The sequence below is a fragment of the Rhinatrema bivittatum genome, chromosome 2 (assembly GCF_901001135.1).
Source record: "Rhinatrema bivittatum chromosome 2, aRhiBiv1.1, whole genome shotgun sequence".
Taxonomy (NCBI): Eukaryota; Metazoa; Chordata; class Amphibia; order Gymnophiona; family Rhinatrematidae; genus Rhinatrema; species Rhinatrema bivittatum.
The window spans coordinates 787,411,547-787,483,635 of record NC_042616.1 but is presented as its reverse complement, the minus strand read 5'-3'; positions in this window follow the sequence as shown (position 1 = coordinate 787,483,635).

Here is a 72,089-nt window from a genome sequence, read left to right as displayed (position 1 = left end):
AAAAGGTAGAAGCTCTCAGGGAAGCTCCTTTCACAATAGCCATTTCTAGGGGGAGGAGTCCTCTGACTAGGGACTTATCTGGAAGTAGCAGGCATCGTTGACGATGGTACACTGAAACGGACCCAGGCTAGGAATCAAGTTTGGGGCTGGATGTTCTGGGGTAAAGGGGAATGATCTCCCAGGAGCACTTTTTCAACATGAGCTCAAGCAAAGCTGCTCAGGCTCAAGCTGAAAACTAACAGCTGGTCAGATGCGAGTTTGGGGAATTGAGAGGGACAGACATGGTTGTGAGATGCTGTTATGGCTGTATGACAGAAATTTTCTTTTTTTTTTTTTTAAATTGTTTAAAAAAAAAAGTTTGGAGAGAACAAAAAAGAAGCAGTGTGCTTAGAGCTGTCTCTACTGCTATAACTGAAAGTCCTGTTCTTTTATGTCTGCTTGTGAAACAGAGATGTCAATTCATTTAGAACAAATTAATCCAAGCTGAAATCAAAGAATTAGTAAAGAGGTCAATTAGCAAAGATATTTTGTGTGTGTGGAAGAGAGAGGGAGAGAGAGAGAGAGAGAGAGAGAGATACTCTGTATAGACTGCACTATGTCACTCGCTATTTATACCACTGTAAGAGGAGGTACGTTTACCTTGGTGTGGGTTTAGGGGTGGTGTAGGTTTGGGGGGATGGTTTTACATACACAGTCAGAGGTATGAACAGCAAAGTTGACATCGCTGAAGATCTTCTGTCGTTTGAATCGAACAAGCTAAGTAGAGAGTGCATTGTACAAATCAACACCTCTTGTGCCTTTCATGGACTGGAGATTTTTAATAAATGGCTTTGTTTTAATTTTATTTGTCTAAGTGCTCCTGCGAACATTTACATTTGTTAGCCGCCTAGAACAACAGTTGTTGGACAGGAGGGGCAGAACTTAAAAAAAATAATAATTAATGTGAAAAACAGCCTGATGCTTCTGACTTGATCCTCACTTCTAAACTGCTGCTGATGCCTTCACCTACTTTTTAAAAAGTAACGTTCACTGTGCTTCTCCCAGGGGCATTAGTAGCCAATGGCACACAGGGCTCATGCCCTGATTCTATTAGCCACAGCCCTGAATCTCAAACAGCTCCAATTCTAGGGATGCACATCCCTTTAAAAATGAATGGCAATGTAAAGCAAAACACTCAGAGAGAGAGAGAGAACTTCTGAAGAGAATTTAATAAGTTACTCTCTGTTTATACCACTGTAAGAGAAGGTTTGGGGATGGAGTGGATTTGGAGGTGTGTGGTTTTACACACACAGTCAGAGGTATGAATAGCAAAGTTGACATCACTGAAGATCTTCTGTCGTTTCAGTTCATCCTTGCTTTTACACAAGATTTTTCCGATTAAAAATTATAGGACAAGATTAGTTCATTGAAAACTGAGTTCTAGCAAGTACCCAATTAATTTCAACATCCATGCAAGAAAAGCAATGTCTCTTCTAAGGCAGTCACTATAAGACTCACAGATTGTGCACCAGTTTTACCTTAGTTGCAGGCTACAACCTGATATACAAAATCCATTTTCTGCAATATTCTATGAGCAGAGAAGATGGAAACACAGAGAGAGAAATTGCTCTTGTGATAGTATTTCCTTCGGGATCCGTTTGACCATGGGTTGGTAAGTTCACCGCACTGTCAACCTGAAGTTTTAAGTTCTGTAGCCGAGTGGATAAGTTTATTGTTCAGGTCCCAAATCAAGCAGGATCCCCCAGAATGCATTCTCTTTACCAGACATAAGCCACAGAAGCGATGAAGAAAGTGAGCAAAGTAGGTCTGTGTAAATAATTTATCTTCAAAAAGGATGAATAATTTACCGTAACACTCAGCAGAAAATTCACCAAATAGGTTGAACTTGAAATATTCACCCCAGATTACAGGGTGAAACTATAAAATATCAAATGGAGAGTTGGGGGGGAAGAGGGCCTGATTTATTTCCTCCATAGATACAAATGACACTTATAATAGAAAAGCCTTACGATGTACTTGAAAAAATATCAGTAACATGAAAAAAAACCTCTTTTATCTTTTCCCTACCGATACGAGTCCTCACTGGACGTCCTCCCCCATCAGGTTCAAATATATTCCACTCAGACTTCTGGAGAGTGTTTTTCAAAAGCATTTCCATGAGTAAGGCATAGTTTTACCTGCAGAAAAGAGAGAGAGAGAGGCTTTTTCTATGCTCTTTGTCTGTCTGGGCCTGAGCTGCAGAGCCAGTGTACCCACAGGGAAAGCAGGCAGTCACTGTCACAGGTACGGCCAGCCACTTTCTACATCAAGGCCTGGATTCATCATTCTTCGCAGAATGATGAATCCTGCGAAAACGGGGAGGGCGGGCCTGCGAAAGCCCGCAGCCTTCGCACCACGGCGGTGCGATTTCGGCGGCCGCAGTGTGCCGGCTGCCGGCTTTCGCGCCGAATAGCGCCCCCGTGAAAGGTGGCGCTATTCGGCGCGTTACTGCCGGCGATAATGTTAGGAACATTATCGCCGGCAGCGAAGCCACTGCCGACTCCGCCCCCCTCCCCACCACGACCCGCCCCTCCCGTCCCGACTCCGCCCCAATCAAATGTGTATGCTTATTGCACATGATACGGCCGTATGGCGTGTGATAAGCCTTTGGAAAATAACCCCGTTACACATGCACATATTATTCATCATTCCCTGCTTTGTGCAGGTGTGTTATTCAGTGTTCTAGTCTGAAGTCGAAAATATAGTATATTAAAATAATACGGTAGTGCATTGTTCAACCTTCCACAGAGTGAACACTCAGTTTAGTAGTCAGTGTCAGACACATTCACAAGACTGAAAATAATGAAGATTAAAACATCTTTTGTCCAATCCATCATTTAAATCCCAGTAAACAGGTACAGCACATGATAAAATCACATCATGTCAGGCAAAAGTAAAGGCCGTGGGAAGCCTGCTTTTGGAAAAGGATTCCTTTATAGGAAAGCAGCGAATCCCCCCACCAAAATAAAGAGGATTTCTTTTTTTTTTTTTTTTTTAAATCCAAAATATCAGTAGGAAAGGCAGGAATGTCAAGCCACAAGAAACTGCAATGTGGTGGGGAGTATATGCCAGCATCAGCTGAATCTCAGCCAGACCCTGTTGTGTCAGAGGAGAGGAAAAGGGCTGGCAGCAGTTGCAGAGTACAACTACAACCAGTGCCTGTGGATGTTGAAATCCAAGTGTTAAAATGGAAAAACCTAAAGTACCAGCAGCGCAATCAACTATTATGCAGCACAGGCAGCAAAAGCAGTTATGTCATCCTCTCCCTCTGAATCAGAGTTTGGAGAATTTCCCTTTAAAGGATTTCCTGAATCAGAGGTGGGAGAGGGGGGGGGGGGGGGGGGGGCAGCAGGCCAGTTGAAGATTTTGCTGCTTCCCCATTCTGCTGAACCTCACTCAGCAGAGAATAGCTTTCTGCTTCCTGCTCCAACCCCTCCCCTTCTAGTGCAAAGAACAGGAAGGAAGTGATGAGGCTGGAAGGGACAAAGCAAAGAAAAATGTCTCTTCTCCTTATTCCAGCCCCTCCCCTCTTGTCCTGTGCAGGAAAAAGGAGGAAAAGAGGCCAGAACATACAGCAGAGGGCAAAGAAAAGTCACTCTCCTCCCTCAAACAGCCCCTCTCCTCCTATCATCACATAAGGAGAGCCTGGAGCAGAAAAGAAGGCTGTGCCTTAGATGTCTCTTTTCCAGAGGGGTGGGGATAGGGGTGTAATGGCACCAAACAATGCTTAGGAGCAGCAAAATCCTAAATCTATCACTGGGGCACAGGAAAGTTTTGCTGCACACTCACCTGGAAGACAGGGCCCATACCTTGGCCAATATTTTAGAAGACCTTAGTTGAATACTGGAGGGCTGGCACCTGGATCAGAGAGTCCGAAGTAAAAATGCAGAACTCTTTGTCACCGACAATGGCACCAACATGGCAAAGGCAGTATCCGATGGGGGTTATCAGGGTGTACGATGCTTTGGTTGCACCCTGCACTTAGCAGTGAAGGAGGCCCTGAGGCAGAGGTCCAGGGAAGCACAGAATGTCTGCCTGCATGTTTAAGAAAATATATGGGCACTTCCACCAAAGTGTGAAGGTGGGGCAGCTTCTCCAGGAAAAGCAGAAGGAATTAGAGATACTTTCAATGTCTCATTCAAGATGTGGACACCCGCTGGAATTCTACCTACATGATGCTGCAGAGGCTGGTGCCAGGCAGCAGACACCCCTGCACGATCGGTCTTGGGAAATGGAGATAGGTATGCAGGCTCCCATATGTCAAGAGACAGCTTTTGACAATCCTGCAGCCCTTTAAAGATGGCACAGAGGAGCTAAGTGCCACAAGCACCACATTGGGAGATGTTATCCCCATAGTAAACATCTTGTTAGAAAGCTGGAGGACTTTCAACAGGAAGAGGGGATGAGAACTGAGGTGCTGCACTGTCTGGCGTCTTTGTTAAAGCAGGTGACAGAGACTAGGACCTCTGACCAGAAACCCAAGCTACATGCTAGCTACATTATGTGATCTGCATGTGAAAGGGAGACTCAAACTAGAGGCCAACAATCTGACATATATGAAGAGCATGCTGAAAGAGGAGGTCTGTCAACTAGAGCGCCAGATGTTGAGGCAGAGAAGGGATTTAGCACAGGAGGAAACACCATTATTGGCCAGGCCATACAGTAGTGCAAGTCAGAGCAGCACCCTGTCATCGCCAACTAGTACACCCTCCACAGGAAAAGGGCAACAATCCTCACTTCTGTCCAGGTGATCGCAAAAGCAGCTGGGAAGAAAGATTCATGTCCAATACCACCAAAGGAGATGGCAGTTCAAATCTGAGTGACACCATCGAGGACATGGAGACAGATGTGCTGGCATATTGGTCCCATAAGTCCAGTATCTGTCCAGAACTAGCGAGAGTGGCTCAGCGCTATCTCTCTTGTCCACCAACAAGTGTCCCTGGCAAAAGAGGGTTTTTGATTACAGGTGACATCACAAGTTCTCATTGTTTCAGGCTGTCAGCCCCCTTGATGGAAGAACAAGTGTTCCTGAAAATGAATCAGCCTTTGCTTGGGTATCTAGATTTCCCATTTGTGTGGCAAGACAAATGAAAGAAATGTGAAGGTCCTGTAGTTGCTCTGCCTATCTGCCTGCTGTACCTCAACTACCAGCAATAACGTTGTGGTTACTCAAGTGACAGAGGCTTAGGAACAACCAGAGGAACAAGAGAGGCAGATTCAGGCTGCTCCTTAAGTGCTGCCTATTTACAGTGAAAAAATAATCAATAGTGCGGTGCAGAGCAAAACCAAACAACTTAAGCAGATCACCTTGGCTTCAGGTAACTCACAAACAAAAAGGATAATGCTTAACAAAAAATGTCTCTTGGAGGTATGGCACCCTTACCAGATCTGGCCACTAGTTGACACTAATCCTGTCCTTAGAACACACTTAGAAAGGGAGCCATCCATATCCTTCAGTCCCTCCCACCTGGAGATTCTGATTGGATGCCAAAGTATTATTTAGCCCAGCCATTTTAAGACTCATTGGGTTCAGTTAGAGAGAGCAGCTGCAGAGAATAAGAACATAAGAAATTAAGAACATGCCATGCTGGGTCAGACCAAGGGTCCATCAAGCCCAGAATCCTGTTTCTGTAGTGGAAAGAGACATGAGTACACAATGAGAAGCATTCAGAGTCCCAGGTAGAATTAGGAGAAGCTCCGAGGCAGGGAGAGCAGGCCCTCGAGGTGCGAGTACCAGATCCCTTAGAGCAGAGAGACTCAGTTGTATTGTACGCACGTAGCAGTAACAGAGATTCCACTAGACGAGAGGTCTGGCACCGCAACAGAGGGCAGGCCCTTGAGGAACGAGTACCTGGTTCCAGTGAAGCAGTACTGTGGAATAGATGGCAGTTGTACTCACAGATGGAAACTGTTAGTGAAGTCTTCCAAGTACCTGGCAAGAACCTGGCAAGTACCCAAACACCAAAAAGATCTCATGCTACTGATGCAATTAATAGCAGTGGCTATTCCCTAAGGGGCGGATTTTCAGAGCCCTGCTTGCGTAAATCCGCCCAAAACCGGGCGGATTTACGCGAGCAGGGCCCTGCGCACCGGGAAGCCTATTTTACATAGGCCTCCCGGCGCGCGCAGAGCCCCGGGACTCGCGTAAGTCCCGGGGTTCTCCGAGGGGGGCGTGTCGGGGGGCGGGCCCGGTCGTCGCGGCGTTTCGGGGGCGTGTCGGCAGCGTTTTGGGGGCGGGTACGGGGGCATGGCTACGGCCCGGGGCGGTCCGGGGGCGTGGCCGCGCCCTCCGTACCCGCCCCCAGGTCGCGGCCCGGTGCGCAGGAGGCCCGCTCGCGCGCGGGGATTTACGCCTCCCTCCGGGAGGCGTAAATCCTCCGACAAAGGTAAGGGGGGGTTTAGACAGGGCCGGGCGGGTGGGTTAGGTAGGGGAAGGGAGGGGAAGGTGAGGGGAGGGCAAAGGAAAGTTCCCTCCGAGGCCGCTCCGATTTCGGAGCGGCCTTGGAGGGAACGGGGGTAGGCAGCGCGGCTCGGCGCGCGCCGGCTATACGAAATCGATAGCCTTGCGCGCGCCGATCCAGGATTTTAGCGGATACACGCGGCTCCGCGCGTATCTACTAAAATCCAGCATACTTTTGTTTGCGCCTGGAGCGCAAACAAAAGTAGGCTATTCGCGCTCGTTTTAAAATCCGCCCCTAAGTCAACTTGATTATTAGCAGTTAATTGACTTCTCCTCCAAGAACTTATCCAAACCTAACTTATCCAAACCTTAACCAAACCTAACTGCACTAACCACATCCTCTGGTAATAAATTCCAGGGTTTAATTGTGCGTTGAGTAAAAAATAATTTTCTCTGATTAGTCTTAAATGTGCTACTTGCTAACTTCATGGAGTGCCCTCAATCCTTCTATTATCCGAAAGTGTAAATAACCGATTCATATCTACTCGTTCAAGACCTCTCATGATTTTAAAGACCTCTATATTATCACCCCTCAGCCATCTCTTCTCCAACCTGAACAGCCCTAACCTCCAGCCTTTCCTCATAGGGGAGTTGTTCCATCCCCTTTATCATTTTGGTTGCCCTTCTCTGTACCTTCTCTATCGCAACTATATCTTTCTTGAGATGCGGTGACCAGAATTGTACACAGTATTCAAGGTCTCACCATGGAGCGATACAGAGGCATTATGACATTTTCCATTTTATTACCATTCCCTTCCTAATAATTCCTAACATTCTGTTTGTTTTTTTGACTGCTGCAGCACACTGAGCCGATGATTTCAAAGTATTATCCACTATGATGATGTTATGGTTATTGATGTTTGGGTGGATCCTTGGACACTGTGACAGCTGACCACGCCCAAGTGGGGCAGTCCTGTGAGGGACCACAGTGTCAGGCTAGACTCTGGACACACAAACACAGATTTGAATCTTTTATTAAACAGTTTTGGAAACCACCAGAGGTGGCAGTAGTGAGTAGTGGATGTTGAGACCGGCTGGGCAGGTCTCCCACAGAACGCTGGAACAGTGAATCCTCTGCTAGGCTGTGCTGTAGTGGAAAGAGACTGAGAGTTATGAGTACACAATGAAAAGCACTCAGAGTCCCAGCTAGAGTTAGGAGAAGCTCCGAGGCAGGCAGAGCAGGCCCTCAAGGAGCGAGTACCTGATCCCTTAGAGCAGAGAGACTGAGTTGTATCGTACTCATGTAGCAGTAACAGAGATTCCACTAGACGAGAGGTCTGGCACCGGAACAGAGGGCAGGCCCTCGAGAAGCGAGTACCTGGTTCCAGTGAAGCAGTACTGTGGAATAGATGGTAGTTGTACTCACAGATGGAAACTGTTAGTGAAGCCTTCCAAATAGAAAGGTTTGAAGGTGCAGGCAGCGACTCAGGGAACATGGGCCCTCGAGGAGCGAGTACCGGTTTCCTGGTAGCACCTGAAAGAAGCAGAAGAGGCCCCCCCGAGGAGAGGGTACCCCGTTAGCAACCCCGAAGGGTGTAAGAGTTCCAGATAGCACTAGAGTGGCAGAGCAGCTTCAGTACGGAGAGCGAATCCCATCCGTAGTTTCTGTTGATAACTCGATGAGCTAGCAAATACTGTAGGCTTAAATATCCGGGCTGCGTGATGCCATATCAGGGGGACGCCCCTGAGGTTTGCGCCAATGTGGAAATAAAGATGAGGGTGGCGTGCACGTGCACGCCCTAAGGTACCTTGGAGGAGCATGGCGGGAGGCAGCACCAAAGTCGGTTTGGGGACGCTGGAGAGGATGGCAAACAGACGCCGTGGCAGCCAGTAGTCCAAGGTGAGCGGGAGGAGCCGCAAGTAGTGAGAGGTAGGCAGGGCAAAGCCGTCGAAGACCGATGGTCGCAATAGATGACTACATCTTTTTCCTGGGTGGTAGCTCCTAATATGGAACCTAACATCGTGTAACTACAGCAAGGGTTATTTTTCCCTATATGCATCATTTTGCACTTGTCCACATTAAATTTCATCTGCCATTTGGATGCCCAATTTTCCAGTCCAATTTCAAGGTCCTCCTGTAATGTATTACAATCCGCTTGTGATTTAACTACTCTGAATAATTTTGTATCATCTGCAAATTTGATAACCTCACTCGTCGTATTCCTTTCCACATCATTTATAAATATATTGAAAAGCACTGGTTCAAGTACAGATCCCTGAGGCACTCCACTGTTTACCCTTTTCCACTGAGAAAATTGACCATTTAATCCTACTCTCTGTTTCTTATCTTTTAACCAGTTTGTAATTCACGAAAGGACATTGCCTCCTATCCCATGACTTTTTACTTTCTTAGAAGCCTCTCATGAGGGACTTTGTCAAATGCCTTCTGAAAATCCAAATACACTACATCTACCGGTTCACCTTTATCCACATGTTTATTAACCCCTTCAAAAAAGTGAAGCAGATTTGTGAGACAAGACTTGCCTTGGGTAAAGCCATGCTGACTTTGTTCCATTAAACCATGTCTTTCTATATACTCCATGATTTTGATCTTGAGAATAGTTTCCACTATTTTTCCTGGCACTGAAGTCAGGATCACTGGTCTATAGTTTCCCAGATCGCCCCTGGAGCCCTTTTTAAATATTGGATTTACATTGACCACCCTCCAGTCTTCGGGTACAATGGATGATTTTAATGATAGGTTACAAATTTTTACTAATAGATCAGAAATTTCATTTTTGCATACCATCCATTCCATGTATTTTTTTCATACTCTGGTAGGGCCTCCAAGCTTTGCCCAAAGGAGTTTTCTTTTAGAAGAGACATCTCACTGTGCACTCCCTGCCAGACAATCCTTATTATAATTTACAGTGAGATAGACTTTAAAGCCTGATACCCCCTTGGGGCAAAGGGCTCTCTTCAAGGGACCAATGACCTGTGAAACTACGCTACTCCCTAGGGAGGCAAGGAGCAGTAATGGATCCTGCTGCGAGACACTGAAGGCAGAGAAGCTCTCCAGATTAAATTATTTTAGTGAGGAGGTTTTAGGATCCCCTTTCCCCACTGGGATTTCAGCACAGGATTAATAGCCTGGTCCCCAGATTTTTCTACAAGGGAAATCACCAGAAGTAACAGCTAAGGAAAGTGAACAACTGAACAAAGGAAAGGAAGTACAAGAGAACATAAGAACATAAGAAATTGCCATGCTGGGTCAGACCAAGGGTCCATCAAGCCCAGCATCCTGTTTCCAAGAGAGGCCAAACCAGGCCACAAGAACCTGGCAATTACCCAAAAACTAAGAAGATCCCATGCTACTGATGCAATTAATAGCAGTGGCTATTCCCTAAGTAAAATTGATTAATAGCCATTAATGGACTTCTCCTCCAAGAACGTATCCAAACCTCCTCCAAACCCAGTCACACCAACTGCACTAATCACATCCCCTGGCAACAAATTCCAGGGGATGTGGTTGGTGCAGTTGGTCCCATCTGTATTTCTACCTAAGGAATCAGGACAGGCTGGGTGCCCACAGGAAAGAAGATCTCTAAAGGTAGTACTTTTGCGGTTAGAAGGGAACCCTCTCACTAGGCTTCCACGGGACAGCCACTGGGAGAGTAAGCCTACTTAAATTCACCACGGGCTGTACCCAGAGATCTGTAATAAGGACATCTAACCTACACCAAAAGAAAACTCTGTAATCACAGTCAGATAAACACTCATCATTTTTTGAAAAATGGACTTTAATTAACTTAAAGTTTCAGTAAACTTTATTTTAACACCCAGACCTGGTCCTTTCTAATTATTGCTACAGACTCTCACCTCATGAGAAGCACTTAAAGTACAGCACAAACACTGGTGACCTTCTTTCATCGTCTGGGCCATAAGCAAAAGCTTCCCTCCATAAAAAGAATCCCTCCCAGGGATAAACAGTAAGTGTGGGAGTAAATGGTTAGCTGGGGCAACCACATGAGATATAAATAAGATTGTTTGCTCTTGGGACTTGAAACACCCCACTAAAGGTTACAGAGGCAGCTCACTTTGACTTCAGGAAAGTCCCAAACTTAAACATAGCAGTTTTTAATAATATCAGTCTCAAACATTAAATGTAGCAGGTCTTCTTATATGATGGGAACTCTGTCTCTTCTCCAGGGCCCGCTTAACCTTTCTAGGCCCTAAGGTCTTCTACTCTGGTGAAGGGCTCCTCTTTTCACCCAGGATTCCCTGTGGGTCTCAATCTTAAGGAGGCCCTGGCGAGACAGACCTGACCAGTCCTTTAAAGTAGTCTGATGGAGTTTTCTGTACACTCCCTCACAGGGGCCTGCAATATCTCCAGCATTCAGCAACACCCACATCCAGCGACTGACTGCAGGGGCGGTTCGATGCAGTCTGCTTCCCAAGGAGAGGGATGAGATGGGGCCCCTTTGCCACGCCCTCTGCTCACCTCGTCCCCTCTCGCTCCACCCCCACTCACCCCGCCCCCTCTCACTCCACCCCGCCCCCGCTCACACCACCCCCACTGGCCTGGCTTCCAGCAGCGGCGGTGGCCCTCCTCCACACCGCCGGCCTGGCCTCCATTGGCCTCCCTCCTCCCTTTAGCCGCTGCCAGCCTGACAGTGTTGGTGTTCCTCCTCCCTTCAGCCATCACTGGCCTGGCCTCAGACATTGGCGTCGGTTTTCCTTCTCCCTTCAGCCACCGCTGGCCTGGCCTCCGGCGGCGTCATTGATTCTCTTCCACACTGCCAGCCTGGCCTCCGTCGGCGTCGACATTGGCATTCCTCCTCCCTTCAGCTGCTGCTGTCCTGGCCTCCAGCAGCGGAGGCATGTCTCTTCCATGTTGCCGGCCTGACCTCTGGCATCGGCAGTGTCAGCGTTCCTTCTCCTTTCAGCTACAGCCTGCCTGGCCTCCAGCGGAGGTGGCATGCAGTTTGACAATCCTCTTTAATGCCGCCACTACCGGCCTGGGTCGCAGCCGTGGCAGGGGGAGGCGGACACCACAGTGGCGTTCTGAGAGGGGCATTTTTTGCCGCCTCAAAATTCTACCACCTGAAGCAGCTGCCTTACCCTGCCCCTCCTGACTGACTGCATCTGCCTGCTGTGTTCCCAATACTGTGAGTTGGATTACACGTCCGCAGTCACACTGCTGCTGCCATCGCCCAGGCCTGAAATGCCAGATCGAGGGCCTCACCACTGCAAAAACTGAGTCCTGCTGTGTCTACAACACCATTGGTTGGGCCACACATCCACAATCACACTGCTGCTTTCGCCCAGGCCAGAGATGCAAATCTAGGGCCGCACCACCCTGAAAGTTGAGTCCTGTTGTGGCCCCAACACCATCAGTTGGGTCACACACATCCTACGTCCTCCTGCCATGTCTCCAGAAACATCACTGGGACCAACATGCATTCACAAGATCTGCCTGCCTAGCCCTTAGCAACTTCATTGGGGCCAACATGCACTGGCACCCTCTGCCTATCTAGCCCTTAGCAAGATCATCTGGAATAGAAGAAGACAGAAGAGCTGCTAGCCACCCTTAAAAGAGGTTACAAAGAGGAACATAGATGTGAACAGGTTAAAAAAAATTATTATGAAATTGAAAGTTACCTGGGCTGCTGCAGGAGAAGGGCTAGACAGAGGCAACGTGCTGCTTTTTTGTTTTGCTACTATCTCTCCCCCGGAATCCCGTGTTTAAAGCAGAGCGAAGGGCTGCTGCTATTGGCCCTTACCAGAGATCAAATGGAGCTGCTGGTTTCAGATTAGCAACTTAGCAAAGATGATGTCATAGCCTGGACTCTTAAAGGGACCAGGTTGTATCAACACCGCAGAGGCAGGCACAAAAGTAAAAATAAAAAGAAATCAAAGTAGAACAAAAATTAAGATGGATTAAAATAAAGCCAAGGGGGAAAGGACAAGCAGCAGAGGGCACTTACGAAGCTCCTGTAGCAGTGACAAGCTATCGCAGCCTCTCAGTGACAAGTTACTACAGCTCCCCTCCTTGGAAGTGATAGATGCACATTGCAGCACATAGCACAGCAGGGACAGCAGCAAGGGATCCTGGGATAGCCTCTAGGTATGAGCAGGGAAAAAGTATTCGTTTTCATTTTTGGGAGTTTTGGGGAGTTTTTTTCCCCACAAATTTCGGCTCATGGATTGCTTGATCTGATTAATTTATGACAAAAATAAAAATAAAGCAATGAACCCCCCGCCCCCCGAAAAAAAGCAAAAATCAAAAACTGGGGGCTCCCTCTTGCCAGGAAAATTGCCAGGGTCAGGATGCCTCCCCCCCCCACCCCAATTACCCGGTCCAGAGAAGATCCACCGGCAAGGCCTAGCTCCAGGCCAAAGCTTCGGCCTTGCATAAGCCAAAGTCGTGTTGGCCTACCGCGCACTCGGCCTTAATAAGGCTGACACCTTGGATGAACCCAGGCCCGATGCGGGGTCTGGCCCAGAGGACATTGGCCTAGACCGGGGTCCAGACCCTGGCCTGATGCTGCAACATGGCCCGGACCCAAGCCCGATGCCACGACCTGCCCCGGAGGCTGGGTCTCGACACCAGGCCTAGGCCTGGACTAAGGCCTGATGCTGAGATCTGGTCCGGAGACTGGGTCCTGATGCCGGGGCATGGCCAGGAGGTTGGATTCTGACGCCTGGGCCTCAGCCTCGGGTAAGACCGAGGCCCAGATGCCAGGCCTCACACTGCTCTCTTGTTGTCCTCTTCCTACATCTGAAGCCGTCCACTGGGGTTGTGTTAGAGTTAACTAACTCCAGTGAATTTACCCCACTGGATGGTGCAATTTTCATGCATGGCATCAAAATTAACCGGTGCACCACCCAGTACCCACACACACATTTTCATTTAGTCTCTGTCTTGAGCCCTCCAAAAACAGCCCAGCTCCTTCAAGCAACCTAAACTTTAAAAAATGTCATCCCCCACCTCCAGGGCTTTACCCCCCTCCCCCCAAATCCATGGCCAGTGCAAGAGTATTAGGTGCCCTAGGCAAACCTTATACCCTTTGCATCCCAACCCCACCCTCTTCACACAGAGTTAAAAATATACATTCATAACAGATTTTACATGAAAAAGAAATTCTACTTGACAACCCCCCCCATCCATTATTACCCATCCCACCTGCCTGATTTAAAATAAAAAAAAGGTTTGCCCCCACCAGCCCCTGATATTCCCTACCAGTCTACTGATCTTGAATATGAAAAGATGCCCCAACAACCACCCACCCTCCCCATTCTCACTTTTCCAGAAACTCTAGAAAGTTTGAAATGCAGAGCTGGCATGGGAAAACAGACATATCTCCTACCAGTCCAGCATCCAGAATTGCTCTGGCAATTTTAGTGCCAGGGTAATGCAGGCCATTTGGCTTGTGGGAGGTAAAGCTGGGCCATTCTGCCAGCTTGGCATTTAGAGCCTTTGGGGGCTTCTGGGGTGGGGAAAAAAAGGATTGGGAGGGGACCGTGAGAGCAGACCTTTCCTTTATTCAAAATCAGGCAGGTGGGAAAAGGATGGATGTTTGTTGGGATGGACATTTTTACTGAGGATAAGAGGAGAGACTGAGGGGTTATCAGAGCGGATAACTGACTTCTGCTGTAGAATTACGTGTGAAAGGATGTTAAAATGTAATATCATTAAAATGCTCATGGGGTTAGAGCAGTGCTTTGGTTCATCACAGATGTGAGAAAGAACTTTACATTGGTTTAGTCAGTAAAATAAATACAAGTTTATCATGATATTTCCCATCCATAGCACTTAGGATGAACTGTGTGCAAAATAAATGTGAGTTCATAGCCTTGCTCTCCCTGTATGGGTCTCCTGGGGAGGTGGTGGGTCAGTTGCTGCTAGCGGCAAGGGGTACCAGAGCCACTTTTTGGAAATTTCAACCTAATATGGAACACTGGAGAGAAGAAACACAAAACATGGCTGACCTGGAAAAACTCCAGTATGACTTTAAATAGGAATCTGTCTGGGGGGTATATTTCCATTTTTATGGGCTCTCCCTGTCACCCTCTGTGTAAGCGAATGTTTTGTTCTTGGAAGAATCGTTTCCTTTCCTTCCCTATTGTTTTCCATGTTTCACTTGCTTGCTACATCTGGTCCTGTAGCTTATATCTTGCCATGTGTGTTTGGCATCTGTGCACCACTGGGACAGCATCCGAAGAGGAGGACAAGAGCCCTGGGCTCTAGTCCTGGGCCTGATCTGAGGCCAAGGCCCAGGCATAGGTACCCAGCCTCCAAGCCAGGCCCCGGAATCATGCCTGGGTCTGGACTCCAGCCTAGTCTGAGGCCTCATCGTCGGGATCCGGCCTCTGGGCCAGGTCACAATGTCAGTCCTGGGTCTGGGCTGCGGCCTACGCCAAGGACTAGATGTCAGGACCTGCCCTCCAGGCAGGGTACAGCATCAGACCTGGGCCCAGGTTCTGGCCTAGGTAAAGACTTCGAGACCCGAGGCCAAGCCTTGCCATCAGATACCCCCAACGGATCAGGTAAGAGACCCCAGTGTCACTCTCGGGCCTAGGCCATGTCCCTCATTTGGGTCTTGGTCTAAGCCTTAATCGAGACCCCGGCTTTGGGGTGCTGATATCACACTAGGGCATAGGCTGCAACCCCTACTTTGGGCCTCAGCCTACACATTAGGTGAGGCCCTGGCTTCAGGCCTAGACTTAGGTCCGATGCAAAAATTTCAAATGAATGCAACAAATAAGGTTTGTTTCATTTATAAAGCCCCTAATTTGTTTCAGTACCCCCCAGATGAAATGAATTGCCCTTATTTGTTGCGTTTTTAAAATTCATTTGAAACAAATGCACATCCCTAATAGCCTCTGCTGCTCAGCTCTATGAGAGAGGGTCCTGGAGAGAAAGATGAATCCCATAAGCAAGTCCGTGTAGCTTCTGGGAAAAATAGTTTAAAATTAAATGTTTTGAGCAGATTGAGTTTGGGGGTGACCAGTGATATCCCCCTTCATTTGTGCAAGGCTGGTTTTGAGTGTTTATGTGGCCATGGAAAGACCCTGTGCTGGGACTCCAGTCTAAGCAGGAATCCAGTCCAGGTTTCCTGCAAGCTCCCTGTAGGTGTATTGTACACCCTCAAAAGCACTGGCCTAGCCTTGTGGCTTTTGTCAGTAATTTGCATGAAGGGGCACTAAAACATAAGGTGACTAGCCCCTAGAACCTTTCTAAGGTTCAGTGCAGCTATTTAAAAAAATTAGGAAAATTAAATAGAAGTGGCTGGCACCTTTGCCCTGTTACCAGGAAGGATGAGAGTGGCGGTTCCAAGGAAAATAAAGATTTTTAAAAGTGGCACTATTTTATAGACATGTGATTTGGCCGAACCTTTTGGTTTGGCCTTCGTTATCAGGCCGCTGCAGGAAATTTAGTTTCCCGCGGTTCGGGCCGATTTTTTTTCTGCTGTCCCGAACCGAAAAAAAAACCAAACCACCAAACCCTTCAGATTTAATTAATTACAATCCCCCACCCTTCTGACCCCCCCCAAAACTTGCCTAATGTCCCTGGTGGTTCAGAGGGAGACCCGGGAGTGAGCTCTCGTTCTCAGGCCGTCAGCTGCCAGTAAACAAAATGGCGCCAGTGGCCCTTTGCCCTTACCATGTGACAGGGGCTATCTGTGCCATTGGCCGGCCTCTGTCACATGGTAGGAGTCTCTGCTGCATTCCTCCAGAAGTTCCTGTCTCGTGCTGCCCGCTTCTCAGGGCCTGCCTAGCGCTTCTCTATCGGAGGTTCCTGCTCTGGTACTTGCATCTCCAGTTTTTCCTGAATACTGTGGGTCCCTTCCGAACTGTGCCTCTTGCCCTGCTCCTCGGGATCCCTCACAGTACTCTCTCTACAAGCTCCTGCGATCATGTGGCTGTGAAGCAGGACGCTCTATCTCTCTACCACTACTACCTTATCTCCTGCTGCAGCTGACCTCGCCTCCCGGTGGTGAGGACCTGTGGGGCTACTCCCCGCATGTAGTACCAACCCTCACCTCAGGCCAGGGGTCCACGAAACCCACGAATCCTAACAACAAGTTTCAGTCACTGGCTCTAGGAACTAGTTTTTAATTTATTTTCAAAATAACCTCCTATAAGTAGAAATAAACGTTTGCTGTAATCTACTTGCTGTATAGTTTACAGAGCTTTTTTTTCCTCTCTTTTAACATATTTGACTTGATAAGTATGCCACATGTGTGAAACTCTTTTCCCCATGTAAAAATGGTCTTTTAGTTTTATCCCAGGCTTTCAGACAGAGACAGCTGAGAAAATGTCACTCCTGTGCTAGAGAAAGGGCAGAGATGGCTATCATCAGTCTCTCTACTCTTTTGGACATTTTTTTTGCAGGGAGCACAGTGACAGCAAACTTTCGCATGCAATGCGGCAGGTAGCAAATTGATTTTCTTGCAACTTTCAGCTGACTTCTGAATAAATGATAAGTCATGGCCACAATAAAAGCCTTTATTCATTTTATGCCTTCTTCCTTAACAAACTACCTCTATATTGCCTGACAAATGCTGTCTGTTTTTCATTCTGTCAGCTCGCCGTGGCTTAAACTATAACTCGGACCTTTTTTTTTTTGGCCTAGACACTAATTGCTGCAACTAACTAAGTCCTCCATTTCCTCTTTTATGTTACACTCCATTAGAAATGAAAAGCACATTTTTCAGCTGATGAAATTAAAGTTCCATATTTCTGTAGTCATCATAATTTTTACAAAGAGCTATCTAATCAGCTTTTGGCAGAGAAACGATAGTATAGCAATATACGGTTCCATTAAGATGGAATAGACATGCTGTTGAATTACATGCTTAAATTAGGTGAAGTAAAATTCTGACTGAGTTTTATTGTCCTTAATCTCCTGATCCATAGAAGCCTGTTTTGCAGGGCTAGCTAACTCTCATCAATATTTCTCTTAGTCTGCAACAAGAAAATTTTATGTAAGGATTGAAAAGGCCATTGAGGATGGAACTCCAGCTCACAGCAAACAGATTTGCTAATAACATGGCATTAGACTATCAACATGGGTAGGCCTGGTGCTACTGGGTGTGCAAACCATGCACTTGCATGGAGCAGCACACCTGGGAGGGTGGCAGACGGGATCCACCAGGAACAGTAAGAAGCCCATGTGATCACCGGTGGACTTCATCCTACCGGCGGTGGAAGAATCAGAGACCTGTTCTGCAGCCAGTGACACCATCCTATTGGGGGCAGAAGAAGAGAGAGATCCACATGCCGGATGAAGAAGAGGGAGCTCATTTTGTGGCTCCTCCTTGTGTGTTGGCCAGCTGGCACCACGGTAAACCCTCGTGGTGGAAGCACCTCCTGTAGGCTTATCTTGTACTGGCTGGCACATGAGGAGAAACCACAAGAAGGACTTCAGCAGCAGTGCAAGCAAACATATCCTCTCCCAAGGAGTAAGGCACGAGTGGTGGTGGCAGCAGCAGAAGAGAAATAAGAGACCTGTGGACCCTGCCTGCATAGAGGATACTTGTATGTGTGAATGGGAGCTTGGGGGATGAGTGTTTGTATGTGTGTGTGTGTGTGTGTGTGTGTGTGTATGTGTGTGTGTGTATGAATGGGAGCTTGCCTGGCAGGGGGAGGGGGGTGAGTGTGTGTGTATGAATGTGAGCCTGTCTATTGGGGGGATAGGTGTGTCTGTGTGAATGGGAGCTTGCCTGTCTGTAATGGGGGTGGGGTATGTGTGTGAGAATAGGAACCTGATGGGTATGGGTGTGTGAATGGGAACCTGCCTAGGGGGATGAGTGTATATGTGTATACTCTTTTCATTAATATGGTTTATTATGATCGATTTATATTTCTTGATTTTATTGTTTGATGATTTTTGAGGACTGATGAAGTTTCATGATGTTTTTCCATTGCTTCATTGCATACAGAGTCTTGCTTGTTGCACTTTTCAGTTCAGTTTCTAGCTACATATTTTTATTTATACTTTATGGTCTCTTTATTCTGTATTTGGTGAGGGTCTGACTGTGCTCATCATGTATAAGTAAGGTGAGGTATTCTGCTAGCATGTAGTTTCTATGTAGGAATTTAGAGCAGACTGGTTTGTTCTACTTTCCTAGCAGTAAGTGTTTAAGGGCCTGGTGTAATATTAACCTTTTCAAAGATAGAGTTGTTCCTGTTTGAATGCTTGCAGTTAGTACTGTTGTGTTAGGGGAATTTTACTATATTGCTATCATTCAGATTACTCATGACTGTAAGGGCCAAACCCACATATAATAATAGGCCTAATACTATATGGGTTCCAACTGTCTTTTTTTTTTGCAGGGGTTTCTGTGTTGCACCACATAAGGGCAAGTTGTTCTGTACGGCACACTGATGCCAGCTACAGGGTCCAGCCAGAACCAATTTTATGTACTGGTAGGTGGGGCAGGAGCACCTGGGGATCATTCCTGCACAATATAGAAATCTTGGACCTGTAAATGAGGTAAAATAGGTTCATGGGAGTGTGTAAACTTTGACAGGTTGGATTATCGGAGGGGGTAGCAGGGTCGGCAGGAGCATTATGCAGACTAGGCAACGCCTAGGCCACTGGAAGTGGGCAGGGCACTGTATTCGGATGTGAGGCCAACATTTTTGAAAGCAGTGAATGAAGGAGCAGAGGCATGGAGCTGGTAAAGGTTGCGGTGTACAGAGCTTTGGACATTCGTGGTAAGCGATCTGTGGTGTTCGGGTTGCTGCGGGAGGAGAGAGAGAGAGATCATGTGATGCCATTACATCATTGCCACCTACGCCGTGGCAGACCCTTGCACCAGCATTGGGGAGGAGGGCTGTTTCTCGGCAGTGACATGGAGTCTGGGGCAGAGTGTGAGACTGACAGTTTCTGTTGGGGAAGACAACAATTTTGTGTTAAAAAGAAAATAGAACGAGGGAGGGCAGCCCAGAAATTTTTCACACAGGGCAGCAAAATTGTTAGCACTGGTCTTGATCATGGGCATCCAAGGTCATACTTCTCAACATATACTGTACTCATTTTATGACACGAATTATAGCTAGAGATGTCCCAATCAAACTTCCAGGCTTTATGATCTAGAATATGCAATATGGGAACTTAGCTGTTTGTGGTTTGTTTTTTCAGCCCTGTCCTCTGAGTGTGATTTAGATGCACAACCAAACATTACATTTTGAACTGGCGCAATAGACTATTTTGGTTGAATGAAGTGTTAGTTCCCCTTTAGTGGGCAAGATAATGAAATCGAGGCTTTTGCATTTATATGTTCGTGAGGATGAAGTAAAACAAAGAACTGACATCCCTATCAACCCCCAACTTGAAGCAGAGAAATCTTAAGTGACAAAAAATAATGGATTTGCCATTGAAGTTTTCCCCACCAGCTGTACAGTGGGTGGGCAAGGAGATTCTTATCTGCTGACAACTACTATGATATTGCATTATAATTAACTTCTTCCTTACAGTGGACCCGATTCAGCAAGGCATAGAAGGGAGATAATCCTTAATAGATCATGTCCAGTATGTCTGATATAAAAAGGATTTTATTTCATTCTATGCTTATTGGAAAAACTGATAAATCCTCCCACCATCAAAATAAAACAAAATAATCAGAAATAACAGAAGGTATTGGTTAATGGTTAATATCAACTAAGATATGTTACATATATATACTAAAAGAAATGAGGTTATATGTGTAGGGCGAGATCAGAAGAATACCATATCCTCTTTATATCATCGTGCGCAGCTTGGTTATAAGGCACAGGCAAAAGCAGTCTCACTCACTAAAAAATACACCCTAAACATCTTATGTGGCAAGAAGGGCATGACACTTCTGTGGTTCAAGGGCTACAAACAAACAGCTCGATCCAGTATCGTCTGCTCGAGGATTGCCCGTCTGTAACGTGCTCGTAGCGCACAATTCGGGCGCGCAAGGCAGTTCGGCGATACAGTGTCCAGTTTCACGCGTCCGTATCGCTTCTGAAAACAGACGCATAACCCTTTCCGCACCCGGCATGTAAATGAACGAAAAAGCTGTATAATGAAGGAATTAGCTATTCCCCTGCGATACTGTAACGGGCGCTGATATTATCTCCTCCGTAACCCGCTGTTCTGCCGCGGCCTTAACCTGCTAGTTTACCGCCTCCCCCTAGTAGGAGTTAGTGTAGTGTAGTGTAGGGTAAAAACATTGCTTACCCGCCCTGGTCCCGTCCGGTCTCCTGCAGCCCCGTCCGGACCGGACGGGGCTGCAGGAGACCGGACGGGACCAGGGCAAAAAAAAACAAACGAAAAAGTAGCAAGGCTCGGGCCTGCTATGGTAAGTGTAAAAAGTGTAAAAAACAAAAAACCTGTGTGTTATATAAAAAAATAAAACAATTTTAAATACCTGTCGGAGGGCCGTGGGTCCAGGCGGCCGGTGGGCGGCGGGCAGCCATCAGCGGCATCCGGTAGTCCCTTCTCCCTTCCTCCCTCCCTCCCCTGCCTGGATGAGCGCCAAAATCGCACGGGCGGGTCGGCAGCGGGGGGGGGGGGGGGGGGGGGGGCGGCAGCAGGATCCGGGAGCGGCGGGTAGGCAGCAGCGGGGTCCGGGGGTGGCAGCGAGATCCGGGGAGCCAGCAGCGGCAGCATGTTCGATCGCGCAGGCAGGTAGGTGGCAAAGTAAAGATGGCCGCCTGCACGGGAAAATCGTGCAATTGGCCGCTGAAGACGTGACGTCACGACGTTTGGCGTCACGGGGTGTGACGTCACGTCTTCAGCGGCCAATTGCACGATTTTCCCGTGCTGGCGGCCATCTTTACTTTGCCACCTACCTGCCTGCGCGATCGAACATGCTGCCGCTGCTGGCTCCCCGGATCTCGCTGCCACCCCCGGACCCCGCTGCTGCCTACCCGCCCCTCCCGGATCCTGCTGCCGCCCCCCCGCTGCCGCCCCCCCCCCCCCCCGCTGCCGCTGCCCCGGACCCCCCGGACCCCGCTGCTGCCTACCCGCCGCTCCCGGATCCTGCTGCCGCCCCCCCCCCCTGCTGCCGACCCGCCCGTGCGATTTTGGCGCTCATCCAGGCAGGGGAGGAAGGGAGAAGGGACTACCGGATGCCGCTGATGGCTGCCCGCCGCCCACCGGCCGCCTGGACCCACGGCCCTCCGACAGGTATTTAAAATTGTTTTATTTTTTATATAACACACAGGTTTTTGTTTTTTACACTTTTTAAACTTTTTTACACTTCCTGGTGCCTGTCATTTCAAATGTCATTTGAAATGACAGGTACCAGCGCACCCAGGTTACTGTATAGGCGCTGTTACAGCGCCTATACAGTAAAATGGGTTGCGCGGGCATAACCCTTCCCTAACGCTTCACAGCCGCGGCATGCATTTGCATGCGATTAGAGGAGAGTATCGGGGAGTTAGTGAAGAGAACTGTGCGTGCGGGGAGGAAGGGTGCGCCTGACACTACCTCACTGTTTTTACCGCGGCCTTACTGGATCGAGCCGAAAATGTATGCTCCATAATTCCCTAGTGACGATGAAAAGCTGCATTTTAGTACTCTTCAGCTGCATTCTGAGTGTGAAGGAACAGTCAAGGCCCGAGACAGGAAGTGTCAAAACACTGCAGCCAAAACTCAAATCCCCCTAGCAAGAAGAGCATGACGCAGGAAGTGTTAAGACGGGATGCAGAGGGTACACTGGCACATCACTCATCCCCCTCCCCCCCTTTTATTACAGATCTGTTACAGCTTTGAAAAGAAAAAAAAAAAAACTGGTGCAGTCCAGCCTAGTATATTTAAACATCATCTTTCGCTCATTTTGTGTTGATCTAATGAGGAGAGAAAACAACTCATAAGATACTTACGGATGTGTTACCTTAGGGCAATAAAAAATATATCGCCTGCAGCTTGTGGGTTGTCTTTTATTTCTACTTTGCAGGTTAAAATAACCTCCCATATCATTGAAGTGGTCTAAACTTTTATTACATCTCAGTTAGGCTACTGTAAAGCTCTGTATATTGGATTACATCAGAAACATGTCAGGAAGCTCCAGTTTATCCAGAACACAGTTGCAAGGATAGGCTTAAATGTTAATATAAAATACCATACGATTCCTCTGTTACCTTCACTGGTTGCCTATTTATTTATTTGGTTGCTTATTTATTTACTTATTCTTATAGTCAGCTATTTCCAATTATTGTTCAATAGGGCTAACAAAACTACCTATTCATAATAATAATAATAATAATAATAATAATAAAACACATTGTTTTTCTGATTAAGTTCAAGTTGCTAACCCTGATTTTCAAGACTTTAAATGGTATAGGACTAACTTATTTAAAAGAGAGACTGTTAGATAAGTGCCAAAAGAAAGTCCCTCTATGTTTTATTAATTACTGTTCTAAGGTGTTAGTAGGTTCACCAAAATTGGTATTTTCACTACTGTGCCCTGAACACAGGGCCCCTTTTTTTTTTTTTTTAACAAGGGGACACATGCCAGAGACTGCTGAGAACTCTTCAACTTGGGGCAGTGTCTCAAAAAAAAAAAAAAATTCTGCTAATGAGAGACAGGCTAACCTGTGAGGCTACGGGACTCACACTCAGTCACCAACACCCCCCCCCCCCCCCCACACACACACACACACACAAATTAAACAGTCCATACGTAGTGTTCTGTGCCAAAACAAATGTAATTTTACTGAAGACAAAATAAGCAGTCAATGTATTACAGAATGCAGAAAAAATAGTTCAGTAAAACAAAAATCAGCTTATTAAACAAGTTGAATAAAATAGCAAAGAGCGGGACCCTCCACAAGGCAGTAATTCCTCTAGAAGCCCGAATAGAAGAGGACGTCCTTTTCTCCGCTCCAAACAAATCTCAAATACCTCAGTACTGGAAGTAGTCAGGATAATTCCCTCTACTCCCGGCTCAAAGGTCAGACCCTTCCTGGACACTCTTCACGAGAGCAAGAGAGAGAACCCCCCCCCCCCCCCCCCACCCAACGCATGAGAAAGACAACTGACCATTCTCTCCTTGGAGCCTTGACAAAGCTGACTTTCCTGTGCTCCCTGATGGCATCTCCAGCAAGGCCTCTAGGTGTTTTTTGGGGGTTTTTTTGTCACCTTCTCTCTCTGACCTACCCTTTAGGGCAGTGGTTCTCAACCAGTGTGTCGGGACACACTGGTGTGTAACCAAGTGTTGGAAGGTGTGTCACCAATAATTTTACATAGCAAGCCTATGCTTTCTATAACGGCCACATGTGCTTGCTGCTTGAGGAGAGTGCAGAGTAAGGAGCTGGTACTTAAAATGCCCCATCACTGCTCCCTGTTGCTGCTTTTCCCTCAACCCTGGCAGTCACCACCACCACCACCAATCCAAGCCACAAATGTTGCGACACATGCTGTATCCTGCCCCCGCCATCCCGCTGCACCTCGCCCCCGGCTTCTTGGAGTTTCAGTTTTTCTCTGTTTATAATTTATGGTCTTTTGTTCTGTATTAGATAAGGGTCAGTCTGCATTCTGCATGTTTGACAGAGGTGAGGGATTCTGCTAATTAGGATGTAGATTCTGGGTAAGGATCTAGAGCAGTCTGGCTTGCTTTGTTTTTCCAATAGTAAGTGCACTGTGTTCTATATCTGCAGTCTTGCTTTTTCGTAGGTAAGGTTGATGTTGTTCAAGTCTCTGGGTGTTAGTGCTCTTGTGGCATGGCTGGTATGCTATATATTTTCTAAATGTCTTTTTAGCGGGTTTTCATGTTATTTCACAAAGTGGCAGGCTTGGAAGGGATTTTGAAGGATTATTACTGAGGAGATATCAGAATTTGATTATATATTTTGTATGGTGAGTTGAAAGGGGAAATTTCCTAACTTTGCTCTGTAAAAACTCTGGAAAAGGTCAGAACTTTCTGAGGCTGATGGTGAAATGCATGAGAGTTTGCCTATATCGAAAAACTGTGTGCTGCATATGCATATCAGTCCCAGATTTCTCACTGATGCAGTAAACAAAGATTACAATTTTTTGTTAAAAAAATAACATTTAATGATATTTTATAAGCAGTATTGAAATTAAAGAATGTTCTTTCTCCTGCATCATTTTCAACAATAAAATATCAAGGATTGTTTTTTGGGGGTTTTTTTGTAGTATAGCTGTTAAATGTAGTGTGCAATGTGTCACGCACCTGAGCATCATGTCTCAGGTGTGTCATGATGGAAAAAAAGTTGAGACGGACCCTCACCATCACCCAAAAAAAAAGGCAACACCTTCCACAAAGCCCCCTACTATTTCTATATAGGAAGGCCTAGCCAGCCCTGCATTTGGGTGGCCCCTAAGTCCTGCCTCCATTTTGTTCATTGTTGTATATTGAGAGGAATGGATCTGAGTAGCAGGAAGCTATTCCCTTGGACTTGTTTGCACTACCAGATCATAAAACCTGGTTTTTATGCATGCAAATGGCTATTTAAAAATTACCCTGGGGTTTTTGTGCCGATGAGATTGGTACAATGTTCTCGCAACCTAGCTTGATGTTAGCTTGATGTTACCCAGGTAGAGAGTCCATCAAGCTAGGTTGCGAGAACATTGTACCAATCTCATTGTTGTCTGAGTTTCCTCACTCCGAAGGACATCAAATCTTCACAAGACTGTACTGTTCTGTTCGTACGTCTCACTCTGCTTGTAAAAGTGGCCCCTAACCCTTACTCTACTACCTAAACCTCACCTCGGGTTACTAGGTGGGCCTCTTATACTAGCATAAATAGCTTAACTACTAGAAGGGCCTTGTGGATTCTGATTCTCTCTCTCTCTCTCACTCACACTCACTCACACTCACTCTCTCTCTCATAAAGGGGATGATTTTCAAAGCCCTACACGCATAAATCCAGAGGATTTAAGCACGTGGGGGGGGGGGTGTCATTTATTTATTTAGATTTATATCCCACCTTTCGCACTTACATTCAGGTACCTATTTTATAAAGGCCCAACAACACATGTAAAGGCCCGGGATGTGTTTAAGTCCCGGGGCTTTACTAAAGGGGCGGGGCGGTCCAGGGGCATGGACAGAGGCCTTCACTGGCCTGGGGATCGCACGCCGGCAGTTGGCCAGTGCAGGCAACTTACTTCAGTCCCAGGGCTGAATAAAGTTTTAAAACAAGAAAGAAAACAAAAAAAGGGTAGGGGGAAAGGGCAGGGGAGGTAGGGGGAAGGGAAGGGAAGGTGGGGTGGGGGGGTAGGAAAGTTCCTTCCGAGGCCGCTCTGATTTCGATTTCGGAGCAGCCTAGGAGGGAACGGGGGAAGGCAGCGCACACAAGGGGGTGCACAATTGTGAGCGCGCAAGTTATTAAAGCGGGCGTACATGTGTGCGCGCTGGGTACTGCGTGCACATGTACGCCTGTGCGCAACCTTTTAAAATCTACCCCAAAATTAGCATTTTGTAGGTAAGAAAATGGAATTATGTAGGTATTAGTGCAAAGGGATAGCACACCTTGCAGTAATACTTGTGCTAAGATAACTCACATTGCAATACATAGGCTATTACTATAAAACACACCCCTATTGCATGAAATATTTTGATGGATCCAGCCCTTACTAGGTCTGTCACCACTGGCCCCATACACACCAGTGGATTTTCAAAGGGGATTTAAATGCATATATTCACTTAGAAGATTAAGGCTAAAGCCTGCAGGTAATAAGTACTAGGGGTGTGCATTCGGATTGACCGCATTAGTAAAACGCAACTCATATTTTTTTTTTACTTAAAAAATTGATTCGACATAAACGATTGGATTTCCCGCATATCGAACATAGATATGTTCGATATGTGGGAAATCGCGATTGTTGAGCCAAAATAAAAATATAAACCCCCTCACCCTCCTTAATCCCCCCCCCCGACTTACCACAACTCCCTGGTGATGGAGCGAGGAGTGAGGACGCCATTTCTGCAATCCTTGGCGAGAAGCATGTGACGTCGGCGGCACGTCGAGTGACGCCGGCGTCACGTGATTCCCGGCTCGTTCGCGCCGGACGGCTCGTCCGGCCCAAAAAGAACTTTTGGCCAGATTGGGGGGGTCAGGAGGCCCCCCCAAGCTGGCCAAAAGTTCTTTTTGGGCCGAACGAGCCGTCCGGCGTGAACGAGCCGGGAATCACGTGGCGCCGCGTCACTCAGACGCGACGTCACGTGATTCCCGGCGAGTTCGCGCCGGACGGCTCGTTCGGCCCAAAAAGAACTTTTGGCCAGCTTGAGGGGGTCAGGAGGCCCCCCCAAGCTGGCCAAAAGTTCTTTTTGGGCCGAACGAGCCGTCCGGCGTGAACGAGCCGGGAATCACGTGGCGCCGCGTCACTCAGACGCGACGTCACGTGATTCCCGGCGAGTTCGCGCCGGACGGCTCGTTCGGCCCAAAAAGAACTTTTGGCCAGCTTGAGGGGGTCAGGAGGCCCCCCCAAGCTGGCCAAAAGTTCTTTTTGGGCCGAACGAGCCGTCCGGCGCGAACTCGCCGGGAATCACGTGACGCCGCGTCACTCGACGTGCCACCGACGTCACATGCTTCTCGCCAAGGATTGCAGAAATGATGTCCTCACTCCTCGCTCGATCACCAGGGAGTTGTGGTAAGTCTGGGGGGGGGAATTAAGGAGGGTGAGGGGGTTTAAATTTTTTTTTTGCACATATGTACATATACCCAACTCATTGGATTTTTTTTATGTCCATATTGGCCGCAAGTGGGACCCCCTTTCGGACATAAAAAATATGAACATAAAATTTTGCTCTGCACATCCCTAATAAGTACCCACAGATTTTAGCCTATGCAGGCTGCTTAAAATACCCCCCAAGTTTAATAACATTATTTCGTTTCCATATTTGGAATTCTTAAGAATTGTTCACCAGTAAGAACTTTACATTTTTTTCATAAGCAATTGAAGGCTCTGTTGTTTACAGAAGCATTGGGTGACTATTGAGGCTGATTTCTATGTTTTAATTTGTTTTTTATTTTATTTTTGTATTTTAATGTTAAATGATAGAATTTTTATACTGTGATGTATTTTGTTAACTAACGGAACTGTTACCCGCTTATCATGAACTTATTATAGGTGGGCTATAAACGCTGACACCAATCAATTAAACATTTTGAACTGCAAAAACACAACAGCTTTTTTTTTTTCTGCAGCTTAATTTTCCACTGTTCCCGGAAAGATAATAATACAGACCTGGCACACTTTATATTCAAAATGAGTTAGAGCCATGGTTGTTCCAAAAAATGGGCATTTTTAGATAATGGAAAGTTCCCCCCATATGATAAAAGCTGGAAAGAGTCTAATTATTAATTGAGCATATGATATTTTCAGACAAGCATTTTTCAAGATATTGGAATGTTTGTTTGGGTTGTTTGTTTTTTTTTTGGGGGGGGGGAGGAGTTCTGTAGAATGGCAGTTTTTAGATACAGGAACTTTGGAAATAAGGAGCTTTTTCCATTAACTTCTTTTCCATAGCCAATCGCACCAATTGCCTATGATACCCAGATTTCAATGTGCAGTATATGTACACTGAAACCTGGGCATCATGTTTGTTTGTTTTTTTCTGAAAACAAAACTCTACAGTCCATATGTCTAAGCCATTCTCCTCCTTCTCCTCAAACTTGTTGACCTGCCTAGGGAAATGTCATAAGCAGGGCACAATCCATGTTATGTTGTACTGTGTGCCCTGGGCATAAATCTCCAATAAATGCTTACACTTAGCTTTTGCAATTTTAAGAGTACAGGTTTTGCCTAAAGCATAAAATTGGGTATAAAGAAAAATGTTTGGACAAAACAGAATTATGCGCACCAAAGAATGAGCTAAAAGCACTGGAGACCTTTCGCCCGGTCGCTAAATCCTGTCACTAGTTATCAGAATGTTATTAAAAATACAAATATGTTTTTTTTCTTTTAAGCAGAAATTATCTCTGGCTCTCTTTGTCAAGGTGTGGCTAAATTCTAAGAAGTGATCTAAACAGATCTTGGACAAAAAGGGTATCTTATATGTGTTTAAAGTTCCCTGTGCTGGCAGATTATTGTTGGTATTGGGCCTTGAAAAGAAAGATCTTTGCTCATTAATGAGTGAATTAACAAAAGCTTAATTGCACAAAAAGCGCATATAGGCACTTATCTTTATTCATTTATTTAATTAAAATTATTTATAACTTGGGTATCACAGCATACAGCCAGTCTAGGTGAGGAACATTAATACAAAACAATAATTATACAATAAAAACATAAAAATTAAACATGCAGTTAGAAACAAATCACAAAAATATTATTTTATTTAAAATTACTTGTAACTTGCATATGTGAAACCCACGCTCAAATCCATACTTTATAAACATGTAATATATGCATGTATGAGACTGCACATACAATTAAAAACAAATCACAAAAATATTTTATTTAAAAGTACTTAAAGCTCGTGAATGTGAAGCACACTCTCAAAATCCATACTTTATAAACATGTAATATATGCATATACATGCAATTAAAACAAATCACAAAAATATTTTATTTAAAAGTACTTATAACTCGAGAATGTGAAGCACACTCTCAAAATCCATACTTTATAAATGTACAACATATGAGTCTGCATGAGTAAATGTATAGCACAAAAAAAGGGGTCATGTCAGGCATGTGTAAGGACATAGGGGTAGATCTTAAAAGCCCTGCGCGCCGGCGCACCTATTTTGCATAGGCCGCCGGCGCGCGCAAAGCTCCGGGACGCGCGTAAGTCCCGGGGCTTCGTAAAAGGGGCGGGAGGGGCGTGTCCAGGGGGCATGTCGGCCGGCCGGGGGGAGTGTTCGGGTGCATGTCTGGGGTCAGGGGGCGGTCCGAGGCAGGTCCGGGGGCATGGCGACGGTTCGGGGGCGGGCCAGGAGGGCGGTCCCGAGTCCCCCGGCACTGCGGCTTGTGCCAGGGGATGCCGAGGTGGCGCGCATAAGTTACGCCTGCCTCAAGCAGGCGTAACTTGTACATCAAAGGTGGGGGGGGATTTAGGTAGGGCTGGGGGGTGGGTTAGATAGGGGAAGGGAGGGGAAGGTGGGGGGACACGGAAGGAAAGTTCCCTCCGAGGCCGCTCTGATTTCGGAGCGGAGGGAACGGAAGCAGGCTGCGCAGTTCGGGGCGCGCAGGCTGCCAATTTTGCGCAGCCTTGCGAGCGCTGACCCTGAATTTTATAAGATATGCGTGGCTACGCGCGTATCTTATAAAATCCGGCGTACTTTTGTTTGTGCCGGTTGCGCGAACAAAAGTACGCGCGCGCATACTTTTTATAGATCTACCTCAGCGTTTGCATGTAAGCACATAATGAACTATTTTAAAAGCGACTTATGCGTGAACATCATCAAAACTATGCAAGTACATTTACCTCCGCTCATTTATGCACACGGGTAGATTTTCAAAGGGGTATGTGCGTAAGCATAGGCTCGGCGGCGCGCGCAAGCCCCGGGACGTGCGTAAGTCCCGGGACTTGCATGGAGGGGCGTGTCGGGGGGCATGCCGGGAGTGACGCGGCATTTCAGGGGCATGTCCGTGGCGTGGTTCCAGCCCGGGGGCGTGACAGCGGCCCCTGGACCAGCCCCCGGACCGGAACATGGAGCGCGGCAGCCGGCCCGGCGAGCACAAAGTTACGCCTGCTGGAAGCAGGCGTAACTTTCGTGATAGACGTAGGGGGAAGGTTTAGATAGGGCCGGGGGGGTGGTTAGGGAGGGGAAGGTGGGGGGAGGGCGAAGGAAAGTTCCTTCCGAGGCCGCTCCGATTTCGGAGCGGCCTCGGAGGGAACGGAGGCAGGCTGCGTGGCTCGGCGCATGCAGGCTGCCGATTTTGGGCAGCCTTGCACGCGCCGACCCCGGATTTTAATGGATACGCGTGGCTACGCGCGTATCTATTGAAATCCCGAGTACTCTTGTTCGCGCCTGGTGCGCGAACAAGAGTACGCGTGTGCGCAGATTTATAAAATCTGCCCCAGCACTTCAAACTTTCATGTTTTTTGCCACTTGGTGTTTGGCGGGCAGGCTTCTTTGGATAAGTGAACATGATAAGAGGCTAGGGCATGACCATATGTGTACCTGGTACAGACTGACTATACTGGGGGTTATGGGACATACTGGGCTATACTAAAGGATGACAGTGTTGCTGGGACAAACTGGGCTATTCTGGAGGTTAACTGAGACATACTGGGTTATACTGTACTGATAGGATATACTGGATGCTGGGATTCCATGCTGGAGAAACCATTTTCAAAGTGATTTTAATGGGATAAGAACATAAGAACATTAGATTTAGCATACTGGGTCAGACCAAAGGTACAACAGTGGCCAGTCCAAGTCACAAGTACCTGGCAGGATCCTAAAAGGTCGATAGATTCCATGCTGCTTATCCCAGGGATAAGCAGTGGATTTCCTAAAGTCCACCTTTCTCTTACTTGTTTACTCAACATATAACCTGGAATTCATTGCCAGAGGATTTGGAGAAAGATGTTAGTGTGGCTGGATTTCAATAAGGTTTAGAGAAGTTCCTGGAAGAAAAGTTAATAAACCATTATTAAGGTGGACTTGGGAAATCCACTGCTTAACCCTGGGATAAGTAGCATTATGGATACTCAAAAATAGTTGAGGAGGGAGAGAGCTCAGAAGAGAAGGGGAAGGAGGAGGAAGTATGCCTTACAGAGAATATACAGGACTAGGGCACTGTTTTTGGATTTGTCATAAAAGCAAAATTCAGATTCAGCAAGGTAACCATACTGTGACTATGTCAGCAGTTAGAGAAAGATCTGCCATCTTCTACCTGCAGGGGCCACACCTTGCCTCTACATATCAAAGTCATTACTGCCCTGGCATCTTTGGCACCTTGCAGATATAAATAGCGGTTACAGCTGGAATTTCCACAGTCTGTCTCCTCTACATGTATAAATCCGTTCCTGGATGTTAATCTCAGGAAAACACATCATTATATATATTTTTTCTTCAGAGCAGACATCAACAACAAATAATTGCCAAATTGCATGCTTTCTCTGTGTCTTGGGAATTATTGATTGCACTTACAATCGAGGATGAAAAGACAACCTACCGCAACCTCAAGGGCTTCCACTCCCTCGATATGAAGGTATCTGTGATGCCAAGTGCATCATCTAGGATGTTGTTTCCAGGTTTCTGGGATCCAGACACAATGGGGTAGATTTACAAACAGCGCGAATTGGCGTACTTTTGCTGGCGCATCAGGCGCAAGCAAAATTACGCGGGATTTTAGGAGATACGCGCGTAGCCGCGCGTATCCGCTAAAATCCTGGATCGGCGCGCGCAAGGCTATCGATTCTGTATAGCCTACCCCCATTCCCTCCGAGGCCGCTCTGAAATCGGAGCGGCCTCGGAGGGAACTTTCTTTTGCCCTCCCCTCACCTTCCCCTCCCTTCCCCTCCCTTCCCCTACCTAACCCACCCGCCCGGCCCTGTCTAAACCCCCCCCTTACCTTTGTCGGGGGATTTACGCCTCCCGGAGGGAGACGTAAATCCCCGCGCGCCAGCGGGCCGATAGCGCGCCGGGATGCGACCTGGGGGCGGGTACGGAGGGCGCGGCCACGCCCCCGGACCGCCCCGGGCCGTAACCATGCCCCCGGGCCCGCCCCCAAAACGCTACCGACACGCCCCCAAAACACCGCGCTGACCGGGCCCGCCCCCGACACGCCCCCCTCGCCCAAACCCGGGACTTACGCGAGTCCCGGGGTCTGCGCGCGCCGGTAGGCCTATTGAACATAGGCGCACCGGCGCGCAGGGCCCTGCTCGCCTAAATCAGCCCGGATTTGGGCGGATTTAGGCGAGCAGGGCTCTTAAAATCCACCCCTATGCCTATATCTTCTCACAGTCAGAAATTTATGACCACTTCCAAGAAGAGCACATCACCAGGGGCTGACTTTTAGGAATGTAGTTATACTACCACCACACACCCCAACTAACCTCTTTTTTTGAACGCCCTCTTATCTAGGTGGAGTGACAGCACTGGCCCAGGAAGGCTGCACCAACCTGGACCAGAGAACTACCCCACTGCCTAAAGGGTATCTAGCTCAGCTCTTTTCTGTGTTCTCCCCTACAAGGGATAGAGATTATCCACTCAAAATCTCGCTCTTGATCTTGCTGCTAACCCACAGATGCTTGCTACAACAGAGCTCACCAGCAGACTAGGGTAGTCATTGAGAAATCCTTTGCCCTATTTGAAATGCATTTCTAATGTCTGGACAGGTCTGTGGGATGCATTCTCTACTAGGGATGTGCAAAGCCCGAACCTTTTGGTTCAGGCTTTGTTTTCAGCACACCGCGGGAACTATCGTATTTCCCGCGGTTCGGGCCTTTGTAATTCGGGGGGGCACGAATTTCAGGTCAGTGCGCGCTAACTCCCCGTTAGTGCATGCAAACTCCCGTCAGTGTGCGCTAAAATTTTAATGTTAGTGCGCACTAACCCCCATTTGTGTCCACTAACCCGAAACCAAATTTTTCCCGAAATTTCAGGAAAAATTTGTTTGGATTTCGGGGTCCCCCAAACCAGGATGAATTAGGCAAATTCTTTGAAATTTCCTAATTCATCCTGAACAATAGCACATCCCTATTTTCTACTAGCCAGCTAGGATATGTGAGATCTTTCTAGCTGTTGCATGATTCATACCTGGTCAAGGTCTGCCTCCTTCAGAGGAACTAGAAGATCATCTGTATGAAGAGGAAGAGGAGGAGGTGCACAATCTGAGTCAGGAGAAATTGTAGAAGATAAATTGTCAGACTCAACAGCATGCTATTTAGGAAAGGAACACTCTGATTCAAAGGCATTTTAAATGGTGAAAGTGCATTTATTTAGATGGTGTGCTAAGATTATTTAGACAGTGAAGGTGCATTTATTTAGATGGAGTACTCAATGTAATGAAGATTAAATTTCATTATTTTTGTGCTTCCTTGGCTGGTCTTTTTTGGGGAATCTCTGGTGCTTTGGACTGGCAGCATCTGGCATTCCTCTGCAGGGAACTATCTCAGCTTATGCTGCCCTCAGAAGACCTGGGACCTAGGGACAGTTGCACTTCTTGATTGCTGCTGGAGGGGCCTGGAGACTTGAGGTTTCTGAGAAGATGGGCAGTGCTGGGCCTATCCTTGTCAGCCACTTGTGTAATTGGAGAGGAAGGAGCTTCTATCTCTGGTAATAGTGGCGGTGATGATGCTGCAGGCTGTATCGGTGTAGATGGTGGTTGCAGAAGAAGAGGTTGAACCACAATAGGTGGTGGTGGAGCTGTAAGTGGAGCTGCCTGCAGGACAGGCCAAACTCCAGCCTAGGGAAGCATCATCCAGGACAGTGGTGGTGGTGGTGTTGCAAAAGCTGGTCGGTGCTGCATCCAGGAAGGCATCATATAGCACAGAGCTGGTAGGGGCTGCGCTTGGCGGGGGGGGGGGGGGGCATCCTCTATAGCAACTCCCTTCACACTGCATTCTAGGCCTCCATTTGCTGAAGAATGCTTCTTTGCTCCTGCCACAAGCCCTACACTTACATAAGAACATAAGATATGCCATACTGGGTCAGACCAAGGATCCATCAAGCCCAGTATCTTGCCTTCAACAGTGGCCAATCCAAGTCACAAGTACCTGGCAAGTACTCGAACATTAGATAGATCACAAGCTACTATTGCTTATCAATTACTGTCATAGCAGTTTATGGATTTATCCTCTAGGAACTTATCCAAACCTTTTTAGACCCAGTTACACTTCTTCCTTGATGACATCCCTTACGACCTGCATCTCAGTTCTGAGGCCTGGGATCTCCACCAGTCAGGCAATCTGTTCCATGTTGCATCTCACTCTGCTGGAATGGCTTAAACCTCCTCTTCCCTAGGACAGCCAAGGTCCTTGTCTGCTGATCTGCCCTCCTCCTGGCCACCTGCATGCTGCCAGAGAAATGGCGTGTGTGAAAGAGTTACTGTTGGCTGGGAAGCTAGAGTGAAGAGCCATCTGCTTTATTGCTGCCAAAGTAGAGAAGATCCAGAGAGAAGAGGAACCAGAGGGTTTCTTTACATTTGAAAGATGAGCAAATGTAATAAATACATTTTGCAAAACAAAGCAGGGGCCATAGATGGAGGTGGGGGATGAGTGGCAACTTGGAACCTGCATGCAGCAAAAGGGGGAATGGGATATCAAATATGTGAGAGGCAGAGAACCACTGTCTGAGAAGAATGAATACCTTTGATAAAAAAAAAGAGCCAAACAAAAGCCAGGATCAGTAAATATGTTAATAATTCAATCAAAGATTCAAAAGCTAGCTCTGGGTTTATGTTTTGTGAATTTCTTTTTCAGATGTCCCAAAGAAAACATCATTAAAGGAGGGTGAAGGAGTGTTTGTATTTAGAATTGATCTTGTTCATTTTTCTCCCAAATCTATTGAACCAGTAAATGCAATATAATGCGTTTCCAATAGAATTATTCTACCTTGCACAGGCATGAGCTTTCATATTAGTAAAGCTCAATCTATTTTCTCCAATCCTATATTACAGTTTCTGACTTGAAAGATTCCTTATGAATAATAGGTTCGGTGAAAGAAACACCATCTCCGAGCCGTTTCTAAGACTCGGGCAGAAACAGCCTTCTTTAGCAAGATGTTAAAAACTCCGGCTTTTCAACTTGCAGCTAATTAATTCTGCTGGTGAAACAGTGAGTCCAGCTAAACTATCTTTTTTTTTTTTTTACATTTTATTTTTAGGTGTGCATTACAAGAAAAACACAATTGAAAGGAAACGTGTGTGTGTGTGTGTGTGTGTGTGTGGGGGGGGGGGGGTGAAGATTCCATGGGCAGGGCACAGGCCTTTGCCACTTAACCCATTTGACCAGGAAGATATTCGGGAAGCAATCGTGGGCAGTCAGTGGACGTTATTACTGTATAAACCTTTTTCACAACAGTGCTGTGCGAGAGGTGAGTCGCTGTGGCTATTAGAAAATATGGGCACGTTCTCAGCTTCAGTCGTTTGCCCAACAGCCAATCCCCGCATCTGAGACTTCTTAAGTGTTGACTCGAAGGGCTGTTTTTGGTGGGGGGGGTTTCTTACTTCCTTACTTAAATAAATAATTCAATCTGCGAGCTTCCAAGTCCATCTCTGGTGTCTCATTGTTAGGAGAATCTCCAATGGCCTTGCCCCCTTTTGCATCTACTCCTGCATCTTCTTTTGAAATAGATGGATAAAGTTTCTGTTTACTACACCAACTTAACCTAAAATAGTGACTTATCTCATTATTGTCTTCCTCTCCGCATGCTCCCTGTAATTATATTTTCCCACTTTTGAAAAATCGTATCCTTCGCGAGGTAAGCATCTCGACTGGGGTGGAGGGACACATGCCAATCCATTTGCAGGCTCACTATGTTACCCCAGGCTGAGCCGAATGCTCTCAGTGCCGAAATGGATGAAATCGCTGCTCAAATTAATGAGCTGGGGAAAAAAAAAAAAAAAAAAGAAAAGAAAATCAAAAGACTGAAAATGGAAATCTCACATGGAGTTCCTAAGCTAGAAATTGAACCATCTATAACTAATGAGTAAGTTACTTGAAATTGCATTGCTGCCGCTATAAAACTGTCAGTGCCATTTCCTTAGCAACAACCACTGCAATCGCGGCTGCGCATGCAAATGGCGAGCACCCTGCAAAGCTGCGCCGGCAGCACCAGAGAAGCTTCCCTCCGCGCACCGGGCAGAATGTCCAAGGAGGCCGAGGTCAAATGTTCACACAAAGAGGTTGGGTGAGCACAACAAGCCCGAGCCTTGAGAGCCGCAGCACCGTAGCTAACGTCGTCTTTCCCAAAGTATTTATAAAGTCGTTCACCGTTAAAATATACAAGAAATAAAAAAAATCTGCCAAGAGTAAATCTGCCACTCGCTCACCTCATGCCTGCGCCGGGAAGAAGAAGAACAACTGGCTGTCAGCTCCTCAAAGGCTCCCTGGATTTTAAAATAGTAGTAGGACATTTAAGTTGTTTTATGTGAAATCCTTTATTCTGTTCACCTGTAATTTCCTCTTGCTACACAGAGTGTCACTGAAAATAGACATGTTTGTGTCTTTGGTAAAAATGTATAGCACATCGGGCACAAAGTTCCTACCCATTCGTGTCTTTCTTCTCAGGATCCCCCTGTTACTCCCCCTAGCCCTTTCTGAAGATGGGATGTGAATCTGACCTAACATAAAGACAGATTCCTCCCCCTTTCTTATGCTCGAGATCGTTTCTGAGCAGGGTGTAATTTGCCGTGTTTACTGCCCAGTCAAGGGACTGTTTCTATCAAGCCTCACTGCTTCCTGAAATGCCATAATCATCCCTGGCTGCTATTAGTTCCAACTTTCCAATTTTATCTGTTCTGCTTCTCCTGTTTGCACGCAAGTTTTTAAGGATGTTATGCTGAATACTTTTTGGAAAACAGTTGAAGCATAGATTTGTAGTCTCATAAATTAGATGCCTCCAATGTAGCCAGAGTGAACTGGGGGTTGCATTGCAGCCGGATGACATTCTTACTGGCTAGACGTTCATTTATTTCCAGGCTCCTACTTGCCCCTACTCCCTCCCTAATATCTCTTAAATCGTTTGTTGCCCTATACGTCACTGTTATTTTGCAAGCTCACTTTTCGTCCTCACTCCCTTCTCTGTTAAATATCTTATGCATATAATATATACAGACATGCTCATTTTTAGTAATATCATTTGCAAATATTATTTAAAAAATGATACTTATAATGCAATTTATCAAGCTGGCTCAGCACTACTCCTGTTTTGTGCTGTGCCTTGGAAACCTCAGTATTTTAGCACTGGAAGAATTTGTCATCCAGCTTTAAAGAGGCATGGGGGAATTCTGCTGTAAATGTAAAATGAGCATGCAGGAGCACTAATGGTAGCCTATACTTAATAAGACCAGCTTGGTGCGGCAAAACCGCACCCCTTGGTCCAGGAGGGCATGGAAATGGGAAGAGGGAGTAGGTTTGAGCTGTTGTAATGGAGACACCAAATCTAGCCAATATCTTGCTCAAAATAAAAACTTTCTATTTCCCCTAATCTCTTAATTTCAGTGCAAGGGTTATGAACTTCAAAAGGTTCAAGATATTCACAAGCACACACACACACACACACACACAATAAAGAAAGAAACAAAATAAGAAAACCATTTTAGCAGTACGTTTCTCCTTTTAGCTATTTGCCTGTCTTTTTTTTTTAATTTCTCTGTTTATTGTATTAAGGGGAAATCAAAGATGCAATGTATTTCCTTTTCTTGTGTCCTGAATCAAAGTTTTAGTCTGATTCCTTCAGTTTCCATGAAAAAAAAAAAGGGGCGGGAGCAATAGCGGGCAGCTGGCCGCATCGCGGAGGTGCGGTTTCACCCGCCGTGGTGCAACCACACTGCACACTATCACCCCCATAGCACCACCGGAAAAGGTGTAGTTATTTCCTGTGGTGATGCCGGGAGATACCTCCACCCAAACCCCGCCCACACTCCTCCCCTTCACCTAATTTTAATAATACCACAGTGATACCGGCACATTGCAAAATAATGAAGGACCCTAAAATAGTCCTTCAAATCCCAGGGCTTTCTGACTCACAATCTAGGTTGCTAGAATTTATCTGAGAGTTGGCCCGACACTTCTGGGAGATAACACCCTATTTGAATTAATTAATAAAAATCTATTTATGCAGTTCCTACAGACCATATAAGGAACTCCTGCAATTTATGAAGATAAGACTAGTGACTTCCTTGGATATTTTGGTGTGCTCAATTAAGCTGATTACTATGTTGCATCAGTTTAAATTAACAATGAAGCTTCCTTCTGAGTGTCTGATAGATTCCAGAATGGCTCTTAGCGACCCCCATGACTCAGAGCCAAGTTAAAACTCCGAAACAAGCAGTTGCAGCAAACAAAACCTTTACTCTAAACTGCCCCTGCCCTGAAGAATAAACCAGGGGAAAAATGCTGGAAAAGGTGAAATTAACTAGCAACCACAAAATCCAGCAACCTCAATACTAGAAGAAGAGAAAACAGGAAAGAATTAACCATCAACTGAAAAATCACCAAAAAGGGACACAATCTTGAGGGATTGCCTGTCTTCTTTAGAAATAGAAATTCTTGAATTTAAACAATAAACATGAAGCTAATAGAAATCCTGAGTATTTAAAAACAAAATTGTTGGCAAGCACATCCTAGCAGAGAGATGGTATTTTTGGAGCTCCTCATTTGTTATTTTGGAGCTCCTCATTTGTTTTTCCTGTTTACTAATTTCAGCACAGGATCCACAGGATTTTCTTTGCCTCCATGTGGGTCACAAATTAACCCTAAATCGGGAGCTGCTGGGGAGGATTTTCTTGTTGTTATTGCAGGACCCCTGGAAGATGCTCCGTTAAGTCCATCAGCAATTGCAGGAGAGTCTGGTTCTCCAGCGCTGATATTGAGACCTCAGGTTCAGGCCTCGAGACAGCTGTGGAATGGTGAGGAGTTTGTAGCCATTCATTTGTCTCCAAAAAGTCAAGGTTTGGGAAAGACTATTTTCCATCCCCAATTGGATAAACCTTCCGTTGTGACTCTGGATTCAATTTGGTCTACTTTGATGACATTAGGAAAATCTATTTCTTCCTTGGTTGATGTTACTGCAGACTTTTATAATCATATCCAGAGTTCTGAATTATAGCTAGCTTCACAAGGGGGAAGAACCTGTGGAACTCGAGAAGCAAATTGAAGTTTGCAAAATCTTCAGTTGAATTTAATATTGTCAGAGACCATCCATTCCAGGAAATTGGAGAATATTGGTACTTAAATTTGAGTGTTCTAAATTTCCCTGTTGTTGATTTAATTTCTCCAGTGGAACTGTTCAGGAAGTATATCTGTGAGGTTCTCAAGATTCCCTCTGAAGTTTTATCTACTATTGCCAAACTTTATTTCCTGATGTCTCAATCAAATGTAGACTCTGATACTCTTAAAAAACACTCCTCCAACAGACCCATCAGAGAAGCATATAGAGAATATCTACAGGTACTACACAACAATACCACCCAACATATAACATTGAGAGATCGGGCCTTCTCCACAGCAGGTCCCCCACTGTGGAACTCCATCCCTCTAGAACTAAGACAGGAACCATGTCTTCCAACCTTCAGGAAAAGACTGAAAACATGGCTGTTCATGAAAGCATTTCCGGACCCTTAAAGATTCACTACCATCAAATGCAGCATTACTGAACATTTCCTATTAAACTGAAACAGTCTCTATCTACCAATCATTACAATGTTTTACTTCTCGTTAAACTTTTTATCTTTCCTCTAACTCTAATCCCAGTTAGAATGATCCCCGTTTTATTGTAACTTTTTTCTTCCATGCACTTGTTTTACTTTTTAATGTATACTCTTATGTTATTAGTTATTTATGTTATAATGTATTTCTCACCCCTTGTTTTATGTAAACCGACATGATACGAACTCCGTGAATGCCGGTATAGGTAAATATAATCATTTCCTTTTTTGTTAAGAAGTTTTGCCTTGATAATTGTATTCTACCGTATTCATGAGCTTTTTCTTTATGTATTGAATTATGCATTGTAAGTTCTCTTATTGAAAATTAATAAACAGAGAATTAAAAAAAAAAATAAAATAAAAAAGATCTAAATATTAATTTGTCTGAGTTCCTAGAAACTACTGCTGATCCTTTAATACCAAAACATGGGACATTATTAGTATTCTTTGCTTTTTTCTAAAGAATAAGATTTTGTCTTGATTCGTCATACATCTGTTTTCTTCTAAGGTCAGCAAATATGGATCTATCCTCATATTACTCATGCTACACAGGAAAGAAGAAAAAAGTTTCTTGCAATATGTCAAGAGGCTATTGGCCTAGGTGTTCACTTTATTCTTCGTTACTCATGTAAATGTATTTCTACTCATTTAAGTTCTAAGTATGTATATTTGCACAAAAATGTGCATATAAGCGCATATATAGGCCCCATGCAAGCAAAGTGGATTTTAAAACATATATACCCGTGCGCGCATCAAAAATAAGAGGGTGGAAAAGGGGCAAGTCATGGGCAGAGCATGGGCTTTCGGGGACGGGGACAACAGTTACACATGTAAATGTATTTTAAAACTGAAGACCGCAGCACACGTCGGCTTCTTATCCGCATAATTTTACTGCTGCTCCAGATGCGGAGCAAGTCTGCAGATCTCAAGTTTTAGGGCCTCCAGGACAGGTTGAGGGGTCCGGGTCAAATGGGGGGCATGCAGGATGTTTTAAAATCTGCCTACATACATGCATAAAAGCAACAAAGTCCTAGGAAAGATATACAAAGTCTTTTTTCTCAAACATTCTCCAAATTACGTGCATATTTATGCATGGGAGGTGTATTTTAAAACATATGCACGCAAGTGCTCACACAATTTAAAATTGCAGCTCACGCACCGATATGTGCATGTATGGGTGCATGCACGCTCAATGTGAAATTGGTCTATATATGAGAAACTACTATGAATGAAATTCCTAAACATCAATACATTTTGTCACTATTATCAATACATGCATAGGAGATGTTGGTATTTCACTGCTTAAGTCACTAGAAAATGTGGTCTATTTTACCTTGCCACTGCTTAAATAAATGGAATAACATAATACAAGCACCAAGAAAAATAAATCTTTATTACTAGCTTGAACAACCAGAGCCTGGAATCCTTCGGAGATAAAAGCAGAGAACCAGATTTAATAGATAATATGATAAAACATAACATGGTCATGTTACAAGAATCCTGACAAGACAAAGGCCCTGCTATACACTGCCCTACAGGCTTCAAATAGTTGTCAATTCCTTCTGCAAGAAAGAAAAAACAGGGCAGAAATCCTGGGGATGTCAAAATCTGGTACAGAGCGGTTAGCAGAATTTATTATGCCTATTAAAACAGATTAAACATGTTTGTGGGTTACAATATCCAAAAAACTACTCCAGCTGCCTCAAGACATATTCTTAATTTGCCCTCTATGTACCTCTATCTGATTCTCCCTTTTTGGACTCTGAATATTTTACAACCACTCAGTCCAAAGCTGCAACCTTCCAAACAAAAGGCAAGCTCATCTTGTATGGGGAATTAAATGCACGTGTAGAAAAATAATTACATTTCATTTCTCAGCATGTGAATAAGCACATATTTGAGGACAAAATACCTTATTTTTACATCTTGGAAAAACTAAGGGGCTGCTCTGACAGTGTAATCAACCACAATGGGAAGATACTCTTTAATCTATGTACTGTAAATCTCTAGGACTATACAGTGATTGAATGGCAGACTTCCTGAGAAGATCTATTTTTAACTCAATACAGGGACACAGTGTCATTGATTATGCTATAAGAGACCTGGACATCAAAGAAATTAATGCTTTGACTGTCAGACTACAATTTTATCTATCAGATCACGGCCAAATGGTCCCTATATATCAACAGATCAAAGCAAATACCAGCACCCAGTGCCCCAGCCAAAATCTTCACAGATTCCAAAGCAATGATTAAAACTGGAAAATCCTTAGAAAAGTCAATAGCAAAATGCCAGATTAACGCTTTCCTGATTAGGAATTGCTATTGGACCCCCAAGGATACTGACTATACTGTAATAGATATAAATGCAATTGTCTACGGAATAGAAAGAGAAGTGTTAAGTACCAAACTAGAATTAAAAAAAAAAAAAAAATCAAACAAAATGCATTCCAATCAGTTTGGTTTGATAAAGAATGCGAAATAAAAGGAGATGGTGCAAAATTATTCAAAGAGCTGTCCAAAGTCAAAAAAATCCAATAAATTGAACCATAAACTTTTTATTCAAGACATCCTGCACAGATATAGAATTCAATTCATAAGTGTTGTTAAAGATGGAAACAGCCCTTGTCATCAGCCATGCTTCTCATATAATCTGTTTGATGGGGAGGGCAACAATCTAGGAAAACAAAGGAAATTTATAAATTGGACAGAAGCAAAAACATAAATTGAGAGTGTAAAGTACTTACCAAAATCAATATTTATTTATTTGTTGAGTTTTATATACCGTTATTCGGTTGAGCCATCACAACGGTTTACAAAAGTATACATTTTCTTAACAGTTGTGTAACAGAAAAGTAATTTTCTTAGTAGTTGTGTAACAGTAGAAACCATTTGAACAATATCAGAAATAAGCATAACAAGTCCAGAGAGCATTATTAGGTTGGATGGGGAGGGTATGCAGGTTCAGGGTGAAGATAATGTATTAAGAGGTTTAGAATTGAGAGTTCAGTTGAGAGTTGGGATGATTAGACGTCTAAAAGTCAGTGAGGAATTTGCAGAACATTAGTGTTTTTAGGTCCTTTTTAAATGTTTTTAGATCATGTTGGGTTCTCAGGAATTTAGGAAGGGTGTTCCAAAGTTTAGGTGAGGCAATTGAAAATGCTCTTTCTCTTGTGGTTGCCAGATGAGCATCTTTGATAGGGGGAATGTTTAGGTAACCTGAGTTATTGGAGCTTAGGTTTCTTAGAGGATTTTGAGGGATTATGTTTATGGTGTTAAGACCTTGATGATCATTGTTTAGGATTTTGTGGATTATGGTCATTGATTTGTAGGCAATGCATGCAGTAATAGGGAGCCAGTGAAGTGAGGTCAGAATTGGTGTTATGCAAGGATTGGCAACAGAGTTCTACAGTATTTGTAGTGGTTTGAGGGATGAAAAAGGTATTCCAATTAGTAAGGAGTTGCAATAGTCGAAGGTGAAGAAGATAAGAAGCTGTAGTACTGTTCTGAAATCATAGGGGTTGAGAAATGGTTTCAAGTGTCTTAGGGTTAACAGTCTGTGGTATCCTTCTTTGGTTTTATTTGCTATGTGGTTCTTGTAAGAAAGTTCTTTATCAATGATAACTCCAAGGTTCCTGGTGTGGTTGGTAGGGAGTATAGTTATCATTTGTTTGTCAAGTATTGTCAAGGGTGGCGGAGTTGGATTGGGTTTTTTATCCATGAGTATTATTTCAGTTTTGTCAAAGTTGATTATGAGTTTGAGGGAATTTAGGAAATGTTTGATTGAGATAAGTAGTTCTGAGGTTTTCTTGTAGGTTTTATCAATCAAATTTTGTATGGGAATGAGGAGCTGAATGTCATCATCATAGAGGAAGTGTGTGGTTTCATATTCTTTTGGTAGTTGGCAGATGGGGAGAAGGTATATGTTGAAAAGGGTGGCTGATAAAGCTGATCCCTGAGGGACTCCGGTGTTGAGGTTGATTATTTTTGATAGGTTGTTGTTGATTAGTACTTGGTATGTTCGATCAGATAAATAGGAAGAAAACCAACGTAAGGTATTGCCAGTTAAACCAATTTGGGATAGTCGTTCCAATAGAATAGTGTGGTTCACTGTGTCGAAGGTGGCTGAAAGGTCAAGAAGAATGAGCAGGTATTTTTCACCTTTGTCAAAGCCTCTTAAAATAATGTCATTTAGAGAGATGAGGAGAGATTCCGTGTTTAGGTTTTTTCTAAAACCATATTGGGATGGAGATAGGATGTTGTTTGTCTCCAGGTAGTCATCTAGTTGACTACAATAGCCATAAATGTGTGCCCCAGTTTAAAAGGATAGACCCAAACTCACTGCACCACTTTACACATTTCAAATGCTGCTGAAAGGACCCATGTGAGAACCCAAAACTGTTACATTCTGTGTGTAAAGTTAGGCAGTGGGCCCTTGGGTCATGGAAGAGATGACTCCACCCACATGGAGGAGCCCTGTGAGGACTCACCACGACAGCTGGGATCTCAGCAGTGATTGACAACAGAGGCAGTAGCTTTATTATGCAGCAAGAATAACCCGAGGAGTGGGTTAATAAATTCAGTCCATGTAGATAGCCTGCAAGCAGGCTTCTCTGGTAGAGGTCCACAGAGCGGGGTAATCCAGGAGGTACTTCCTCTAGATGAGACTTGTGCTGATGGTCTCTGGTAGTGGTCCACAGTGCGGGGTAGGCCGGAGACTGAAGCTGGTGGTGGCATAATATAATGCAGATCCAGTAGTGGCCCGCAGTGCGAGTAACCCGGGGAGTACCTTCTCTACATGAAGCCTTGTGCTGGCAATCTCTGATAGTGGTCCGCAGAGCGGGGTAGGCTGGACGCCGATGGTAATGGTTGCACAAGACAGTATGGATCCAATAGTGGTCCGCAGAGCCGGGTAACCGAGAATCCACACGATGAAGGAGAAGTAGGTCCAATACTCACTCAGCGTTAGAGGAAGCCAGTTGTAGAGTAGGCAGTGAGGAGACCCGGAACAGGAGTACTGGAGGGTCATCTGAGGAACAGCGATGAAGCTCACTAAAAGAAAGGTGAGACAGGTAATATGGCTCTCCGAGGAGCGGATAGCCCTAGGTGTAACAAGGCCCCTGAGGAGTGGGTACCAAGATCACCCAGACAGGAACAGCAAGACAAGTCCCAGAATGGCGGAATTGAGCAGGACAGGAATCCTTGCTAACTCATAGCTTAGTTGGTCAGCTGAGCTTAAGTATAATAAGCGGATGACGTCATGCGGTGAGGATGCCCCCAAGGTTCCTGCTAGGGATGTGCAGAGCAAAATTTTATGTTCATATTTCTTATGTCCGAAAGTGGGTCCCACTTGCGGCCAATATGGACATAAAAAAAATCTAATGAGTTGGGTATATGTACATATGTCGCCCATTAAAGTCAATGGGGGAAGGATTTCCAGCCTATTTTTGGCTGCAGAATTGTGGTTTTCTTATCAATTGGCCCAGGAGAGAGTTCCCTTTCCTTTGTGCAGGGAAGTACTCCCTGGAAAGGGTCCACCCCTAGAGTTGTGTGTACCCGGTGTTTACATTGGCGTCCAGTGAATATCGTTGGCGTCTAGTGAATTCCGTTGGCGTCTAGTGAATTCAGACGGTACTTACGCACTTCAGCAGATGACAAAGGAATTGGAGGATCTCTCAGAAATAAGAATACGTGTGGGAATACAAGGTCTGGATGAACAGGCAGGCACAGCAATGGAGTTAAAACAGCAGTAGGAACACAAGGCCTGGATGAACAGGCACTTCATTCGAGGACAGAGGTCAATCCCAGCTAGGGACACAAGGCCTGCATGAACAGGCACAGGAACTAGGTTAAAACACTGGTAGCTCGCCAGCATCTTTCTGATGCATGCTAGAATATTGGCAGCGGTATGGGCATGGTCCGTCAGGTGGGTGTGCAGTAAAGCCCACCTCCACCCTCATGCTTGTTCAGGGAAGGACTCCCTGGAACGGGTCCACCCCTAGAGTTGTGTGTACCCGGTGTTTACATTGGCGTCCAGTGAATATCGTTGGCGTCTAGTGAATTCCATTGGCGTCTAGTGAATTCAGACTGTACTTACGCACTTCAGCTGATGACAAACGAATTGGAGCCTAGGATCTCTCACAAATAAGAATACGTGTGGGAACACAAGGCCTGGATGAACAGGTACATCATTCGAGGACAGAGGTCAATTCCAGCTAGGGACACAAGGCCTGCATGAACAGGCACAGCAACCAGGTTAAAACACTTGTGGGAACACAAGGCCTGGATGAACAGGCACAGCCACTGAGTTAAAACACCTGTGGGAACACAAGGCCTGGATGAACAGGCACCGCCACTGAGTTAAAACACCTGTGGGAACACAAGGCCCGGAAGAATGGGTACAGCAACTGAGTTAAAACACCTGTGGGAACACAAGGCCGGGATGAAGAGGTGCAGCAGTCGAGCACAGAGGTCGATCCCAGCTAGGGACACAAGGCCTGGATGAAGAGGCACATCATTCGAGGACAGAGTTCAATCACAGCTAGGGACACAAGCCGCGGAGGAAAAGACACTAACCAGGATCCTCCAAGCCCTCATTTTCTCCAAATTAGACTACTGCAACTCTACATTTCTTGGACTCCCTTCCTCATACACAAAACCACTCCAAATGGTTCAAAACGCAGCAGCCCGTCTACTAACAAACACTAGGAAAAGAGACCACATTTCCCCAGTCCTAAAAGACCTCCACTGGTTACCAATTCAGTTCAGAGTCATTTACAAATCCATCACCTTGATATACAAAATCTTTCACCAACACACCATAATCGACCTACAAATTCCTCTCCGTTTATACAAATGCACAAGACCGACCAGGGAAGCCTACAGAGGATGCCTCCTTGTTCCACCCTCCAAAACCACTTATCACAGCACCTTTAGAGATTGAGCCCTTTCCACAGCAGGTCCACCGTTATGGAACTCCATCCCCCCAGATCTCAGAAATGAACCTTGCCTCCTAACCTTTCGGAAAAGACTCAAGACATGGCTTTTCAGGCAAGCCTTCCCGAACTGCACCTAACACACACCATCAATAAATTCTCAGCTCAGAAGCTGTATATATTGGACGCCATATTTGTAATGTACTCTTGTATATTTTTATATTCTACACATGTATATAATTAACCTCCTCTATCCCTCTTTATTTCTTACACTCCCAGTTCATAGCCCCAGTTAATTGTAACTGCATCTCTTCACCACGTGTATTTATGTTATAGGTTGTTTTCTTTGCACCCCTGTTTTCTGTAAAGCGACATCATGTGAACGATTTCATGAATGCCGGTATAAAAAAACCTTAAATAAATAAAATAAATAAGTAAGTACCGCAAGGGAAAGTTGAAAACAACTTTGAAGAGGGAGTTCAAGAGGGCGTGAAATTGTAAAGAGGTAAATGGGTGGGGTCCGTGCAGTCCGCCCGCAGGATTCAACCCGGCGGGTTCGGTCGGACCGGGGTTTCGGCGGATCCCCCACCCCCACCCCTTTCGCGGGGGGTGGGGGAGGGGCGGGGAACACCTCCCGGACGGCCCCGGCCCCCGCAGGGCGCATTTCCTCTGCGGCGGTGTGCCGCGACCGGCTACGGTTCGGCTGGGAAGGCCCAGGGGGGGCAGGTGGCCCGCTGCTCCAGCGGCGCGTGTTATAGCCCCCCCTCCCGGCGTTTCCTCCTTCCCCTTTGGCAACTTGTCTTAACCTCATTCACTACATCTATGCAGACGATGTTCAGATTCTTATTCCCATAACAGAATCTATTAACAAACTTGGCTATTCTTACAAGCCTTCCCTGATCCTTCAAACTTTCACTAGATAAGTAAAGCTACTCAGCTTTCAATATGGAACTTCGCCCCTCCAATATTCTCCTCATTTAGCTACCCTACTTATGCACTTCAGAAAATGACAAAGGAATTGGAAGATCTCTCAGAAATAATAATACGTGTGGGAACACAAGGTCTGGATGAACAGGCAGGCACAGCAATGGACTTAAAACACCAGTAGGAACACTAGGCCTGGATGAAGAGGCACATCATTCTAGGACAGAGGTCAATCCCACCTATGGACACAAGCCGCGGAGGAAAAGAAACTAACCAGGATTCCCTCCGTAACGGCGAGTGAAGAGGGAAGAGCCCAGCGCCGAATCCTTGCTCGTCCGGCGGGCGCGGGAAATGTGGCGTACGGAAGATCGCCTCTCTGGCGCCGCTCGGGGCCCCAAGTCCTTCTCATCAAGCCTCAGCCCACGGACGGTGTTAGGCCGGTAGCGGCCCCCGGCGCTCCGGGACCGGGTTTTCTCGTAGTCTGTTTGTTTGGGAATGCAGGCCAAAGTGGGTGGTAAACTCCATCTAAGGTTAAATACCATTTCCGGTGCGTGTTATTGCCCCCCCCCCCCCCGGCAGCAGCTTCGCCGTTTCCCCCGCCGTTTCCTCCTTCCCCTTTGCCAACTGTTAAGTAGTCAACCTCATTCACTACATCTATGCAGACGATGTTCAGATTCTTATTCCCATAACAGAATCTATTAACAAAGCCATCGCACTTTGGAACAACAGCTTACAAGCCATCACTAATCTCCTCAACAGTCAAAGCATGAGATCTTATTAAGAAACTGACATTATCCTCAACAAATTCTTACTCCTAGCAAAACCTATACCAAGTAAGTACACAGGGGTCTGTATTTTCATACCCCATTGCTTGCTGTTTGAATACCGCTCTTGCCGTACCGACCCGCAGGGTCCACCTAGGGACACAAGCTGTGGAGGAAAAGAAACTAACCAGGATTCCCTCAGTAACGGCGAGTGAAGAGGGAAGAGCCCAGCGCCGAATCCCCACCTGTCCGGCGGGCGCGGGAAATGTGGCATACGGAAGACCGGCTCCCCAGCGCCGCTCGGGGGCCCAAGTCCTTCTGATGGAGGATCAGCCGGCGGACGGTGTTAGGCCGGTAGTGGCCCCCCAATAAAACCACCAAAGACTGCTTCTATAAACTGCAAGTTTAAAAAAGGATAAGACCACTCTTCCACGCCAAACACTTCAGAACCATCCTCCAAGCCCTCATTTTCTACTACTGCAACTCTACATTACTTGGACTCCCTTCCTCATACACGAAACCACTCCAAATGGTTGAAAACGCAGCAGCCCGTCTACTAACAAACACTAGGAAAGGAGGCCACATTTCCCCAGTCCTAAAAGACCTCCACTGGTTACCAATTCAGTTCAGAGTCATTTACAAATCCATCACCTTGATATAAAAAATCATTCACCAACACACCATTATCGACCTACAAATTCCTCTCCGTTTATTCAAATGCACAAGACCGACCAGGGAAGCCTACAGCGGATGCAATGCCGGTATAAATAAATAAAGTAAATCAATAAAATCAATAAGTACGTAAGGGAAAGTTGAAAACAACTTTCAAGAGCGAGTTCAAAAGGGCGGGAAACCGTTAAGAGTTAAACGGGTGAGGTGCGTGCAGTCCACCTGGAGGATTGAACCCGGCGGGTTCGGTGGGACCGGGGGTGGTTTAGGCGCATCCCCCACCCCTTTCGCGGGGGGGCGGGGAACGCCTCCCGGACGGCCCCGGCCCCGTCCAGGAATAAAAAAATAAAGTAAATATATAAAATCAATAAGTACGTAAGGGAAAGTTGAAAACAACTTTCAAGAGCGAGTTCAAAAGGGCGGGAAACCGTTAAGAGTTAAACGGGTGAGGTGCGTGCAGTCCGCCTGGAGGATTGAACCCGGCGGCGGGTTCGGTGGGACCGGGGGTGGTTTCGGCGCATCCCCCACCCCTTTCGCGGGGGGGCGGGGAACGCCTCCCAGACGGCCCCGGCCCCGTCCAGGAATAAAAAAAATAAAGTAAAGCAGTAAAATCAATAAGTACGTAAGGGAAAGTTGAAAACAACTTTCAAGAGCGAGTTCAAAAGGGCGGGAAACCGTTAAGAGGTAAACGGGTGGGGTGCGTGCAGTCCGCGGCCCCGGCCCCGTCCAGGAATAAAAAAATAAAGTAAATATATAAAATCAATAAGTACGTAAGGGAAAGTTGAAAACAACTTTCAAGAGCGAGTTCAAAAGGGCGGGAAACCGTTAAGAGGTAAACGGGTGGGGTGCGTGCAGTCCGCCTGGAGGATTGAACCCGGCGGGTTCGGTGGGACCGGGGGTGGTTTCGGCGCATCCCCCACCCCTTTCGCGGGGGGGTGGGGAACGCCTCCCGGACGGCCCCGGCCCCGTCCAGGAATAAAAAAAATAAAGTAAAGCAGTAAAATCAATAAGTACGTAAGGGAAAGTTGAAAACAACTTTCAAGAGCGAGTTCAAAAGGGCGGGAAACCGTTAAGAGGTAAACGGGTGGGGTGCGTGCAGTCCGCCTGGAGGATTCAACCCGGCGGCGGGTTCGGTGGGACCGGGGGGGCTTTCGGCGCATCCCCCACCCCTTTCGCGGGGGGGGGCGGGGAACGCCTCCCGGACGGCCGCAGGGCGCATTTCCTCCGCGGCGGAGCGCCGCAACCGGCTCCGTGTCGGCTGGGAAGGCCCAGGGGGGGCAGGTGGCCCGCCGCTCCGGCGGCGCGTGTTATAGCCCCCCCTGGCAGCAGCTTTGCCGTTACCCCCGCCGTTTCCTCCTTCCCCTTTGCCAACTGTTAAGTAGTCTTAACCTCATTCACTACATCTATGCAGACGATGTTCAGATTCTTATTCCCATAACAGAATCTATTAAGAAAGCCATCGCACTTTGGAACAACAGCTTACAAGCCGAAGCCACCACTAATCTCCTCAACAGTCTAAACCTGGTCCTCAATGCCTCTAAAACTAAACTCCTCTTCATTTCCTACAAGCAAGAAAACCTCCCATCTCAGATCCATCACAAACACCTTCTCACCCACAACCATGTGAGAGACCTGGGAGTAATTATAGACAACCGTCTTGACCTAAAGAATATGATCCAAACCACAACTGTAAGATATAATATTATATCTTAATGGGCCTCGACAAAGGAAACTCTTTCCTATTGATCTTGTTAGACCTTTCCGCAGCGTTCGACACGGTCAACCACGCCATCCTCCTAAACCAGCTTTCGTCCATAGGAATCAGCGGCACCGTCCGATCCTGGTTCAAAACGTTTCTCGATAACAGAGGTTACAAAGTTAAACTCCAAAACAAGGAATCCTCAAGATTTGACTCTGTCATAGGAGTCCCTCAAGGTTCTTGATTATCTCCGACCCTATTTAATATCTATCTTCTTCCTCTCTGCCAACTTCTTACCGACCTCAATCTAAAGTACTTCCTTTACGCAGATGATATTGAAATCATCATCCATATCAAAGACACATACTCTAAAACTCTTGACTACTGGGAAACATGCCACCAGAAAATCAAACAAGTAGTAAACAACCTACACCTCATCTTAAACTCATCCAAGACAGAAATCCTACTCATCTCTCCTGAAAACAATATCTCCAACACTACTCTTCCCACCAACCTACCTACCACACAAGTTACAGACTTAGGAGTGATAATAGACAACCGGCTAAACTTCAAGGCACATATCAACAAAACAACCAAAGACTGCTTCTATAAACTCCAGGTTCGGAAGAGGATAAGACCTCTTTTCCATGCTCAAGACTTCAGAACGATCATCCAAGCAGTCATTTTTGCGAAATTAGACTACTGCAGTTCCCTATTGCTAGGTCTGCCCTCATCCTATTCCAAACCACTACAGATGGTTCAAAATTCAGCAGCCCGATTACTAACAGGCGCAAGAAAGAGAGACCACATATCTCCCATTCTGAAAGAGTTACATTGGCTACCCGTCCACTTCCGTATCATCTATAAAGCCATATGTGTCATCTTCAAAACTATTCATCAACGCATCTTATGCACTTTAGCTGATGACAAAGGAATCGGAAAATCTCTCAGAAATAAGAATACGCGTGGGAACACAAGGTCTGGATGAACAGGCACATCATTTGAGGACAGATGTCAATCCCAGCTAGGGACACAAGCAGCGTAGGAAAAGAAACTAACCAGGATTCCCTCAGTAACGGCGAGTGAAGAGGGAAGAGCCCAGCGCCGAATCTCCGCCACTCCGGGTTCGGGGATCTGAACCCGACTCCCTTTCGATCGGCCGAGGACGACGGAGGCCATCGCCCGTCCCTTCCGAACGGCGCTCGCCTATCTGTTAGGACCGGCTGACCCATGTTGAACTGCTGTTCACATGGAACCCTTCTCCACTTCGGCCTTGAAGAAGAATGCTCAGTCTGTTTAAAAGAACAAAATTAACGGACCCACTCAAGGAATATGCTCAGTCTGTTTAAAATAAGAAAATTAACGGACCCACTCTGAAGGTCAATGCTCAGTCTGTTTAAAAGAACAAAATTAACGGACCCACTCAAGGACTATGCTCAGTCTGTTTAAAAGAACACAATTAACGGACCCACTCTGAAGGTCAATGCTCAGTCTGTTTAAAATAGCAATATCAACAGACCCACTCTGAAGGACAATGCTCAGTCTGTTTAAAATAACAAAATGGAACTGCCCAGCTAGGGACACAAGGCCTGGAGGAACAGGCACATCATTGGTGGACAGAGGTCAATCCCGGCTAGGGACACAAGGCCTGGAGGGACAGGCAGGCACAGCAATGGAGTTAAAACACCAGTAGAAACACAATGGCTGGAGGTACAGGCAGGAACAGCAACGGAGTTAAAACACTTGTGGGAACACAAGGCCTGGAGGAACAGGCACATCATTGGTGGACAGAGGTCAATCCCGGCTAGGGACACAAGGCCTGGAGGGACAGGCAGGCACAGCAATGGAGTTAAAACACCAGTAGAAACACAATGGCTGGAGGTACAGGCAGGAACAGCAACGGAGTTAAAACACTTGTGGGAACACAAGGCCTGGAGGAACAGGCACATCATTGGAGGACAGAGGTCAATCCCAGCTAGGGACACAAGTCGCATAGGAAAAGAAACTGACCAGGATTCCCTCAGTAACGGCGAGTGAAGAGGGAAGAGCCCAACGCCGATTCTCCACCACTCCGGGTTCGTGGATCTGAACCCGACTCCCTTTCGATCGGCCGAGGACGACGGAGGCCATCGCCCGTCCCTTCCGAACGGCGCTCGCCTATCTGTTAGGACCGGCTGACCCATGTTGAACTGCTGTTCACATGGAACCCTTCTCCACTTCGGCCTTGAAGAAGAAAGCTCAGTCTGTTTAAAATAAGAAAATTAACGGACCCACTCTGAAGGTCAATGCTCAGTCTGTTTAAAATAGCAATATCAACAGACCCACTCTGAAGGACAATGCTCAGTCTGTTTAAAATAACAAAATGGAACTGCCCAGCTAGGGACACAAGGCCTGGAGGTACAGGCAGGAACAGCAACGGAGTTAAAACACTTGTGGGAACACTAGGGCTGCACAGTAGATGCCGGTCAGACACAGCGATTCATGTCAAGAACATGTGCTGCAGTGCTTACTGCTTACATTATCTTGAGCATAGGAGGCAATTGGAACTGCTGCAAGGCTCCTTTCAATAGCTTTTATTCATCTTGCCATTCACAAGGAAAATCGGGAAAGCCAAGCACTGGCAGGTTTACTTTCAAAAACACTAGCATTTCCATCAAGACCGGTGAAAGCCTTGAGCGGTGAGGGCTCATGATATCCCCTGTCATTGAAAAAACACATTCACTGGGCACACTTGTTGGTGGACATGACAGATATCCTTCAGCCACTTTGGCTAGGTGTGGCCAGACAGTGGACTTGTGTGCCCAATATGCCAGCGGATCTGTCTGCGTATTCTCTATCGGCTCTGAGAGATACCGTTTCACTGACAGCTCTGCTGCTGTCTCCTCCTGTGCTTGGGAGGGCTGAGAGTCACTCAATCCAGTTACTTTCTCTCTCGCCTGTTGCACTACTGATGTATCTTTATGGCCAACATGCCTTGGGCGTTCTGACGTTGAGGTGGAGGCACTAGTAATAGTATCTGTCACTGACACAGTCCTTCTCCTGCCAGGGATAGCAGCAGCACAACTCTGTGACGTGCCTGCTGTTTCCACCTGTGCTTCAAGCCTAATCTGTCTTCGCCTATGGTGCTCCTGTTCACGGACCTGTGCTAACAACAGCTCCTTCACAAATGACAGACAATTGGTCTGTAGGGCGATTTTACCTTTCACACGGGGATCACAGACAGAGGCGAGCATGTATGTGCTGTCCTCTGTTAAAGGCCTTAATCTGTCTTTCACCTGCTGCTGCAAAACGTCCACACACTGCAGCACCTCAGCAGTCATTCCCTCTTGCCGTTTAATGCCTTCCAAATGGTCATCCAGGAATTTCACTATAGGGATGATGTCAGCCAAGGTGGAACTTCTGGAACTCAGCTCCTCCGTGACGTCCTTGAAGGGCTGCAGGATTTTTACCAGCTGACTCATGACTAACCAATCGTGATGCCCTAGGGGATTCTGTACACCTATGTCTATTGTACCAGAAAGTTCATGAAGGGGTGTCTGCAGCTCCAATAACCTCTCCAGCATCATAAAGGTGGAATTCCACCGGGTGGGAACGTCTTGAATGAGACGCTTCTCGGGCATATCCAAAGCAGTCTGATTTTCTCGGAGAACCTGCCCCGCCCTGACACTTCTGTGGAAGTGTGCTGCTATGTTCCTGCACTTCTGTATTAACCTACGCAGGTATTCAGTCTCCTTGTCCTTGGACTCCAAGCCCAAACCTGACTTCACTACCAGATGCAGAGTGTGTGCAAAACATCGGATGTTCTTAAACCGCCCATCGCTTATTGCCTTAACCATGTTTGCACCGTTGTCTGTGACAAAAAAGCCTGCCCGCGTTTTACTGTCTCGCTGGTGTACTTTCCAGCTCGCCAGCATCTTTCTGATGCATGCTAGAATATTGGCAGCGGTATGGGCATGGTCCGTCAGGTGGGTGTTCAGTAAAGCCCACCTCCACCCTGATGCTTGTTCAGTAATAGAGCTGCTGGCTGCCCCTGCCTCTGCCATGTCCCACCAGTGTGCTGTCAGAGAGAGGTAAGAGTGTGCAGCATTCATGGCGGTCCAGATATCGCAGGTGAAATGCACTCTTCCGTCTGCCTTACCTAGCAGTGCTTGCACGCGACTGACACAGTGCTTGTACAGGCTGGGGATGACCTTTCTACTAAATGTGGTTCTGGAGGGGACTTTGTAATTTGGAAGTACGACCTTCAAGAAACGTTTGAAACCCACATTCTCAACTAACTGCAGGGGCTGGTCATCAAGGGCAATCATTTCCCCAATGCTCCTGGTTACTACTTTTGCGGCTGCCTGCCTCCTACCCCGGGATAGCGTTACCGCACTCCACCCCATTTCCTCCATGGTGCATTGTCGCTTCTCCCACATGTCAGTGGGTTTCTGGCCTGCCGCCTGACTGCTAGAAGGGTATGAGGGCGTGGGCTGACTCTGCTGCTTTCCTACCACTGCACCCTGGTTGGAAGGGGAAGGGGTCCCCTGACGGAAAATGCTACCATCCCCAGATGGCAGTAATCTTGTTGGGTGTTGCCTCTTAACATGATACTCCATGCCAAAATTTGACAGATGTCCCAGTTGCTTGCCTCTGCTAATATCCCTGGCACAGTAATTACACCGAGCATAACGCGGGTCTTCTGTCACTTTAAAATGTGCCCAGATCGCAGATTTCTTTTGTGATCCTCCTCTCTTTCCCGCCCTGGGGGTGGATGGTGGCACTGGAGTTGAGGTACTACTGGGTGTGGGTGGTGCACCCACTGCACCCGGCGAAGCAATGCCAGCGGGGGCAACAGTCACCCTCTGTCTCCCTTCTGACAGCTCTTCCTCCTCCTCGATATCAGTGGAATGTCTTCCCTGCCGCAGATTTCTGGAGGTGGAGGCTAAAACAGGACTAACTGACAATTCTACCGAAGATTGCTCAGGTATAACATCTTCCGTTTCTGATGAGAATCCCATCCAAGAAGATTCTTCTTCTGAATCAGAAGCTAACAGTGCCAGCGCTACCTTGTCACCGCAAAGTTTTGCAGGACACTTCTGTCCCCTGGCTGCTCTTGGGTGTGTAACTTTTGTCTGGCTAGACTCTGCCTCCTCTTCACTCTCCTCCAAAACTACAGTGCCAGAAACAGGTGCTGGCGATTGCAAAGTTTCATGGTCTGATTTCTTTTTTTTTGCCATGGAACTGCCATCCCCTACAAAGACGTTTGATTGCGACAGTTGCCTTTTTACCTGTACTGGTGGTGTTGCGCTGGTGTCTTTTGCGGTGCCTCCGCTGCCATTCCCACTAAGTCGCTTGCATATCCCTTTCCCTGACATTATGGATTTAATGTCAATGAGTACTAGTGGTAACACTGCCCACTGTGTTATACTTCCCGACGGCAGCAAGCCGCCGCCGGGGCTGTCCACTCACCGGGGCGGTGGTCTGCGCCGCTCCCGGTAACCACCGTCATTGCCGTGGTCCCGCGGCGTTCCTGTCTCCTGCCCAACATGGCCGCGGCGTCTGCAGTCCTCCTAACGCGCGCCCGACTCCGCCCCCTGCTGGTTCCTCTAGGGCCGCGCGCGCGCGGCTGAAGATTTATTTAAAGGAGCCACTACAGGAAATTGAGTGGCTCCTTCCTGTCAGCTCCTGCCGGTTTAGGGTATTTAAGGCAAGGTCTGCATCTCAGACCTTGCCTTGGCTTCTTGGCTCCCAGTGGTTCCTGTACTTGTTCCTGCTCTGCTGTGGTTGATTCCTGGACCGGCATTGGCGTATTCTGGCTCTTGACTCCTGGACCGGCATTGGCGTATTCTGGCTCTTGACTCCTGGACCGGCATTGGCATATCCTGGCTCTCGATCCCTGGACCGGCTGAGGGGTGTTCTGGCTATCGATCCCTGGACCGGCTGAGGTGTTCTCTGGTTCCGACTTCTGGACCGGCTGCAGTGCTCCTGCATATTCTCTTGTTTTGGACTGTGTTTATCTTGCTCCTACTCACGACCTGCTGGAGGCGCCAGCCATCTACACTACACGACCTGCTGGAGGCGCCAGCTATTTGAACTACACGACCTGCTGGAGGCGCCAGCCATCTACACTACACGACCTGCTGGAGGCGCCAGCTATCTAAACTACACGACCTGCTGGAGGCGCCAGCCATCTACACTACACGACCTGCTGGAGGCGCCAGCTATCTGGACTACACGACCTGCTGGAGGCGCCAGCATCCAGATCCTCTTCTGTTTCCACATAAGATCTTTACGAGGCCTCGCCTTCCAGTGTCTGAACATCCGTTCTTCACTGGACCAAGGGTTCACACTCCGAAGCATAACAGTAAGCCAAGGCCATGGACCCGGCAGAGGCTTCAGCAATACGAGCGATTCCTGGTCTAGCACAGAGACTTGTGGAACAGCAGAACATGCTAGAATCCATGGCCGCATCCATTGAACGGCTTAGCGCCCGGTTAGATGCGGTGGTGGCAACGCACTCTAACCCACCTGCAGGCAGTTCTGTGGCCACACCTGCTCCGCCAAGTCCACAAAATCCTTCCCGACCAGTCGTCCCATTACCTGTTCCACCGCGGTATGCAGGAGATCCGCGTCTATGTCTAGGATTTCTGGACCAATGCAACATGCATTTTTGCCTACAGTCTGCGCTTTTTCCGGATGATATGACCAGAACTACTTATATACTGTCCTTGTTGGATGGCAAAGCACTCGCCTGGGGGTCGGCTTTATGGCAACACTCTGATCCAGTATTACAGGACTTGCCCCGTTTTCTGGAGTTGTTTAGATCAGCGTTTGAAGAACCTGGGAAAAAAGCAGCCGCGGGATCTACTCTTCTGCACCTCAGGCAGGGAGGTCGATCTCTCATGGATTACAATATTGAATTTCGGACTCTGGCTATGGAACTTCGGTGGGAGGAATCTACCCTCCGAACAATTTACCTGGAGGGACTGTCTAGCAAAATTAAGGATGAATTAGCCGCGCGGGAGCTTCCTACCTCCTTAAACTCCATGATCGAATTAGCCAGCAGGATTGACCGACGACTTCAAGAAAGAGCTCGGGAGAATCCAGGAGGTAGACGACGCCTGACTAATTTTCCGGCCTCATCATCCTCTCCTGTGAACAACCGCGAAGGGTCCACCACTGAGACAACCACCGAGGAACCTATGCAACTTGGCAGAGGTCCTTTGTCACCTGCTGAACGGCAGAGACGGCGCAGAGAGGGACTTTGTTTGTATTGTGCTGGTTCTGGCCATCGTATCGCTAGCTGTCCTATCCGTCCGGGAAACTTCAGAACCTAGGGTCCATGGGGGGAGTAACCCTAGGTTTGACATCTCCAGCTCCTCCACTCACGATACCGGTTACGCTCTTGATCAATGAACAAGAATTCACCACCTTGGCCCTTGTGGACTCCGGTGCCGGAGGGGAATTTATTCTGCAAGAAATAGTTGAACAATTACAGATTCCTACTCGACCCTGTCCCACACCATTAGTCGTTTCCTCCATCCATGGGGATCCATTACCTGGGACCATTACTCATCAGACTGAGCTTCTGGACTGTCATATTGCACCTAACCACTCTGAACGGATTACCTTCTATGTACTTCAAAAAGCCATTCACCCGGTGGTTCTTGGCATTCCGTGGCTTCAACGTCACAATCCTCAAATTGACTGGACACTATTAAGACTCACGAAGTGGGGACCCAATTGTTCGGGAGTATGTTTTAATCAAACTCCTCAATCTCGAAACTTGCTTTGCACCTCTGGCCTAGGGGGATTACCTCCCCAATATAAACAATTTGCAGATGTATTTTCCAAAGAGGCCGCGGACATCTTACCTCCACACCGGGAGTTCGATTGCACCATTAACCTGATTCCAGGTTCTACACCTCCGCGAGGAAGAACATATCCTTTATCCGCTTCAGAGACTGTGGCCATGTCCGAATACATACAAGACAATTTACAGAAAGGCTTCATTCGAAGATCTACCTCCCCGGCGGGAGCTGGATTTTTTTTTGTCAAAAAGAAGGATGGTACCCTACAACCTTGTATTGATTTTAGGGGACTCAACGATATAACTATCAAGGATCGATACCCATTACCCCTTATTGCAGAATTATTTGATCGTTTACAAGGAGCCCGAATTTTTTCTAAACTTGACCTACGTGGAGCGTATAATCTAGTGCGGATTCATGAGGGGGACGAGTGGAAGACGGCTTTTAACACTAGAGACGGACACTACGAATATTTAGTCATGCCGTTCGGATTAACCAATGCTCCAGCCGTCTTCCAACATTTTATTAACGAAATCTTCAGGGATCTGCTGTATATTTGTGTGGTGGTTTACTTAGACGATATATTAATTTTTTCTAAGGATCTTCAAACACATCGCCAACATGTTTTGCAGATTTTGCAACGTCTACGAGACAATCATCTATGTGCTAAATTGGAGAAGTGTGTTTTTGAGACTGAATCATTACCTTTTCTGGGGTACATTATCTCCAAACAGGGGTTTCAGATGGACCCTGTTAAGTTAAAATCCATCCAGAACTGGCCTCAACCCACGGGTCTACGTGCACTTCAGAGATTCCTCGGATTCGCTAATTACTACCGCAGTTTTATCAAGGACTTTTCCAAGCTTGCCGCTCCCCTGACGGCACTTACTCGCAAAGGAGCCAATACTAAGTCATGGCCAGGAGAGGCCGTAGAAGCATTTCAAACTCTTAAGGAATCTTTTCTGCGACAACCTTGTCTGCATCACCCAGATCCTAGACGACCCTTTATAGTTGAAGTCGATGCTTCCACTATTGGAGTTGGCGCTGTATTAAGTCAAAGGAATGCTTCTGGTACGTCCCATCCTTGCTCTTTTTTTTCCAAGAAATTCTCTTCTGCAGAACGCAATTACTCGATTGGTGATCGGGAGCTGCTAGCCATTAAGCTCGCCTTGGAAGAATGGCGTCAGTGGTTGGAGGGGGCCCAACATACGATTACCATTTTTACAGATCATAAAAACTTAATCTACTTACAACAAGCCCAACGTTTGAACCCACGCCAGGCCCGCTGGGCACTTTTTTTTACTCGCTTTGATTTTGAGATTCGCTATCGACCTGCTAATAAAAACATTAAAGCCGACGCATTGTCCCGATCTTTCGTCAGCGAAGATATCATAGAGCCTATACAGACTATCATCGATCCTGCCCGCATTATCCTTTCTGCTACTTTTACGGTGCCCGTCGGCAAGACGGTAGTGCCTCGAAGACTCCGCAACAAAGTATTGCAATGGGGACACGACTCTAAGGTAGCTGGGCATTCTGGACAAAAACGTACATTTACTCTTTTACAAAGGCACTATTGGTGGCCAGGAATGCGCAAAGACGTCCGCGCTTACATAGAGTCGTGCCCTGTATGCGCTCAGCATAAAGGTTCTACAGGGAGGACTTGGGGGTTGTTACAGCCACTTCCGGTGCCCACTTCACCTTGGTCTCACATTTCAACGGATTTTATTGTTGAACTACCGCCTTCGGAAGGACATACTGTCATATGGGTGGTAGTGGACCGATTCTCTAAGATGGCACATTTTATACCATTGCCCTCCCTCCCCTCCGCTCCCCGTTTGGCTCAACTCTTTATGTCCCACATTTTTCGTCTCCATGGGATTCCGCAACACATTGCCTCTGACCGCGGTCCCCAGTTCACTGCTAAGTACTGGCGGAGTCTTTGCGCTCAGTTTCATATTGCTCTCGATTTCACCACGGCTTTTCACCCTCAGGCTAATGGGCAGGCGGAGAGGACCAACCGGTCCCTTAAGCAGTTTTTGCGTACTTACGTGAACTCCCGACAAGATGATTGGGCAGCCTTATTGCCCTGGGCGGAGTTTTCCCACAACTTTCATTCCTGCACCTCTACGGGAGCATCACCGTTCCTGATCGTTTATGGTCGGCAACCCGCCCCGCCTATCCCACTTCCGGTTCCGGTTGCCTCCCCGGCGGCTCAGCTTACGGCTCTCCAACTTAAGCAGCTTTGGACACGGACCCAACGGATGCTTCAAAAGGCGGCGGGTACGGCTAAGAGATTCGCGGATCGCCATCGCCGACCTGCTCCTCAATTTTTGCCGGGTGACAGGGTGTGGTTGAGCACCAAATACATTCGTTTAAAGGTTCCCTCTATGAGATTGGCTCCGCGATACATTGGTCCGTTCCCTGTGATGTGCCGCTTGGGTCCTGTGACGTATCGATTACGTTTACCTTCTACTCTTCGGATTCACAACTCCTTTCATGTATCTCTCTTAAAACCGGTTCTCCTTACCTGGTCGTCCCGTAAGATGCCTGTTTCTCCTGTGGTTGCGACTGAAGAGGATTCTATCTATCAAGTACGCGACGTATTGGATGTCCGCCACCGAGGTCGTACATGGGAGTATCTTCTTGCCTGGGAAGGTTTTGGACCTGAGGAGAATTCTTGGGAGCCAGCCGCGAACATCTTCGACAAGACTCTTCTCCAGGACTTTCATAATAGCCATCCGGATAAACCCAGGCCTTCTAGGGGGCGGCCTAAGGGAGGGGGTACTGTTATACTTCCCGACGGCAGCAAGCCGCCGCCGGGGCTGTCCACTCACCGGGGCGGTGGTCTGCGCCGCTCCCGGTAACCACCGTCATTGCCGTGGTCCCGCGGCGTTCCTGTCTCCTGCCCAACATGGCCGCGGCGTCTGCAGTCCTCCTAACGCGCGCCCGACTCCGCCCCCTGCTGGTTCCTCTAGGGCCGCGCGCGCGCGGCTGAAGATTTATTTAAAGGAGCCACTACAGGAAATTGAGTGGCTCCTTCCTGTCAGCTCCTGCCGGTTTAGGGTATTTAAGGCAAGGTCTGCATCTCAGACCTTGCCTTGGCTTCTTGGCTCCCAGTGGTTCCTGTACTTGTTCCTGCTCTGCTGTGGTTGATTCCTGGACCGGCATTGGCGTATTCTGGCTCTTGACTCCTGGACCGGCATTGGCGTATTCTGGCTCTTGACTCCTGGACCGGCATTGGCGTATTCTGGCTCTTGACTCCTGGACCGGCATTGGCATATCCTGGCTCTCGATCCCTGGACCGGCTGAGGGGTGTTCTGGCTATCGATCCCTGGACCGGCTGAGGTGTTCTCTGGTTCCGACTTCTGGACCGGCTGCAGTGCTCCTGCATATTCTCTTGTTTTGGACTGTGTTTATCTTGCTCCTACTCACGACCTGCTGGAGGCGCCAGCCATCTACACTACACGACCTGCTGGAGACGCCAGCTATTTGAACTACACGACCTGCTGGAGGCGCCAGTCATCTACACTACACGACCTGCTGGAGGCGCCAGCTATCTAAACTACACGACCTGCTGGAGGCGCCAGCCATCTACACTACACGACCTGCTGGAGGCGCCAGCTATCTGGACTACACGACCTGCTGGAGGCGCCAGCATCCAGATCCTCTTCTGTTTCCACATAAGATCTTTACGAGGCCTCGCCTTCCAGTGTCTGAACATCCGTTCTTCACTGGACCAAGGGTTCACACTCCGAAGCATAACACACTGTCCCACAATAATAATGTTCGGTCAGTTTAAAATAACTAAATTAACAGACCCACTCAAGAAGAATGCTCAGTCTGTTTAAAATAACAAAATGAACGGACCAAGTCAAGGACAATGCGGTTAAGTCTGTTTAAAAATAGCAGATTGAACAGACTCGCTGAAGGCCAATCTTCACTCTGTTTACAATGCCCACTGCCTCACTGCCTGCCTGGCAATGCACGGAATGTGTCTGTCTGTGTGTGTGCAGTGAGTGCACAGAGAACAAGCTTCCTTTTCAGTAGATATGAGGCAGGGTACTCCCAGCCCTGGAACTGCTGCCCACCCAGCACTGAACCACTCAAGGACAATGCGGTTACGTCTGTTTAAAAATAACAAATTAAACAGACTCGCTGAAGGCCAATCTTCACTCTGTTTACAATGCCCACTGCCTGCCTGGCAATGCACGGAATGTGTCTGTCTGTGTGTGTGCAGTGAGTGCACAGAGAACAAGCTTCCTTTTCAGTAGATATGAGGCAGGGTACTCCCAGCCCTGGAACTGCTGCCCACCCAGCACTGAACCACTCAAGGACAATGCGGTTACGTCTGTTTAAAAATAACAAATTGAACAGACTCGCTGAAGGCCAATCTTCACTCTGTTTACAATGCCCACTGCCTGCCTGGCAATGCACGGAATGTGTCTGTCTGTGTGTGTGCAGTGAGTGCACAGAGAACAAGCTTCCTTTTCAGTAGATATGAGGCAGGGTACTCCCAGCCCTGGAACTGCTGCCCACCCAGCACTGAACCACTCAAGGACAATGCGGTTAAGTCTGTTTAAAAATAGCAAATGTAACAGACTCGCTGAAGGGCAATGTTCACTCTGTTTACAATGCCCACTGCCTCACTGCCTGCCTGGCAATGCACGGAATGTGTCTGTCTGTGTGTGTGCAGTGAGTGCACAGAGAACAAGCTTCCTTTTCAGTAGATATGAGGCAGGGTACTCCCAGCCCTGGAACTGCTGCCCACCCAGCACTGAACCACTCAAGGACAATGCGGTTACGTCTGTTTAAAAATAACAAATTGAACAGACTCGCTTAAGGCCAATCTTCACTCTGTTTACAATGCCCACTGCCTGCCTGGCAATGCACGGAATGTGTCTGTCTGTGTGTGTGCAGTGAGTGCACAGAGAACAAGCTTCCTTTTCAGTAGATATGAGGCAGGGTACTCCCAGCCCTGGAACTGCTGCCCACCCAGCACTGAACCACTCAAGGACAATGCGGTTACGTCTGTTTAAAAATAACAAATTGAACAGACTCGCTGAAGGCCAATCTTCACTCTGTTTACAATGCCCACTGCCTCACTGCCTGCCTGGCAATGCACGGAATGTGTCTGTCTGTGTGTGTGCAGTGAGTGCACAGAGAACAAGCTTCCTTTTCAGTAGATATGAGGCAGGGTACTCCCAGCCCTGGAACTGCTGCCCACCCAGCACTGAACCACTCAAGGACAATGCGGTTACGTCTGTTTAAAAATAACAAATTGAACAGACTCGCTTAAGGCCAATCTTCACTCTGTTTACAATGCCCACTGCCTGCCTGGCAAAGCACGGAATGTGTCTGTCTGTGTGTGTGCAGTGAGTGCACAGAGAACAAGCTTCCTTTTCAGTAGATATGAGGCAGGGTACTCCCAGCCCTGGAACTGCTGCCCACCCAGCACTGAACCACTCAAGGACAATGCGGTTACGTCTGTTTAAAAATAACAAATTGAACAGACTCGCTTAAGGCCAATCTTCACTCTGTTTACAATGCCCACTGCCTGCCTGGCAATGCACGGAATGTGTCTGTGTGTGTGCAGTGAGTGCACAGAGAACAAGCTTCCTTTTCAGTAGATATGAGGCAGGGTACTCCCAGCCCTGGAACTGCTGCCCACCCAGCACTGAACCACTCAAGGACAATGCGGTTACGTCTGTTTAAAAATAACAAATTGAACAGACTCGCTGAAGGCCAATCTTCACTCTGTTTACAATGCCCACTGCCTCACTGCCTGCCTGGCAATGCACGGAATGTGTCTGTCTGTGTGTGTGCAGTGAGTGCACAGAGAACAAGCTTCCTTTTCAGTAGATATGAGGCAGGGTACTCCCAGCCCTGGAACTGCTGCCCACCCAGCACTGAACCACTCAAGGACAATGCGGTTAAGTCTGTTTAAAAATAGCAAATGTAACAGACTCGCTGAAGGGCAATGTTCACTCTGTTTACAATGCCCACTGCCTCACTGCCTGCCTGGCAATGCACGGAATGTGTCTGTCTGTGTGCACTGCAGTGCACATAGAACTAAAGTAGATATGAGGCAGGGTACTCCCAGCACTGGAACTGCTGCCCACCCAGCACTGAACCACTGAAGGAGAATGTGTTCACTCTGTTTACAATGCCCACTGCCTCACTGCCTGCCTGGCAATGCACGGAATGTGTCTGTGTGTGTGCAGTGAGTGCACAGAGAACAAGCTTCCTTTTCAGTAGATATGAGGCAGAGTACTGCCAGTGCCAGCCCTGGCACTGCCCACCCAGCACTGAACCACTCAAGGAGAATGCTTTTAAGTCTGTTTAAAAATAGCAAATGTAACAGACTCGCTGAAGGGCAATGTTCACTCTGTTTACAATGCCCACTGCCTCACTGCCTGCCTGGCAATGCACGGAATGTGTCTGTCTGTGTGCACTGCAGTGCACATAGAACTAAAGTATATATGAGGCAGGGTATTCCCAGCCCTGGAACTGCTGCCCAGTGCCCACCCAGCACTGAACCACTCAAGGAGAATGCTTTTAAGTCTGTTTAAAAATAGCAAATGTAACAGACTTGCTGAAGGGCAATGTTCACTCTGTTTACAATGCCCACTGCCTCACTGTCTGCCTGGCAATGCACGGAATGTGTCTGTCTGTGTGCACTGCAGTGCACATAGAACTAAAGTAGATATGAGGCAGAGTACTCCCAGCCCTGGAACTGCTGCCCAGCCAGCACTGAACCACTCAAGGAGAATGCTTTTAAGTCTGTTTAAAAATAGCAAATATGAGGCAGAGTACTGCCAGCCCTGCCTGGCACTGCCCAGGATAAAATGTACAGACTCACTCAATAAGAATGTTCTTTTTTTTTTTTCCCTAACAAAGAATCTGTTCTGTGTTGTCTATCAAATCTGGTTCTGTTCTGTGTTGTCTATCAAATCGGGTTCTGCTATCTTCTCTGCCTCAGCCTGCCTAAGCCCACCCTGCACGATCCCGATCCCACCTCCCCACTGAATCGCTGACAATGTCCGTCAGTCCTCGTGCTGCTGCTGCTTTTATAGTGCTGCTGGCTCGTCAGGAAATCCTCAGAGAAGCACGGAATGACAGCGCGATTCGCTGCATTCAGTGCTTCTCTGAAAAGGTGAACGCAGATTCGCTGCGTTCCGGTATCCATGCCGACCTGTCCCACCCTTTCCTGTGAGTCACTGAGACTCACAGGACAGGGTCAGACAGGTTGGCATGGTTACCGCAGGGGCGCCGCCATTTTCAGGTAATCCGGGGCTCCGAGCTCGAGTCGCAGGTAATGGCGGCGAGAAAGCGCGCGCATGGCGATTCGCCATATCCGACATATCTATGTTCATTTATGTCGGAAATCTGCTCGTATACGCCCCATCTTTTTTTTAAGTAAAAAAAAAAATTTGAGTTGCGTTTTCCATATGCGGTCAATCCGAATGCACATCCCTAGTTCCTGCCATGATGCGTAGAAGAAGGCGGTAGGCGTGCGCGCGCGTGCCCTAGGTTACCTCGTGTGCAAGATGGCTGCAGGGAGCACCCACGCCATCCTGGGAACACCATGGGGTCGGCGTATGGAAGCGGAGGTGGCCATCCTCTCTAGACTTTGTGCTGTAGGAAGAAAGGAGGTAAGCAACAAAGGTCGCAGCTGCCTGCGACTGATGGGCTCAACAAAAACAAATCAAACAATGTAAAAAGGAACCAATTACAGAACATATCAAGAAACGTTATCAAAGGCAGGCTAACCAATTAATCTCGTGGTTTAAACCTGCAGGATGTAAGGCCTTAAGGGTGAAAATCCAACTTTGTTCACAATTGACCAACCGTATGGCACAATTATCACTGCAGATTTGGGATGAGCAGCTATCTAAAGCAAAACATTTAAGATAAGAAACATCGTGCTGCAACTGCAGCCAATGATAAACTAAAAGTGCTTCTAAATGTACCTTTCTAATGTTACTACAATGTCATAGAAAAGGGTCTTGACTTTTCTGAGGGGGCAGTGAATACCATAAACTACCAGTCATTTGAAGCTTTCAAAGAATATTGATGAACTGTAAGTGGATGTTTACTGAATGTCTACTGATAAAAATACATTATAGGCCACATTTTTAGACTCTGTTGTTTTTGCTCATCTCATGTGGACTTTATTGCCAACGCCCCATGTTATGGCCCACAATTTCTGTGAACAAGGCTATCCATCAGGGGTGATAAAGGGAGCCTTTAAAAGAGACCTGTTTATCAATCAGGATTGGTTATTTCTCCTTCAAGCTGATTTGGACTCTGATAGACTGACCTGTGTCTTGCCTTTTTGAAATCAGATTCACACAGTGCGTGCTATTATTCAGAAGCACTGGTCTGTCCTATCCCCTCATCCAATTTTTTAAAATGTTCTCCAGTTTTCCTTCCATCATAGTCACAATTTGCATGACTCCTTAGTTTCTTTTGGATTTACCAAAGACTGATACTGCTGCTGCTTGTTTCTCTACATGTAGACATAAGCCATGTGGTGACTCTTGCCTGGGTACATTCATTATCTCTATCTTTTTTTACACATCCACTTATAAGTTCTCAATTTTCTTTGAAAGCTTTGATTGATTGCAGTTCTAAAGCTGTAGTTTATGCTATTCAATGCCCCTGTTCATTACTGTAAGTTGGCAAGACCCTGAGAAAAGTCAAGACCCATATCTATGAACAGTGCCGTAACACTAGAAATGTACATTTAGAGGAACCTTTGGTTTCTTATTAGTTTCAGTATAATGTTTCTGATCTGAGATATTTCATTTTAGAATGTTGTTCACCCCAAACCCGCAGTGGTAATTTCGCCCTTGTTATAATTAGTGAGGTTTGGGTGGACCCTTGGACACTGTGGCAGCTGACTACGTCCATGGGGGGGAAGTCCCGTGAGGGGCCATAGGTCAGGCTCAGCTCTGGACACACAAACACAGATATTTATTTAGACAGTTTGAGAAGCCACCAGAGATGGCAGTAGTGAGTAGAAGATGTAGCCCGGCTGAGCTAGTATTCCCCAGAGCACTGGAAGAGCTGTTCCTCCGGTAGCAGTGCTGTAGCGGAGAGAACTGAGAAGATGAGTACAATAGAACATTTACAGTAGAACATGGACCTATGTATGGAGAAGTATGGAGAAGCCCCGAGGTAGGGAGAGCTGGCCCTCGAGGAGCGAGTACCAGATCCCTGGAAGCAGAGAGACTCATTGGCAAAGTACTCACACAGTGGTTCCACGTAGGAGATGGCACTGGCGCTGGAACGGAGGCAGGCCCTCGAGGAGCGAGTACCTGGTTCCAGGGAGGACAGCGATGAGGAGTGGATGGTAGTAGTACTCACTGATGGTGTCTGTAGCGAATTCTTCCAAGTAGAAGAGGAGATAGATGCAGGCAGCAAGTCAGGGAACATGGGCCCTCGAGGAGCGAGTACCAGTTACCTGATAGTGACCTGAAAGAAGCAAAAGAGGCCCCCGAGGAGCGGGTACCCAGTTAGCAGAAAGAGTCCAATGGCAGTTGGAAAGGCAGAGTAGCTGGGTACGGAGAGCGAATCCCATCCATAAGAATCTCCCTTGCTAACTCAATGGCTAGCAATAAACTGTAGGCTTAAATATCCGGGCAGCGTGACGTCATCACAGGGGGAGGTCCCCGAGGAACGGGCCAATGAGGAAATAAGAATAAGGGCCGCGCGGAGGGCGCGCCCTCCGCTACCTATAGAACATGAACAGTACCTTAACCCTGAGAGCTTAAAACATGAGAAGGAGCCAGCAAATGAAACTGAGCCTCAGGAAAACTTCAGGTCAGGTGGTCAAGGCAGTAGAGTCAGGGAGGGGAGACAAGTGCAGAGAGCATTCAGGAGGGAAGAAAGATGTCCAAGTGGAGAGTAGAATGAGAAACCAATGCCCACACTCATGCACTCTCTCCCCCCCCCCCCCCCCGCACACTCACACACACCTAAAGCAAACAACCCATAACATACCTCTGCCCCCCTCAACAACATTCACACCACTACAGTGGGATTGTGAAAGAGGAAGCGGAGCAATGGATTGTGAAAGGAGAGGGGAGCAGTAGGAAAGTAAAAGGATAGGGGGTTGCAGGAGGGGAGGAGAGAGGGGAAGGATCCTGGAGGAGGGAAGCAGTGGGACAGTAAGGAAGTTGAGGGGCAGTGAGGGATTGAGGAGGAGGGGAAGAGTGCACATCCCCCCCATAACACCTATACCCTCCACTGTCCCCCATGCACACCTTCTACTTTCTCACCCCCAGAGCCACACACCCCCAACTCCCCAACAGCCTCATACACCCCTAGAAACCCCACATATTCCACATGCCCAGCCACTCTCCAGCACCCCCCATTTGCCCAGCCACTCTCCAAAATACATACCTCACATGCCAAGCTACTCTCTAATACATACACTCCACATGGCCAGCCATACTCTGACACACACACATATACACAAACATACCCTTTAGTTATTCTTCAACAACATACATCAGTCACTCACACTAACCCCATAATTCATATACCCAACCTAACCACTCAGCTCCCCCCAGGACATGCATACACATCCAGTTCATCTCTAATACCTGATACGATTTGACCTGTGGCAGGAGTCACAGACCACTTCTTCACCTTTTTTCCTTCTCTTTCTCTTGCGGCTGGTGCCGCACCGTACCTTCTCCATGGCCCGGAGGCCGCCAGCCTTCCTCTCGCGGTCCGGAGACTGCCGAAGTCTCTGCAGGCGGCTGGAGTTGCGCTACAGTCAGCAATGCGGCCAGGAGGCCGCCGACACGCTGCACAAGCAGCAGGAGCTGCGTTTATATTACCTATGCGGCACGGAGGCCATGCTTGCTCTATCTCGTGGCAGGTGCCGAGCTACTACTTCTCTTGTGGCTGGGGAGCCGCCGACAGTGTCCCTATGTGGCCTGGAGGCCACTGACCTACCTTGGGCCCTCCGTGGGAGAGGGCCTATATCCCCAGACTCGCCTGCAGCAGGAAGCCGCCTCTGGTGCACTCCTTGCAGCCCGGCAGCAGCTGACAGCCCTTGGCCTGGTTTGCGGCCTAGCTCCAGTCCCTGCTCCTGCAGTCCATAGCATCGTAGCAGGTCCTCTGTCCATGGTCCTGCACTTCCTGCTTCCTAGGGTGCGAGGCCGGCTCTCTCTTCTTCTTTTAAAGGGCCAGTGAGGGAGGAGGTCCACTTCTGACATCATCATGGGAGTCGCCTCTTCAGCCCTACAAAAGGTGCTCGTCGTCATTCCTTCCTCGTCTTCACAAGGAGCCAGTCCTCCTCAGGAATTCTCTACATCCAGCTTCTCGTTGGCACTATGTTTCCTGTGGAATTCCATGTCTTGTCTTCATCGTCCATGGTCTCACATCTTCGTATTCACGCATCCTGACCATCTTCAGATCTCGTCTCATTCCTTCATCTACTTTTCTACATTGGACTCTTCTTACCCTGCACCTCGGCTGTCCCCTTGTCTTGCCTTCATTGGCCGTGCAAGGCCCTCCTCGGCCCAGGCTTTGTTCGAGCCTTCATGTACTTTTTCAATCAACCTGTTTGGGAAACCATTATCGTGGTCCGCGACCAGCCATGACAGTCTGGGTAGGGCACACCGGCCGGCGTGGTCTGCGACCAGCTCTCATCGGATGTGTAGGGCACATGACATGGCAGTACCTACCCAGGAAGTGTGACCTTGTGACTCTTCGTGAAGTCCTCAAGTACCTGGAGTCATCCTTTTAATTCTTCAAGCCACTTTGTATGTGAAGCTTCACGTATCTTGAGAGTTGTCTCATTCCATTCGTCTTCATCTGATGTCTTCCTCTTTCGACCACCATTCACCCTGTCGCAGTTGCTGCTCCATGCGGCAGGTCCGAAAGGGCTAGGAGTAGTTGGAGGACCACTCATGAGATCAAACATTGCGTTGTCTGGGTCTCTCTACTGTGTACAGGTGCGGCAGTGGTCAAGGTCTATCTTCACCAGCCTGCACTCGGACAACTCTTACACCTAACTCTTATCTTCCTACAATACTCACACATCTCCCTCTGCACACACATGCATGGAGGAGGCGAGGGGAAATGGAGAGTGCAGTGGAGTAGAGGAATAAAGTGTACACACTGCACCCACACACTCGCACAGGAGAGAGGAGAAGATGGAGGAAGGGTGGGTGGAAAATGGGGTGGGTTCCCCCCTCTAACACCCACACCCTCCATTCACTTCCTGATACCACTTACATATTCACAACCACAACACATACAGGTGGGGAGGGGAAGGGTAGGGGGAGAACATGGAGAGTGCAAGGGAGAAAAGTGCCTACATACCACACAACACTCACACCCCCACACCAACCCAATATATCACCTACACCACCATTTACATACACCCCCACCCATCACATATACTCCTCCTCCACCTGCAGCCCCCTACCTTTACACCCTCTGCAGACCTTCTGACCTACTCGCTTCCTCACTGAACGATCCCTCCTACACACGGCACTTACCCTCATTCCTCCACCCACAGCAGATCAAGTACAAGACACCGATAATGTACACATCCAGCTAATGGAGTCCTAAAACCCGCTTTTTGACGTTGCCATACAATTACCATTTTTTATTTTTGTGAGAGCTCCCTTAACATTCATGTACCCTCGGTCTAGGGGGAAATGAGGAGGGGGGGGGGTGTGTGAAGAATTCTCTAGTTTTCACCCCACCCTTCCTTTCATGAAAGTCACTTGCCCTATCCTGCTTGCATTTTCCATGTTGGCACACACATGTAATCTAAAGTGGAGAGTCCATTGGAAGAGTTGGCACAGCCCCCAATAAATTGTACATCTATACAAGACGTCTTGAATAAAAAGTTTAGCATTCAATTTATTGGATTTTGACTTTGAATAATTTTGTACCGTTCTCCTTTTCTGACCTTTGTACTGTGGCTTGGTGCACACACCGTCTCCCTTTGTTTGATAAGGAATAAAACACTTTAAGACAGATTTCTGAAGGACCTGTTTTCATAATCTTATAGGTCAATATTAAGCTTGTTTACCTGGCTAAGTTTAAGACTTAGCTGGACAAGTGGCAGGTTTTAAAAGTTCCTGCTTGTTAAATTCTCTCGGGGTTCTCTGGCTAATTACCCAGAAAAACTTTATCTAGATAACCAGAGGCATTCTAGAGCAGAGCTGAATATTCCAGCTAAATTAGCTGGATTACATCAATATTCAGCATTATCCTCTGGCTAGTTAGCCAGATAACTTTAGGACTGCATGAAAAGTCCTAAAGTCAGCTGTATAAACTTATCAGCTAACTTTTCAATAGCCACATATGTTCAGTGGCACACCAGCACTGCTGAATATCTGGTATAAATTGGCCAGGCTGAATATTAACCTATTAAAGATTACACGAGAAAGTGTGAAAACTGAAAAAAAAATCATAATACATAAGGAAAAAACTGTCAGAGATTGAGAAAACGTTCTCAAGTCCTTCTTGGGCATGCGGATGGGACTTAGACTCCAAAACTCAAGCCTGATTTAACAATCCAAAACAGCAACATCTGGATTGAGCCAGAACCTA